Below are 72,089 nucleotides of genomic sequence, written 5' to 3'. Positions count from 1 at the left end.
GGTACATCAGTACAGCTTTCACCCATGCTGTAGAATCCAGTGAAGCATTCACGCTTTTCTGTAAAGCACCACATATGTAGATACTCAAATTCTGAATGCCCACCCACATTTTAGGACCTTCAAAACTTTGCACCTATCCATGAAGGCTCTCCTCCAAAACCGTCTACTTCTGTGTAGGTCCTAAGCTGAGTTAGATGTCAGTTTTAATCACCTAGCCTGCAGATATGTGCACCTGGTTGCACATGTATGCATGCATCTTCATGTGCAACGAGCTCAGGGTTTCTTATCCTAGTTGAACAACAGTGAGCTTATTTTAAAAGGCAGACACCAACATTTAGAATCTTCAATACTTTTTTAACAGAGCTTATTGTGAGTGAGACTGAGTTAGTGAGACTCACTCTCAGTAGAAGTCCAAAAATACCAATTCCAGAGGGTTAAATGAGTCAGAACCTGTTTGTTACTTGAGAGATGGGTTCCCGACTTATTTAATCTTCTGGATGTAAGCAGCCTCTTGTCTCCTTACATGCTTAGATTTGGAAGGTGGTAGGCCATGTTTTGCCTATTCTCCTCAATGTTTTCCTTTAGACTGGTTATTTAGTATGGCAGTGCAGCTCAATCCGTGTGTCATAATTTCACCACAGTATTCGAGCTCTTAAGTTAAAATGTGCAGGATAGAAAGTGGATTATTATTTGGGGTGGACAAGTGCCCACCTCAAAGAATAAGGTCACTATCTGCTAGATATCACACAAATTAAATAAAATAAACCTGTACAGAGTCACTGGTAATGTGAAGGAATAAGGCTTAAACCAAAGGCAATATGTAGAGTATTTAATCAGTGCATAAAAAGTAGAAAAAGTCACACAAAACACAATGCAATTCTAGAACCAATTGTAAAGTAAAGAGAAAAATAATATTAGTAGATAAGACTAAACAACAAAAATCCAATAAGAGGAATTTTTTTAAAGAAGTAAAATGAAAAAGGCAACAAGAAAAACAAAGTGCCCAATTTAAGTCAATAGTCATGGTAGATCAGGACTGACGTGCAATTTTAGGCTGACCACAATGGAGGCTGGGACATGAGTACAAAGTGGGTTGGTCCCGGTGAAAGTCTGGACATCACAAAGTTCAAAACTATTTCTTAATCATGCTTCAGGAAGGGGCTTTGCCACTTTTTGTAGAGAAATAGTCAAAAGTCCCAATGTGGAATTGGTCTTTGTCAATTTTTTTTGAAGAAAAATCCGCTCCATGCAGTACACAGCTGAAGCGATAGCTGCCATTGTGGAAGTGAAGGCCAGGTACCTATTTAGTTCCACTATAGCTTTTGAGATGCCTTGCTGAAAATTTTAACTTCAACCAAAGTTCTTCACACAGTGCCAGTGCCTGTACTGCTCAGATTTCAGACCACATTTATGGACTAAATAGGGTTTCATGTTTGTGCAGGAGTGGGCTACATCCTGGGCCATAGCTAGGAGGGTATCCCTGACCTCCTCAGTTACCAATCCCTCTGGAGTGATCTCTTTTTGGCAGCTTCTTCCCAGCACTAAAGGGGTGTCATGTATTTAGTCTTATTGGCCAAGTGACTTAGCTTTAGCCCCCTCTCCCTCTCTCCTTACATATGGCCTCTGACAGTAAGGTCAACCAGGGTTGTCAGATCAGCCTCCATGTTCACCTTAAAAAAGGTGCACATATTGTACCCAAAAAGATGAAATTTAGTAACATTAAAAATGTGTCAATTCAAAATCCAAATCCCAAATAAAAGTTATAAAAACCTACATATTTGCTCTGAAATCGGTACAGGAATGTTTAATACCACTTACTGCTGCAAAATAACAAGTGGGGATCTCATGGCTGAACACCAATGTAAGAAAGTTCATTTTTATTTTGGGTAGACAAATACTTAACTCAGAGGATAAGCCCACCAAGCGTTAGCTGGCATACAAATTGAATAAAATAACCAGAATGAGAATTGGTTGTTTTTATATGAAGGTGTGGAGATATCTGTGTGGGATGGAGCTGAAATGAAATCAAATACAATGGAACTGCCAGATACTTTCTCTGGTGGCCTGCGGAAGCTTTGGAGGAAATGTTTTCAAAAGCTTCTAAACTTTCCTCTGGTGCTCATATAACCACATTAAACTTCTAAAGCCTGCATGAACACATGGGAAGGCAACTAGAAACTCTTGAGGTCTTAGGCAGAGGCCAACAGAAACGTCCATTCCCAGTCCAGTTGCATCCGGTCTACTGGGATTCTTCACATAAATTTTCTCTTCAGCTGTTTTTATGTCCCTGGAGCAACCTAGGGGATCAGCCTTATAATCCTTGATGTTACTTCTGTCCTTATATTTCAAGCAGAAAGGGGTCCAGACTCAGCAGCTCCTTCTCATGGGTTGCAAATGCCAAGTGCAACACGTTCAGTTCACCATGTTTTCTTTCACACGTCTGGCAGTATTCTGAGAAAGGCTGTGTGAGCATCCAGCTTTGTAGGATATACCAGCCTGTGGGTGAGGGATACCGAAGACACTCCTTGCCCATGAAAGTCATCCCTGCCCGTTTATGTAGATGTGTCATTCAAAGGGGTCTCGTGTGCAGCTCCTGGAAGGAATTTCACACCTCCCTGCAAGCTGGGCAGTGGTAACTCCTAGCTGCAGACTAAGGCTAATTAGCATAAGGTAGATCAGACAAGCACATATTACTTTTCTGAAAGTTGTATCTACAAATAATTGATTTTAAAAAACAAAAAAAAATGCTATTGTACATATTCTGTAGCTGTTTCTCACCGGATAATGCAGCCGTTGTGATTTAGTCTGCTTTACAAGTCTTTACTATGAGAACAGCTAAAACCAATATAGCTACAGTAGTCTTTTGGTGATGTATTCACTATAGGCACAGGCTCCATATCTAGTCACTATGCACCCTACCTTATGGACAGCAAGATAATTTTAATGAGTAAATAATTTACCACGTAATGCGCCTTTTAGGCCCTTAGAGCAGGACACTGTACAATTCTTCAGCTCACAGATGACATATAATTTTACATGCCATAGGTTTATATTTTATACCACGTATATTAGACTTATAGTAACATTAAATGTGCAAAAGAAGGTTTCAAGCAAATTTGGCCTTTGTTTTAGAGGACACTGGAGAGCACTGCTTAACTGTTAGAGTTGACAAATACTTGCAGGAGAGTCACAAAAAACGGAAAACTAAGGATGGTCACCCATAAAGGGGTAACTTTGCAACAGATAGGATTTCTTCTGAAAAAGCAAGGGTTTTGGATGGAGGCTAAGTGAAGATCAAAAATGTTACTGGTTGCTTTAAAGCACTGCTGTAAACTGGACATCTTTAGTTTTCTTTTGTCACACACATACGGAGTGTTCCTATACACTAGACAAATGATTAGATCTCCTTCACCGGGTCATTAATATGTAATATGTCACAACTGGAAGGTGCCATTGGGTAATGCTAAGAAACATAAGTCCAGATTTTCAAGAATCTGGTGCATCAGTATTGATGCGCCAGATTTCTTGCGCACCCCCTACCGCCACCTAATGACACCATTGGTGCACTGTATTTAAAATACGGGGCACTATGGCACAAGTTAGGCTAATAGCATCAAAAGTTTGTGCCGCTATTGTGGTGCTTTGCTCCACTAGCATCAAAGGTTTTGGTGCTAGTGGAGCAAAGTGCAGACAGGAACATTAATTTCAATGGGTGCATCCTTTTAATGCTTGCTTTGAGCAGGCGTTAAAAAAGACACCAAAAATGGTGCAGTTAAATTTTGTAGATTTCATTGTGCTATTTTTGTGGGCCTCCTAATGTAGGAATATCACCCTTACATATATTATGCCCGGCTCAGGCACAATGTGGTGCAAGGGCTCACAAAGTGGTGCGTCACTTTGTAAATATGGTGCAGTGATTTCAGCCTCATTGACCACATTAGCATGAAAAAAATTACGCTAATGTGGAGCAAGGAGGCACTAGGGCCTTGTAAATCTGACTAAAACACTTGACATTGTGCTTCGTTAAGATTGGCATTGACCTCCATGGTGTTTCCCTTCACAGAGGTCTTGATGGAGATAGTCAAAGATATGTGGGCAAATAAAGTTCAAATATTTTTTCAGGAACTGCATTTTCATCCTCAGCATAGAATATGCCATTCTAGTTACCCAATGAGGGTTTTATCCCACCCAAAGAGTGAATTCCACATCTGCAATGTCTTCCTGTGCAGCTTTTACCACTGGTACCAGACCATGAATGCACTGATTCACCTTTTTCTTAATAGCCAATCTGCAAGAGAAGGTTATCATACTGAAAATGTCTGTTGTATGGTGGGATCTTTTCCCCACAAAGAATCGTAACTGTAGAAACTATTCATTCCTCTCACACTTTAATGATTCACATCCAGGCATTAGAAACTAACTTGGAGAAATATTGGCTTGGGTGGATTATGTTACATTTAATGTTTCTTTTAGGAATACTGTGTGTATCGCTTTTCCAAAGTAAGGGCCTCATTACGACCTTGGCAGTTTTTTGGAAAGATCACCGTGGTGGCAGATAGCAAAAGACCACCATGTTGGAGGCCATCCGACTGCTGTATTAAGAGTTACACTGTGAAGTCTGCCACAAAACAGCCAAATTTCCAAAACTGCCAGGACATTGGAGGACAGAAAAGTGGCGGTCCCACCACCAGCACAGTCAGCCCGACAAAAATCAACCCATTATATCATGATCAACAAATCATGACAGCAGTTCTTCCATTGTGGAAAACCATTGGTGGTGCAAACCGCGGCGGTTTGGTGGTCACATCACACTGAACACACCACCACATTGGATAATTTGAATACCCCAAACCTGACACTCATCCATACACCTGAAACACCTACTCACTGCATTATAAAACACACCCCTACACAACCCACAATCCTTTGCAAAACAAACACCACGCACAACACCCATGTTTCATGGATGATGAGTTGAGGGTCATGGTGGACGAAATTGTCAGCGTAGAGCCACACCTGTTCGGAGTACAGGCCCAGCAAACATCAATTGCCAGGAAAAAGGAGCTGTGAGAAAAAATGGTCGCCAGGGTCAATTCTGTTGGCAGCTATTCACGCACAAGGAAGGACATCAGGAAGAGGTGGAACACGTCAGGTGAAAGGTACTTTCCATGGCATCCAGGCACCATTTGGTGGTACTGAAGACTGGTGGTGGGCCCCCACCTCCTCCCCCTACTTTCACATCTTGGGAGGAGAATGTCTTGGACATACTGCATCCTGAGGGCCTGATAGGAGTGGAGTCGGGTAAGTCCCCACAACATTCATGTCACTCAGTTGTCGTGTACTGCATGCTCCCTCCACACCTTACCCACCCCAATTAACACAACACATCACCCACTACACCTCTGTCCAAATGCCCTAAGACCCCTCTCTGGCATGCCACATGTCTCACCTGACCCCACAGCCCTTGGAAATAGCACATGAAGTACTGACAACTCACAGCACTACAACTCCCACAATGCAACATCCCATCATTGTGAAAACCTGACCAGTGCACCAAATATGATATGGCATGCATATGAAACTAACTACCAATCTACTCCATCTTTAATGTTATTGAGGGACAGTTTATGGCAGTGAAAGCAATGCAATGACACACTCCCCCTGTCATCACAAGCAAAACAAAACCATAGCTGAGTGCCCATTCATAATGGCCTTAGAATAAAAAATCCTAAAATATGAATGCACTCACCTGGGCTGGAAAGCCAGATGGGAAAATGGATGCACATGCAGTACATCCAGATACAGGTCAATGTCTATTGCTTACTCACATTCTATGTCCCTACTATAACACTATTGTGCATTGTGCTGCTCTTATACCTGCCATCTATCATGCCAGACAGTTCACTAGGCAACAAAGGTGAAGACACATGTCAATAATCAGACAATATCAGATGGCATCAGCAGTACAATCACTACCAACATAGTTTAATAACTCAAAACATGGTGTATGGAATTCAAGTCACAGAATTTGATGTTGAACTAAGTTACTTTGTGCAGCAGCTGTAATTGTCATTGCTGGGGATGATGTTTAGGAACTGTTTGCATCTCACACAAGTGCATCGACTCAAAATTTGCTTGCTGTGGAGGGTTGTCCGACTTAGGAGAGAAAAAGCTCCAAAAAAATGACAAAGTCCAAACATAAAAAGTTGACTGGGACTTCCCGCACAGCGCAATTGAGTAGGGCTCCAGCGATGTAGGATCAAGATTCAGCTTTTGCCCAGACTAAGTTTTCCGTCCTGAAAAATCGTCTAAGTCCAAAGGTAGAATTCTTCACTGATGTCTCCTGCGATGCGTATCCGAAAAGGGTTCCAAGCAGGTCAGATCGGATTGGTGACTTCATCCTACTGAAGAAAATCTTCAAGAAAAAGTCTAAGGGACAAATTTAAGGGAAAATTACGGTGCACGCCACTGCACCAAATTTTGCAGTGTCGCACACCATCATTTACACAATGCAGGGATGCTATGTATTTACCAGAATACAGCTCACCCCTGTGTTTCCCCTGTGCCTGCACTGAATTTGCTGCCGTACGGCAACGCAGCAACACTTCCACCATTGTGCAACGATGGCTGCGTTGAGGGGGAGATTGTTTTTGTGCAGGAAGGAGCACCTTCCTGCACAAAAACAATCCTAAATTTTGGTTTGCTTTTTCTATGTGTGCTGCAGAATGCAGCACACATAGAAAGAGAAAAAAACGAGAAAGCATTTCTCCTCATTTCACCACTCTAATCCCACCCCTGGCTTGGCATTATATTTTGACACTGCCTGAGGTTTACAAAAACTCATAAATCTGGGGCAGTGTCAAAATGCAAAGGGTGTTGTTGTGACACACCCACAGCAACACCCTTTGCATGCCCCTTCCATACAAAGTGCTGTGTATTTATAAGGTGGCGTTATACATACATATTATGGTGTTAAGCCTCCTGCTTGCTGCAGACGCTTGCTGCAGCCAAACAGGGCTCCATTGCGGTCGGCCTGAAACTTTGACTTTCCACTGGTCGTGGTGCAACCAGATATCCGAGTGACGATTTAAGTTTCTAAGCGGTAAAAAACATTAATTCTTTAAAAATTCAAAACTCTGTCTCCCCTCATCTGGTTTTATTCCTTTTGGTGTCAACTTGAAGATAAACATATCATCTATTTTTATAAAATTGATGTTGAATTTCTATTGTGTTTTGTGTTTTACTTATTTACTTTTTTGTGATTTTTAAATGCTTTACACACTTGATTTCCTAAGTTAAGCCATGTTGCTTTTTGCCAAACTACCAAGGGTTGAGCAAGGATTAATTTATTGAGACCTGACTGGACCTAGTGGGGGTTAATGGCCTACTGCTAAGTGTAGGTACTTACCTGCCTTTACCAATAATCCACTTTCCAACATCTGGACACTAGTAATGACTCTTCAGTCTCTTCTACATCGGTGGCTGCTAGTGGAATTGAGGCCCTCCCAGAGGAAGGACATGCCTCAGACTCCTCATCCTCATCCTCTGTGGTAGATGAACCCTTCAGCAAACGTGGACCTCCATTTGACCACCTCCTGTACTCTACAGGTGAACTTGATGGGAAAACACATTTCAACTCCAGTGTCATGACAGTCTGTCTATGTTAGTTACACTCTACATACTCATGGCAATCAGTACCTGGATTCAGACATGCCCACTTCTCTGTCACTTGCCAAGGATGAGAAGTTAAACTTGAACTCAGCAAATATGTGATTGATAGAGATAAGGGATGAGACATAGCAGCAGACATTCCTCATTTCAGAAAGGTAATGTTCACAAGTGTGACATTGCATCTGTTATAACAAAACATGACACTGTAGTCCGCCCTGTCCAATACACAATACACATTTACAGTCTGCATGCACAACTCACTCATAGGCTTTAGAGCTACCTACAACCCCATAGATGATGGTAAAAAGGAGGTGACATGCTACCCAGCAACTGCAGGTTACAAAATGAAATTACAACCTTCAGTAGACATCACATACCTTCATTCAGTTGAACTACTGATTGATGAGAACTGCCCTGGAGTCTCCTGCTTCATCTTAATCTGGCTCTTTATCACTTGGCAAATCTGCATTTTCATCCACAGGTTCTGCTGACTCCACCTCATCTGGTAGGAATGGTATCTGATGTCTCAGGGCATGGTTGTAGAGCCTGCAGCAGGCAACAATTATTTAACCTCCCTTGTTGGGTGAGTAGAGTGGGGCTCCTCCTGAACAGTCCAAGCACCAAATATTGCCTTCAGGAACCCCAAAGTCTGCTCCATGACATGCATTGTCCTCCCATGGGCCTCATTGTAGCAGACTTCCCCTAGCATGGTTGGGTACCTCAATGGTATCAACTACCAAGGATGGTTTGGATAGCCTGAGCCACCTGTAAGCAAATTGCCATAAAACACAAATATATATGTGGGACATGCACTATTGTGATTGCAGTAGACATACTTTGCAAACACACATTTCAGATCTAACTTAACAAACAGCCAGCCACTCTCTGCGTTGAGTCGTGTCATCAACTGTGAGACATTGCTGTTCCACATGATGAAGAAATCATGGACTGATCCTCCATACTTTGCACTGACTTGTGAAATGTACTGGTCTGCCAGGCACACCACTTGAAAGTTGATGGAGTGGTAGTTTTTCCTATTCCTATATATCTGTTCATTGGCACAGAGGAACCAAGGCTTTGTGGGTGCATCTATGGCTCCAATCACATGTGGAATGTGTCCCATAGCATAACACTCTGCCTTCACAGGCAAAATCTGCACGTTGTGGAAACCTTATGTAGCTGTCCAGGTGCTTCAACAATGCACACAGTACATCCTTCAAAACCAGACTGGACATGGGATTAGACATCCCTGCAGTTAGGGCCACTGTATTTTGAAAGGACCCAGTGACCAGGAAGTTTAACACTGACATGACTTGAATGATAGGCGTTCTGCTATAGGGATTGCGAATGGAGGCATCAGTTCTGGCTCCAACTGATCACAAAGATCCATGATTGTATGCTGTTTCAGCCGATATGTCTGGATAGTATGTCTCTCCTCCATGGTGTGCAGGTGTACTAGTGCCTGTACACTCGTGGTTAGTCTTCCTATCCTCATGGCAGGGTAACTATGTGGAAACATATAAATATTGTTTGGGTCATGCGTAATGCACACATCATATAAATGTCCATATACAAGCCACACATATCTGCTGTCAAGGTCAGTTACATACTCTGACATATACAGTGCACCATATAGCTATGCATTAAATGACACTCTCCTTGGTGCTTATTCCCTCAATTACCTAATGTACCAAACATGCATATTTACCTGTGACTGTCTGTGTTTGTTAGTCCAACTAACTTTACGTGTCGTACACATAGGGGGTTATTCTAACTTTGGAGGAGTGTTAATCCGTCCCAAAAGTGACGGTAAAGTGACGGATATACCACCAGCCGTATTACGAGTTCCATAGGATATAATGGACTCGTAATACGGCTGGTGGTAAATCCATCACTTTTCCGTCACTTTTGGGACGGATTAACACCTCCTCCAAAGTTAGAATAACCCCCATAGTCTAGCACATCATCTACATTAACAACGCACATAGGATTCTGACAATAGGTGTATATTGCTATCACCACAAATTCCTGAGTTACACAGCTTTTACTACTCACATGTACAAATAGAAAACTAAACATTAAGGCATTACTTACTGATATGCTGCACAATATAGGGCTTAGTTTATGATGCAGATCCTAAAACATTTCCATACATGAAATGTGCTCAAAATGGCAGCCACCTGACCTACTATACTGGATAGTGGAAGGGATCTAAGTCGGCCAGCAGATGTCGTCATGGTGGTAGGAGGTCACAACTGTGGTGAAAATTGCCATTGGAACACATTGCTGCCTTTGGCTGACTTAGGTCAATGGTGATGTCCGCCGACGGTGACGATCCTGTACGTGACAGACTTGACTGCCATCTTCTGTAATATTTCTCAGTTGACTCCTGACACTGTTGCCAGCAAGACCTCCACTGCCTGAGATCTGTGTACTGCTTCTGGGAGCTATCATCCCATGTCCTGCAGGTGATAAGGCCCCAGCCTTCACCCCAGAAGAGCTGGACAAGCTCATGGAGGAGGTTCTACCCCTGTGTGAACAGCTATTTAATGCACCAGAGGAGCAGGTGAGTTCAAAGGTATACCAATGTGTGAAAGGTGTAGTGTATGATGGATTACCTGAAATGTGAAGTAGTGAAGGTGCTGATGCACACAAATGCTAAATTGTGCATGCGTGTGAACTGAAGGGATGGGAATATTTCCCTACTTGCTGTCAATGAAGTGTTCTGTCCACCTGTGTTGAGATATTGATTGTGGACATGACTTTTTCATTTTGTCTATGTCATCCATGCAGGTCAACTTCCATCAAATATAGAGAATCTGACATGACATCGCCAAGCAGGTGGAGACCCTGGGGATCGCAACCGGTGGAGCACCCACTGTAGGAAGCGATGGGAGGACCTGAGGTGCTGGGCCCAGAAGACCACAAAGGCCCCGCTGGGGAGGTCTTCCCAATGTAGGAGGGGTGCCCATCAGACCTTGACCCCCTTAATGCCTATCATTTTGGTGGTGGCCTACCTTGAGGTGGATGGGCGTTTGAGGGCAGCACAGCAGCCACAAGGGGGTAAGTACTGACAAAACAGATGCACATGCCTCTGCCAGTTAAGTTCATAACATCTAAGTATCTCAGCTGTGACAATGTGGTAAGTGCTACAGGTAAAGTGTCCCTAGGAAGACATAGTACTACAATTGCCAACATTGAAACACAGATGTGGGCATTGTATTGTCTATAGGGACACATTAATCAACTATGTCAAACAAATAGTATGAAGGAATGTTGTGATGTGCATGTGACTGTGTCATATGTGTAAATCTACACTGCTATAGATATATGTAACTTACTACACTCCCTATGAGGTTTGAAGAGGTGTCCCCATTATTATGTCAGAACCATACATTGGGAAATGTTAAGTTTGATCAGGGTGGACATCCTACATAGTGAAAATGATGGTGGTAATAATATATTGACAGTAAAAGAGATATCATTGACATGCGTCCAAAACATTTTTTCATGTATATAGTGTTGAGAATTAGCTAGCCTGTTGATCCCCTAGACTATGTATTTTGTGCATGCTACATAGGGCAGTACCATACCTATATGGGTGCAATATACATGTGCTGTGCCTCCATCACGTGTCAATTGGCGCTTTGTGCCTATTGTTATGTTTAAACCTTATCTTTGCCAGACTTACCTTTGCTAATTTGAGGTTGTTTTGACTGATTTAGTAATGGATCAGCTCATTTCTTCCTGACTTCATAGCGTATCATGGATTCTATTTGACATCCACTTGTTGGTTGTATGGGATATGTTCTCAGTCAATTTGCTGCACTCTAGGTCATTAGTAGTGGGTTATGTAAGTGTTACTTCTGTACTGAGGTATTAGGTTTCACATGTCTGCACAGTTGTTAGTGATGAAGGTGTTTTGCTAGTCATGAAGGTGTTTTAATGTAGCCATGTAGAGGCTTCTACTCAGCAAGTGTAGTGAAATAGTCTGTGGCATTCATGCAATAGTCCGTGGCCTTCATGCACATGATTGGTATGTTCCCTGTGGTTGTCTGTGGTTGTACCATGTGTGTTGGGTAGGCCCCTACTGCAGGACATACATTTGTCTATGTGTCAATGAGTTACATAAGTGGGTCCAGAAACTTTTTTCCAAATATGTTTTATACACTTTTGATAGTCCAATGACATGCTATATTATTTTGTGAGGCACACTATTTGGGCATGCCGCATATAATGTTTTCATTTGAGGTATTTGACATTGTGAATGATATGGGCATTCACATGTTAGTTATGTTATTACAAAGTAACATGCTGTGTTGTATTTTAAGTGAGATGAGTTAACATTCAAGTTACATGACTACTAGCGATGGACTGGGCAAGTGTGGATTGGGGGAGGCATGATATTGTGTTGTCAGTTAACAGTATTTTCTAAGGATGATTTGTTGATACACACTGATGATCTGCATAGGGAGAGACTTTAAATGTAGCCAGTTATCTTGTGCCTGATTTGTTTGTGCTACTGCTGAATTGATGGGAAGGTAAAGTAGTGTTTTGATGGTTGGCTTATGCTGTGGGTGACACTGTAGCCAAATAGGAATGTTGGAAGTATGTAGTTGTGACATGATGTAGGCTCTAAATGGTTCCTATCTGTGGCTTTACTAGCTATAGATATGTTGTTACTGTTGTGTATGGTATACTGTTGTATGTTAAGAATGTGATGACCCTCTCTCTCTTCCTCTGCATCTGCAGGTGAAGGAAACAGGGCACAGCCGAGTGGGTAAGCTGCTGACCACAGGACCTGGAGTGCTGATACCACTGACTTAGATGGACCTAATGGCCCGAAGGGAGAGGGGAGTGCCATAGGGGAAACAGGATCTAGTTCTTCATCATTGAAATTCGTCTCCAGTGGACAATCCCTGGTGGTGGCAGACCCATCAGGAACCACCCGAACACCATCTCAGTCTGCCACCCCCCTTAAAACCACCACCCTCCCTATAGCTTCTATACATTTGGCCATGCCTGATTACCCAAGACGGTGGGTGTCTCCTTTGCTACAGGCACCTCTGCCCCTGTGTTCCTGGAGGGCATCCATGGTGCACTGGCTGGCCTACAGAGATCCTTTCAGGCTCTGGCCTCCACACTGACAGCAGCCGGTCATCCTTTGTCTCCCATCCCCCTTCCACTTTCCTCTTCCCATTCCCAAAACCGCTTCCCCGATCCAGCTAACACACACTGACAGAAAAGCATGCATCCACCTCAACATTCAAGGGTAGCTCTGACAAACACAAGCACCACAAGGCATGCTACCAGCATGCACACAAGTAATATACACCTGCACCCACAGCAACAGTCACAATCTGCTATGACTCTTTCACCACTCCCAGCATCAATGACAGCACACCTCACACAGCTGTAGACACCACAACAACATTCACAGATCCAGCCACTACACCTATCTTACCACCAGCACAACAGCAGACCTTCAGACATCTAACCCAGTCACCGTACCAGCAGACACCACACCTGCAGACATACCTACGTGCAGCACATCCAACATACCTACAGTCATCACCCCAACAGATACTCAGGGCATCCCCAGTACCTCCACCCCCTCCTTCCAAGAAACCTAAATGCCCACACTCACCCACCCAACCACCAAGCATACCTGGCACAAACATGCAGCCCAGACAACCACACCAACACCTCAGACAACCACTCCTTCTCCCTTCACACCCAAATCTTTTTGCTATGACCATCCCTGTGTCTCAAAAAAAGCTTTCCTTTCAGAGTTTGCCCTTTTTGCTACTCCTCTTCTTCCCTGTAATACCCCTAAACATTCTGGGTTCCTCACAAATCTGGCCCTTCCACCTCCAAGACCTCCCTTGCCCCCCCTACAAGTTCCCAAGCCCCTTCCCCTGCTAAAAGTCTACCCCTCCACCTAATAACCAACCCTCCCTTAAAGCTAAGTCCAAGCCCAAACTCCACTTCCCAAGCTAGATCCCAAAGGCCCCCTTTCAAGACCTAAACCCAATCCCCATTCAAAACCCCCCAGATAACCCCTGAGGTGCCTGCCCCATAGATGCCCTTCCTGTGGAGGTTACATGGCAGTCAGGAGTCACGTTTGGGTTGCACATATGTGCACGGTGTGCATTGTGACATTGGACTAACAGACTGGCCTATGGCCTTTGCTTTAAATATTTCAAGCCACTAACGAGCTCTCAACACTGAGCGCCAGGCCAGCATGCGAGACATAGATGAGTCGAGTGACGAGAAATAGGCCACAGGCATTGTGGAAAAACATCCAGATCAGAACGGACACACATCACAGATTCTAGCATCATGGAATGTATTAATAGCAATGCTGTGGCTATACCGGTGGTAAAGGCCCTCTTCCTTGCCTCGCTGTATTAGGCCCTCACCTATGGCTAAAGATACCTCTCTGGAGGCGCATTTGCTGGGAAATCCTTTGGGGCCACATCATCGTCTGGGTTGAGACTTTATCCCCCTGACTGCCCTGCAATTTGAACTAACCCACCTGTACCACACTCTATTAATGCTTTCAGATACCACGGCTTCTGCTGGGGAATCCCTTGGGGCCACGCCATTGTCTGGGGTGGGACTTCATCGCCAAGACTACCCTGCACTTTGGACCAAGCCCCTGTTCCACGCACTATTAAAGCATTTTCAGATACTGCGTCGTGGGACGTGCTTTTGCTGGAGAATCCATTGGGGCCACTACATCATCTGGGGTGGGACTTCATCCCCCAGACTGCCCTGCACTTGCGATCTAGCCCCCTGTGCCACTTGCTATTAAAGCACTTTCGGATACTGCAACGTGGGACGTGCTTTTTCTGGGGAATCCCTTGGGGCCATGCCATTGTCTGGGGTGGGACTTCATCCCCCAGGATGCCCTGCACTTTGGTCCAAGCCCCCTGTGCCAAGCGCTATTATGATACGCTTTCGGATACCGTGGCGTGGGATGCATTTTTGCTGGGGAATCCCTTGGGGCCATGCCATTGTTTGGGGTGGGACTTCATCCCCCAGACTGCCCTGCACTTTGGACCAAGCCCCCTGTGCCACCCGCTATTAATGCACTTTTGCATACCACAGAGCAGGATGAGCCCTGGCGTGTGCCTGGGCAAAGACCTGGCCTAGACGGACCTGTGATCACCCAGTAGAGGCTGGGCGGCTCACCTACTCTCTACAGTTGAGAAGAAGGTCTATACTTAGAAATTGGTCTCAAAGATACACACTATGTTCATAGAAGGGGTGAGGTACCAAAGTTCCATTAGGGTCTATAGAAACACAGGACTCCTTGATGAATAAGGTTATTTATTGGTTCTTAGTACAGCGTAATTGTCTTTCTGTTGTTCGAGCAGACATGTTAGAGGTTGAAAGACATAGTCAGCCAGGATCAAACTTTGATTTTATTTCTATTCTTCTCATTGACAAGCTGCTAGTGAATAACCCTATTGATTTTGAATTGCGTACTTGCTATCTTAGGAATCCTAGTGGGGTTGGCATTAGACTCAAACTCTCTCCACCTGTCATTAGTACACCCTTAGTTTGCAGGGGCACAGCAAGTGGGAAGTGTAATTTAAGCCAAAAACAGACACCTGCCTTGGCAGTAAACAACTTCCTTACTCAAACAGCTGTTGGCTGTCTATCCATCAAATCTGATTTAACCACCTCTACAACAGCTTCAGAGGGCAGGTGTGGGGTGTTGGTAGGGTGTCTGTGTGTGGATGTATTACTCTTGTTCTGTCAGCTTCTCCTTTCAGGGTCCCAGGAACTGGATAGGCACCACTTGGCATGGTAGGAGTCTCAGCAGAGGCTCCAGGTGCTGGCAGAGAGAAGTCTTTGCTGTCCCTGAGACTTCAACAACAGGAGGCAAGCTCTATTTCAAGCCCTTGGAGAGTTCTTCACAAGAAGGAAGGCACACAAAGTCCAGTCTTTGTCCTCTTGCACAGGAAGAAGCAGCAACTGCAGGATAGCTCCACATGGCGCAGTCACAGGCAGGGCAGCTTTTCTTCCTTAGCTCTTCAGCTCCTCCCCAGGCAAAGGTTCCTCTTGGTTTCCAAAAGTGATCTAAATTCTGTGGTTTTGGGTGCCCTTCTTATACCCATTTTGCCCTTTGAAGTAGGCTTATTTCAAATAAAAGTCTCTCTTGTTTGTGAAATGCTCCCTTGCCCAGGCCAGGCCCCAGGCACAAACCAGGGGGATGGAGACTGCATTGTCTGAGGGCAGGCACATCCCTTTCAGATGTGAGTGACCACTCCGCCCTCCCTCCTAGCACAGATGGCTCATCTTAATATGCAGGCCACACCCCAGCTCCCTTTGAGTCACTGTCTAGAGAGAGGTGCAAACAACCCATCTGTCAAACTGGCCCAGACAGGGAATCCACCAACAGGCAGAGTCACAGAAATGGTATAGGCAAGAAAATGATCACTTTCTAAAAGTGTCACTTTCAAACACACAATCATAAAATCAAGTTCACTAAAAGATGTATTTTAAAATTGTGAGCTCAGAGACCCCAAACTCCAGATGTGTATCCGCTCCCAAAGGGAATCTACACTTTAGTTATATTTAAAGGCAGCCCCCATGTTAACCTATGAGAGGGATAAACCGAATTTAGCAGTATTTCACTGTTAGGACATATAAAACACATTGGTACATGTCCTACCTGAAACATACACTGCACCCTGTCCATGAGGCTACCTAGGGCCTACCTTAGGGGTGTCTTATATGTAAGAAAAGGGAAGCTATAGGCCTGGCAAGTGGGTACACTTGCCAAGTCAAATTGGCAGTGTGAAACTGCACCCACAGATACTGCAGAGGCAGGTCTGAGCCATGTTTACAGAGCTACTATTGTGGGTGGCACAAGCAGTGCTGCAGGCCCACTAGTAGTATTTGATTTACAGGCCCTGGGCACCTCTAGTGCACTGTACTAGGGACTAACCAGTAAATCAAATATGCCAATCATGGATGAACCAATTACATACACATTTTATATAGGAGCACTTGCTTGTTAGCACTGGTTAGCAGTGGTAAAGTGCCCAGAGTAGCAAAAACAGTAAAAACAGAGTCCAGCACATATCAACAACCTGGGAAACAGAGGCACAAAGTTAAGGAAGACCATGCAATGGATGAAAAGTCTAACATATATGCTAGGTCAGTGCCTCAGGGAGTAGAGTCCCAGACTTTGGCCCAGCTAAGTGAATTTATTGATACATTGCACCATTCCATCAGTTTAGTGGTGGCAGGGGATGTGAACTGTACATTTGAACCCTCTCTTACTTATTGTGATCTGACGGCAGATGAGGACGAGTATTGGGGAATCCCATAATTGGTGGGCAAACGACTGCGTATTTGATCTCAGGTTGCCCTTCAGCTGACATCACTGTGTTTTAAGCGAGAGATCAGGGTTTGTAATGGTCGTACACGTTCAGATCGAAGTAGCGCCTCCACCTTCAGGTGGGATCAGTCTACAAGTGTCATTGACTATTTTTTAGTGGATGTTAGGATATGGCCAATGCTGGAAGATATGAGGATTGAATTTTGCCATGTTAGTGATCATAATGCCTTGCTTCTCTCTTTACACAGTGTTGTATTTGGGAGGTCCTAGAACACCTATACCACCATGATCCCCGAGGCCATAGTGGCAAATAACCACAGACTTATCAGCTGGCCAAAACTGACATCTAATCTGTATCTGCTTAAGGACATTTATAAACTGGTTGTTGATGCTATGGCTGACTATGAAGAGTATGATGTCAGAAATATTCCAATCCTGAGCATCTATGATACGCTGGAGCTCGAACTACAGAATATTTTCTATAGGAAGACTACTACCAAGCAAACTGCAGTTACATACAAAACAAAGGAGTGGTATAATAAGGCTTGCTCTAAGGCTAAATCAGCATTAAAGTTAGTTATTGTGTCTCACTCACAAGGGACGATTAGAACAGCTAGAACTGCTTACTATCCTGTAGTAGATCAGGCAAAGAAAAGCTGGGAAGATTTAATCTGGCAGAATTTGCTTGATGCAACCAGACAAAATAATATTGTGACCTTTTTGAAGTTACTTTCTAATAGACACAATGAGGGTAGGAGCCGTAATTGTACTCATAGTCAGCCTGAGAGTTGGGTAGATCACTTTTCCAGTCTCTATGCTCTGCCTTGTGATACATTCATTTATGACTTTTCCCCCTCGTAGTTGGTCAAAATGTACTCACTGTTAGGTGGGCCAGGGGCAGGTGTTAGTAATCCTGATGATATCATTGCCTTTACCCTGGGAGAAATCACTGCCACAATTGACTCTTTAAAACCATCTAAAGCCCCTGGACCAGATAAGACACTGGAGGATCTATATAAGTCTGAGCCAGAAATTTGGTCAAGCTATATCAATATAATATCTAATGCAATAGCAGCTGGGGGACCAATGCCCATGACCTGGAAAGGGGCCAAAATAATACTTATTTTTAAGAAGGGCAAAGTGAGCTCTCCTGCTAACTATAGACCTATTAGTCATATTGATAACCTCCAAAACATTTTTGCTAAACAGTTATTGGATAGGCTGTTGGACTGGGTGATTTCTCCCCTAAAGGCGAGTTTCTGTTCCAAAGCAAGTACGGTCGATCAAGTCTTTTGGTTCGTGCTCCTTTATTGGAAATGTGTAACCCTTGCCAAACAAAACCTGTATGTTGTATTTGTGGACCTTCTGTCCGCATTTAAGTTTGTCCCTAGAGGGAAACTGTGGGAGATTCTACACAAAATAGGCACTCCAGGGAATATAGTTCAGCTCTTACAATGCCTGCATGAGGGCACATATGCTCAGGTGGGATGGGGCAACCAGGGAGAATAAACAGATCATATCCCTAGCCAGTCTGCGTCTTGGCACCAACTCTGATTACCCTATACATAAATGAGGTGGTTCAAGCTGTGTCTCTTTGCCAGAATGATGCTCCTTCTCTAAATGCTCAAAAAATCCCTATATTACTTTTTGCAGATGATTCCCTCCTCATCGCCAAGACTCAGATAGGGCTCCAGTCTATTGTTAATAAGTTCACAGTGTTTTGTGCAGTGGGTTGGAACTGAATCTCAACAAAACCAAATTCATGGTGTTTAGCTCAGGGCCAGCCATGAGATGCACTATCACTGTAGATGGGGTTTCTTTGGCCAAAGTTAGTTCAATAGTTTATTTGGGTGTGAGGATTTCCCAAAAATTTCATTGGGAAGACTAGATTAGTAAAAGCATGTCCCTGCCCCAACATAGATCGGGTGCCATTTTTCACCTACATAAAAGCACCAATACGAGAGCCAACTCTCCGGCTACAAAAATTTACTTGCCAAAAGCCCAATATGGTGCTGCCTATGGCACTCAGGTGTGGGGCTTTTGCAAATCTCAGAAACTGTCTGTGAGTGAAAATTGATTTGCCAGAACACTACTTGCGTGCCCAGGAAGTACCCCCCTTGGCTGGTGCCTCTGAGTCAGTTGAACACTTTTTGTTCTTTTGCACAGCTTATGCTTCCCGCACAACGCAAGTGGATTCGTCCAATTTTCCAGAATTTGGGCATTAGACAATATCATATAGCTTTTAGGATTTTAAAGAGTGGTACTTCAATTGTTTTAGCTCATGCAGTTAGCAAGTTCCTTGTGGCTGCATGGCACATATGTACCCGCTTTTTAAAAATTTAGTAATACATATCTTTTATGTATGCATGTTTGATTAATGGTGCTAATTATGTATGTTCTAGGGAATGGTCTTGGAGAATTGAGTATTTTTATTGTTTTAGAATTCTATGAAGATTTTAACTGTTTTATTCACATAATCTACTTTTGTAATTTTTATGGCTGTATGCTTTGATGGTTTATGACTGAAGAAAGCTTTGATTTTGATATTTCATGTCTAAAATAATTACTTGAACCAACCAGATGGTGGTTTCATGGTTACATCTATGTCATGCATTTATTTCTGTAGTATAGAGTTGTTCGTGGCAGACATTAGGTGTTTTCCTGTATGTGTGTGTGTGTTCTGCTTGGGCTACGTGTGTTGTTTGGGCAGTATGTGAGGTTGTGTCCAGTGATTTTGTCAGAAAGTTGTAGGGTATGTGTTGTGTACTGTGCATTTTTGTGTTCAAGGGGTTTTGTTTAGTTGGTACTGTGTGTTGTTTGTGTTGTGATGAGTTTGTTGGTGTGTTGTGTGGCCATGTGTACATTGACTGTGTGCATGTTATGTGCATGAAATGTTTGACACAGAGTTCTTTGTAGGGTGATTGGTAAGAAGTATGAGTGTGTATTTGTATGAGTTTTTGCCTGTTGGTGTTACGTTGTTGTGTGTCCCTGGGTAGTTTCCCTTGTGGGTCCCTGCCAAGTTATTGGAGATAGTGAGGTTGTGTGGTACTGTGCAAGTGTGGGCCTGTGCAGTGTTTCCATGCATGTGTATGTGTGTGTGGTGGCAGTGGCGTGTTTGTTGTGTATATGCCAGGGTGTGTGTGGCTATATGTGAGTGTGTGTGTTTGCAGGTGGGTACCGTTGTCCGTGGCAGTCAGGCTGCATTGTCTGTGCCAGTGGTGCTTTGGCTGTATTCTGTTGGGAATACCACCATGGTCATAATTTAGTGTTTTTCTCCTCCAGACTTTTGGCAGTATGACCGCCACCACCAACATGGCTGTCAAACTCGTAATGACCCCCAAAGTATTTGTCATTATAGCATAAACACACATTTAATATTGTGTTTTTTTAATCTTTATTTTAGAGCTCATGGCACTATTTTACTGAACTGCAGCAATTAAGCACACAATAGAAGAGCACCTTGCTCACTGTTTCACCATCTATGCAGAGGAGGTTCCTCCATGGGGATGTAGGAGCGTTGATGCACTGCTTGTGAGTCATAACATCTCAAACGCTACAGAGGTTTCTAAGACCATTACTTTCCCCCATATATTTTGGCATGCAATTTGTTTATTTGTCCTCCACGGAGACACCACAGGGCAGTCTCTCCCAGCAGGCAGTAGGTGTACCAGTATGGATAATTAAGGGGAGACCATGTGGGGCAGTGTACCTGAACTGCATCTGTCAGACTGACCAGAATTTTGCTTGCGGCCAGCCCACGTGCGCAGTTCAGGCTTCTCAAGTGATTGCTGTCAGAGAGCTGGGGAAGCCCGAACACAGCTCCATCAGTCTCGGATGGAGTGCTGTGTCCACCTGTCCCAGTCAATACTCGTACTGCTCTTATGCTGTTTACTAGTACAAACAGCATGAGAGCAGTGCTTGCATTGGATGGGATGTGGGAGCCTTCAAGTTTCCACAAGCTTTGCCTTTTAGTACAGTTATGCCATGCATTTTAAAGGATTGGACCTCAGTTATGTAAAGAAGATCGTCAAGGTAAGCTGGTAGTATTTGTAACCACGTAGCAGCTAGTGCAGTGTGTATGATGCCCCACCATTTTTAAAATTCACCTGCCGCCACTGCATCTACGTCTTCTGTTTTTGCTGTGGTGTAATCAATAAAACGTTTACTGTCATTTATTGATTTCGAGGTGAAATATAGGGAAGAGTACATAGTTTGTCAGTAGCTCCTTGTTTAATAAAAATTATGCACATTTAGGGGCATATTTACAAGCCCTTTGTGCTGCTGGTGCATCACTTGTTGTGACATACATAGTGCACGCTCATTCTACAAGGTCATGCAAAACCAGTTACATGACCTTGTAGATATAGTGTAAGGCAATGCAGAGCAAGTCGCTGTACAAAACAATCCTACTGACAACGCAGACACCCTTGCATCATAGTATAAGGATGCCTGCGTTGGCACTAGGCAGCAATTTGGGCACCAGCACAGGGGGAAAGGGCAGAAATGCACTATATCTTGTAAAAACAGTGCATTTCTGCCCTTTCCATGTGACAAGGTCATTTGCTGCACTGCCTTGCGCCTTAGGGCTAGCAAATATGCCTCTAAATCTACTGCAAAACAACTGGACGAAGACGTAAGACCAAATCATTGGAGGAATTTCTTCATCTGATCATGAAGGTGTTCTTTGCATGTGAGAAGGTACAGAAAAAGTGTATTCGCAAGTGTTTGCTGAAATTGTACTGGGTACAGCACATATGTTAATTTGTTAAATCTATGAGCTAGTGGATGAGCTACAGACATCAAAGTTCAGAAACTCTGCAGCGTTTAAAGGTATGGGCAACGTGGGTAACTGTCCAGGGTCCAGACTTTGCAAGCATCTTCCTGGGAAAATGAACTTTCTATCTGTTTAACCCATGTATTCCATGTCTCTGTCTAATCATATCTCTCTCTCTTTCTACGTATCTCCTTCTCTGGGTCTCTGACCCCATCTCTACCCAGTGTTATCCTGAAGATTTTTAGGGTCTTGGTCGAGACATATTTCAACTGTTCTTGCCTGACACTGTTAGTGTTTAATGTGCTATTTAGAATTTTTTGACATCATGCAGGATTGAATTAGCATGCAAGGGGAAAAAATCCAATGTGTCCTGTGCCAGGCCTCCCAAAATGTGTATTGCCTGGAGCCCACAAAATCCTTAAGATGGCCTTACAGAAACCCAGAGGAATGGCTGCCTCTGTGTTTCTGTGTTACCATTAATATTCTCAGCCACCCTTGTGACCTCTGCCCAATCCCAGTCCCACATGTGTCCACATTCGCACTGAAGACGCTCATGTTATAGTTACAGGAATTCTTACTCCTCAATCTTTCTGCTTCCAGCTTCTGCTCTGTTTCATGAAAAGAGATGTGTGCATGCCACGTCTCAACTCTCATTACAGATAGACAAATAATTTTTAAAATAATGGGCTGATTTAGGAGCCCCTAGTGTCTCCTTGCACCACATTAGTGTCAGTTTTTTTTTTAGGCTAATGTGGCCCAACGAGGCCAACATTGCATGCATTGCACAACTTTGTAATCATTTGTGCTACATCATGCCTGCGCCAGGCATTATATATGCAAAGGGGGCGTTCCCCGTTAGGGCGGTCAAAAAATTGGCCAAAGAAATCTAACAGATTTCTATGCGTCATTTTTTCTGCACTTTTAGCGCTTGCTCTGAGCAGGCGTTAAAAGGAGACACCCCATTGTTTTCATTGGGCCTCAAAGGGCTTAACAGGATTAGCATCAAAGTTTTTGACGCTAGTCCTGCAAAGCTCTGAACTAGCCTCAAAAATGTTGATGCTAGTTTCCCTAACTACTGCCATGTATCTTAGATACAGCGCACATATGATGACGTTATGGGGGGTGCAAGGAAAGTGGTGCTGCACTGGGTGCAGCACTACTTTCCTTGAATCAGTAAGTATTTAACATATTATCGAGTTCAGTATAGTTCAGTAATATGAGTGATTATCAAACTCTTGGAATGCACACCTGTTTCCAAATGTATCCCTGGAAGCAACTTCCCTAAGCCACACTGTTTGAATACACAAACTGTTTACCTCGATATGGTATGGATTTATTTTGCTTCTCTAAACTAGAACAAATAACGTGGGGGAAATAAATAAATACGTATAAATTACTGTTAATTGCTGAAAGATTCAGGTCTATGCATCTTGGGGTAAAATAATGTAGGATATCTATTTAGAATAACAAAGCATTTGTGTTTTGCTCAAATACTAAATGCCTGAGGAAGATATGCAATCCTACCAGCTTCCCTCTGCCTACTGGGTAAATGAGTTGCATGGCTTGTTATCAGAATCTATCATATTCCTAATGGTAACTGAAATATCACTTTCTACATTGCATTATCTCACTTATTTAAAATTTTTCAGCTATTCCCACATAAGGAAACATTACAGAGGCATAATGATGACTGGATCGCCAACAATTGAATATGATAGAAAGCAAGTGTTCGTTACCTCTGCCTGTTTGTCCAAATTGCCCGGGAGGCTGCTGTCCTGTTTCACAAGGATTTGTTTCTACTATCCCAGAGATAAAGAATATAAAAAAATATATATATAAAATAGTAAGAAACATAAAGGGGCATATTTATACTCCGTTTGCGCCGGAATTGCGTCTTTTTTTTTACGCAATTCCGACGCAAAACTAACTCCATATTTATACTTTGGCGTTAGACGCGTCTAGCGCCAAAGTTCATGGAGTTTGCGTCATTTTTTAGCGTGGACACCTACTTTGTGTTAATTATATGCAAGGTAGGCGTTCCCGTCTAAAAAATCGACTCCGAGGCATGTGCGTCGGATTTATACTCCCGGTCAAAATTCACGCCCGGGAGTCGGCAGGTCAAAAAAAATGACGTACGGCTGCTTTTGCGCCGTTTTTTAGCGCCTGCAAAAGGCAGGCGTTAAGGGACCTGTGGGCTCTGAAGGAGCCCAGAGGTGCCCTCCCATGCCCCCAGGGACACCCCCTGTCACCCTTGCCCACCCCAGGAGGACACCCAAGGCTGGAGGGACCCATCCCAGGGACATTAAGGTAAGTTCAGGTAAGTGTTTTTTTTAAAAAAAAATTGTGGCATAGGGGGGCCTGATTTGTGCCCCCCTAGATGCCACTATGCCCAATGACCATGCCCAGGGGACAGAAGTCCCCTGGGCATGGCCATTGGGCAAGGGGGCATGACTCCTGTCTTTGCTAAGACAGGAGTCATTTCTATGGGGGTTGGGAGTGAAAAAAAATGGCGCAAATCGGGTTGAGGTGAAAAAATTGCCTCAACCTGACTTGCCCCATTTCTTGACTCCCAAGCCCCATATCCCCCTACGCCGGCGCTGCCTGGTGTACGTCGTTTTTTTTAACACACACCAGACGGCGCCGGCGGCTAACGCCGGCTAACTTCATTCAATAAATACGGCGTTAGCCGGCGCTAATTTTTTTGACGCAAAACTGCGTTAGCGCAGTTTTGCGTCAAAAAGTATAAATATGGGCCAAAATGTTACAGTTAATGACACACAAGAAACCTGCTTGTGGAGGAAGAGTGGTTTCATGTTATTAAATTAAACTGCAGTTCCAAGAAAACAACCACACACATATAGACACAGATCAGCAAACCAGCTACCATATAACCTATGTATCTGCAAGTGTAGATGTAGGAAGCACATTAACACTAAAATGTACCCCAACCATGGAATACAACATCAGAAAAAACAAAGCCACAACAAATAATTTTTAGTGGTTTACTCTGGAAAGAAAATTCGCCCGGATTTAGAGTCTGGAGGATGTGTACTCCGTTACAAACATAATGCATATCCTGTTCAACTTACTGCAAGTACCCATATATGGCTCCTTCACAATAGAGAAGGAGCGTTGCCCCCCTGGTTAAGCCAGAAGGTGAAAAATAAAACAATATTTCTTTATTGTTGCATCTTTCAACTGCTGGCCCAGCCAGCATCATGTGAAGGGAGGGGCAGGCTGGGCCACGGGAGGGGGCAAGGGGTGGAGGAGAAAGTGCACCTAACTGTACATGTGTTTGGTCGACTGTCTCAGGCCAGCCAAACACACATGCACACGGTTTCTCCAGCCCGGCTGTTCAACACAGAAACTGCACAGATCCAGGGTTGGTTCTGAGCGGATGTCCAAGCTACTGAGACAAATCCTGATGCTGCTTTCATGCTAGCTTTAGCATGCAAGTAGCACCAGAATTTCTGGGGAGCCTGTGCTGGTGTCCCAGTGAATGCTGGGACAACAGAAGAGGGATGATGCGGCAGGTGGTGGCAGTGGTGACAATGGAAAGACGCAAGCTTTTTTTTCATCCCGCGCAGGCCCATCCCCTACCCACCCCTCCCCTTTAGATTTGAGGTGGCCGTCACTGTAAAGACCAAATAATATTATGCAGTCATAATAAGGCACTTAGGCCCAGTCTCTTTGTGTGTTTTATGTCCATGAAATCTCCTGTGCCTTAGTGGTGGGATTTCTTACACCTTGCTTTGCAGCTGTCTTCTCCGCTGGCCGCCTGAACTTCAGCACTTTTTAATGTACAGTATTAATCTTGCATGGCAAGAATTTCATATAGAAATCCTCTCAATTGTGCTTCCTAAACCTAGCATTGCCTTTATATGTTATATGTTTCTGGGTTCAGTCCCACAGTGTCTAGGGCATAAGCTGAGGGAATACTGACACCTTGCCGAAATAGTGTCATTGCCATGGGTTACCTGCCCTGATATAGCCCATGATGTTCATTATAAATCTGGCTTGTGGAAAACGACATATCAGGATTCTTTTAAGATGAATCTCCTAGCCTGAAAATTGACTTTTTGTGCAATCAGTGAATATGTATTATCTGGTGGAATGTATACACCCTGGGGCCATTCATAAAAAGCATTTGTGAGTATGTGATGTAGTATTCCTACTGTGCTACTTCACATCCTCTTGAATGCCTTTGTGAATTGGCCCATAGACATTTAAAATTAGACTGAAAAAGGAACATTTTGGACATATTAATTTAAAATTGGTCCAAATAGAAAGGAGTGGTAGTGTTGCACCTTTACTATAAAAGGAGTTAGATATTTTGGGCCTGATTCACAAAGGGATTTATTTGCATGTGGAGTAATATTATTGTAGTAATTATCCACATACTCAGTCAATCAATTTAATCTTTGTCTGTGCCATCCATAAACGTACAATGAATTTGATACATGATATAGAAAACAATAAAAAGAAGGCAAGAGCAAACATTAAAATAGACTTCCAGTGCATGTCTGTTCATGCAAACTAATACCGTGTAATATCAGCAGTTTTCTAGGCATGTTACCACACTGTCCTGCAAAGTGGATCTGATGAAATTGATCACTGCAAAACAAACGTGCAATGGATCACTGTTGTAAAATAATTAGACCAGTTCTATAATACCTAACATTGGCAAATGTTTAAACCAGGGCCAAAAACAATTTCAATAAAAGTTATACAAAGTATCAAAAAAGCATGAAATAACATGTACTCTGACTGTTGGAGTTATCACATGGAAATTTAGGAAGACTTGGGAACCAGCCTGCTTGACTGGGGAAGACAAACAGATAATGAAGAGTGCTAAGATGAAAATAATGACAATATTGTCTATATTGAGTACTGTTAATTAAAAGTAGATAAAATTCAGGGCCAGAGGTGCTCTTCAAAACAGGATACGAAGTTACCACCCGGTGCTTCTGGGTTTTTCCTGTATGTACCCCATCATGTTAGATAAAGATTTTTATCAAGTTAGCATTAACAGACTCTAGATTAGAAAAACTTTCTAGATCACCAAGATCACTAGGAATCCACTTCACGTATGCATATCGAAGGAACTGCCATCACATTATCTAATGGTAGGTAAACTTTAATTACCAGCCTTGAGAATCTAGCTTCAGACATTCTCCATATTCTAATCCAAAGGAGTAGTAGGCTTATTTTAATAGCATCTTCGATGTAGCACAACCCTACCTCTGAAAGGCAGGTATGTGGAGATGTAGATTGAGGAAGGGATAACATTTGTGTGCAAAGCTTTCTCTATCTTTTTGTAATGGTTCAGTGCTGGTGTAGCTACTTATTAAACTTTAGAGCACAACAGCTTCACAGATTCATTTATGCTGTCTATTGCTTGGCACCCAAGTTAGGCCATAAACCAGTTAATGAAATTGTCCCAATCTACAAGAGTAAAAGCACCTCAGTGGGACAATATGGTGTATGGTTTAAAAATTAGCCCCATTTGAATCAAATGGAATGCCTACATATGTAAAGTGTTTGACTTCGCCCACAGGAACTTAACCAATCGAGAAGAACATTTGATGAGATATTCTTTGTAACTCTTCTCATGATAAATTATGTTGTCAGATTTGTTTTTGAGTCATGACCACCCATAAAGATGGCAAATGAACCTAGGAGAGTTTGCAGCCCATTTGTTGTCCTTTAAATAAGGACAGCGCAGTGTGCATATAGGAGTACTGGGATTGGGCCTTTGGCCAAAAGTGGATTATCTTTCCTAGCAGATAATAAGTGCTTCTCCACCCCAATAATATATATTAAAAATGAAAAGGGCATGACGACACAACCATGTTGTAGTGCAGCTTTTAATAGGATTAAAAAGGAGAGTTCTCTGTTTGATCCATAATAGACTCTCGCCATTATCTCCGATGTAATCATGTTAGTAGGTTCATCAGTGCCTTTTCACCTCCTTGCCCACCCATGATGGCCCACAAGGTAGTGTGGTTTACTATGTTTAAGCAGTAGGGCTCCTCTGCTAAGTTGGAGGAGCATCATCCCACTGCTTTTTGCAGTGAAGAAAAAATAAAAATAAAGTGATAATAGTGCAACATTTTTATCGTTTTATTTTTCCTCAGGAGCCAGGGTAGGGCAAGGCAAGGCTGGCCTGGGATAGAGGATGAGTGGAGTGCACCATAAGTGCACATTACCTTTGGGCCGGCCACATGGTCATGCACACTTAGCATTTCTCCACCTGGCTGTATTGCAAAGCTGGGTGGCGAAAGTGCCCATGCTCCCACTCCTTGTCTGAACACTGAACCAGGCTGCTCAGACCAATCACAATGCTCCTGTCATGCTGGTGTCAGCAACATTTACATAGGGAAGTTTGAGAGCTTGTGTGCTTCTGGGAGTCAGGGAAGAGAAAAGGATGAAAGAGAGACGGAACTGTCTCTCCTGATAGAAAAGTTTTTTTTTTTTTTTAATACCCCCCACCACCCTTGTTGAGTAGTAGCTGCCACTGTCTCTAAGGTACAGAAGAGGTTAATAAATGCCTTATGCATGGCTTCTCTTCTGGCCTTAACGTATTTCCCTATTAGGAGATATAAATTAAGGTATTGTTCCACAATGCCCACACCTGCCTGAAAGCCAAAACAAAGCCATGCCTGTGTTGTTATCTCTTTTTTTCTTGCATTAATTATAATCTTATAAGTCATTCTTCCCAATATCATTTCATTTTTATTGTTTTGCTGTTTTTTCAACAAATTGTTGAGTTCCTGCACATGCAGAATTGAACAACTGATGTGGCCTTTCATTTTTTTGTTACTGCTTTTTGTTTTGATAACATGGACAAAATGCACATTCTACTATGTATTATAGGCTCCTATGCACTGTTCTACATCATAGCTTAAGCATGTCCCAATTCATCCTGATTTCCTCATATCATAAAAAGTGTTCTGGTTAATTTTGTTCAGTTTGATTGCTGCGCCCTTGTGTTAGTAATATTGTATACCTTGCCTCTCCTCAACATTATTATTCCCCTTCAAATCTATATTTAACTATATCTATAAGTGCAATATTTGGATTATTGTCGCATAGGCAATGCATTTCAGTCTTAAAGTTTGCCAAAAGCAATACGAGATTATGAGAAAATTGTTTGTGCTGTAATTTCCATTGCCCTTATGTGTAAGAGCTCAGTTACAATTAGTTAGTTCAATGTCACTTGCAAAGAAAAGATTCTTGGTTATTACAGTCCAGTTTAATTCCACTGCAGTAATGCACATGGTTAAAGTGAGCTCTCTCAGCATCCAGCCCCCCTGCATTTGAAATTCCAGATCTATTAGAAAAACTACATAGAGGGATTTTAAAACTGCAGAAGAAAAATATATGTTTTTTGTGTTTTCCCTCTATATTTTTCATACGTTTGTCAAGTTCATCAACTACTTGTGTCTGCCTGTGGTCAACATTTCTGTTATAAACATTAAAATATCATAAGAACTTGTTAACTTCAATGATAATAACTGGTAACATGGAGCACACCTATTTTATCAACGTCTAAATTTACCAGCTTCACCAAAGTTATTGTGGCAAGACCCCCTTTGGCTCTGTCGGCTTTGGATGGGATTGCATGATTGCACAAAGTATAAAATACATTTAAAAGGTTGTCCATTACCCACATGTCTTGACAGCAAATAATGTTATACACATTTGTAAATGACAATTAATCTAAATTGGACAATTCTGAGCATAAATTCTCAATATTCCAGGAGAGTAGTTGTAGTCCCTGTTCAGGTAATACTTCCATAATAGATAATATTGTGTTCCAATTTGTAGTAGAAATGTATGAGATTGTTTTCATTTCTGAATCAAATTGGGGCTCCAAGACCATTATAGAAGGCAAGGGAGCTTTCCCCAAAAGATAGTCTGTCTTTTCCAAAGAGCCAAGTACTTCATAAGAGTTCCTTGGTTTGATGCTGTAAGAAATTGGGTTTTTGATTTAAGGAGTTGAAGGCCCTTCTCAAGCAACAACTGCTATTCTTTTGAGGGTGAACCCCAAAATAATCTACATTAACCTGTATTTAACCATCTGGAAGTTCACACAAAAGCAGTCAGGATTAACTTAAAGGGTAATGTGTAAAACATTTATGCAGCAATCAAGCAGTAATGAAGTGAAAACACAACACAAGAGAATCACTTTAGTAAAGTTGAATAAATATTTTTTTTTTAAATGAAACCAGAATGACAAAAATACAATCAGTAGAACAGATGTGCAGTTTCAAACTTCTAGGTAAGTATAGTACCTAAAAGTACAAAGCACATCTTGCGGTCATATATCATGCCAAAACTGGGGGAAAGACACAAGTTCAGGCTGAATGTGATGGTGCCTAGGCCAGATACATGGACAAGGTTAGTCCCACTGAAAATCTTACCTTCTCAAAGTCTGGCAAGAAGAGTCCAGTTTGCAGTGGAGTGGGCCACGAGGAGCAGGTGGCGCATGCCAGATGGTCAATGCTGTAGCAAAAAGAGCATGCCTGGCATAATGGACAGTCATCTCTGCAGCCCAAAGATGCAGTTGGGTGTCACAGACAGTCGTGACTGGAGCCTTGCCTGTCACCATGGAATATCATTGCTATACTACGAAGTGCAGATCTTACATTGCAAGTCACCAATGACAGTCGATGTGATTTGGAGAGTCAGAGTTGTAAAGAGCCCAAAGCTTCAGGATTTCTCATTTTATTCAGAGGTGAGTACTCTGCTGCCATAAAAACATCCAAGACCTGGAAAGGCACCTCCTGAGGATCAAGGACTCACTCTAGCAAAGGCCAGCAAGGCTCAGGCAGATCCTGGTGCAAGTACTTGCAGGTCCAGTTGCATCTGATCAACTGGGCAGTTGCAGGGAGACCTCTGAAGCATGTTGTTTCCCTGTAGCTCAGAACAAGAGTTCAATCAACTGACCCTTGGAGTTGCTCAGGAAACTCAGGGATGAAGGGAGTAAGCCTAGTCTTTCTTCAAAGTGCAGCGTGGGCCTCCAGCAGCAGGGAAATCCTCTGTAGAACAAGGCAGGCCTTTTTCCATATATCACAAGTCCTGGAGTGTACCTAAGAGGTGGTCCAATTATTTACCTGGTGCCTGCCTTTGAAGTGAGGTGAAATCCTGGCTACCCACACATCTGGTACTGGAAAGTTGCTTCCTTCCCCCGTCAAGGCTCCAAGTAGTCAGGGTTTTGAAAAAGACTGGTGCCAGGTTCTTTTGTGTGTGTGCTGGAGGCAGCCTTTTGAACTGTAAGTGGGGAAGGGAACAGCTCCACCACAACCATACTGGTAGAATACCCCATCTTTATTCGATATACAAAAAGTATAGGCATAAAAGATAAAGTGCATGTAAAGTCAGATAAAAACAGTGTCAATAAAAACAACATAATATATTTTATCAAATAGCTTCAGAACATAAAATCCTTACAGACATACTAATACACCCAAAGTATAACAGTTGCCAAAGCCCAGCCAACCCGAGCTCGAAACATTCATACACAGAAACCAAACAGTTATGTCTAACAAATGAGGTCAAAACTTGTTTTTTTTTGCCAGGTTGAACTGGCAGCTTAAAATCTGTACTACAGGCGGTCATTTTGTTTTAGGGGAGGAGGTCGGGTTATTTTTTTGTTTTAGGGGCGGTTTTGATTTAGGGGCTGGGGAAGGGGAGTCGGGGTATTTTTAGTTTTAGGGGTGGGGGTCGAGGTATTTTTAGTTTTAGGGGGGCGTTGGGCGGTTTAGATTTAGGGGCGGGGGGGGAGGGGTAGTTTTAGTTTTAGGGGCGGTGTGGGGGTCGATTTATTTTGAGTTTTAGGGGTGGGGGTCGGACGGTTTAGGTTATGGGGAGGGGTATTTTTAGTTTTAGGGGCGAGGGTGGGGGATCGGGCGGTTTAGGTTTGGGGAGGGTTATTTTTAGTTTTAGGGGCAGGGTGGAGGGTCGGGTATTTTTAGTATTTGGGGGTGGCGGGTCGGGTGGTTTAGGTTTTTAGGGGTGGGGGATTGGGTTGGTTTAGGTTTTAGGGGTGGGGTTTGGTGTGGTTTTAGGTTTTTGGGGCAGGGTGAGGGGTTGCAGTAATTTTAGGGGTGGGGGTTGGGGTGGTTTTAGGTTTTAGGGGTGGGTTGGGGGGTCTAGTAATTTTAGGGAGGCGGAGAGGGGGTTTGGGGGAGTTTAGGGGCGGGGTGGGGGGCTCGGGGTAGTTTTATGGGTGGGGTGTTGGGGTGGTTTTAGGTTTTACGGGTGGGGATTGGAGTAGTTTAGGTTTTAGGGATGGGGTGGAGGTTGGGGTTGTTTTAGGTTTTAGGGGCAGGGTGGGGGGTCATGGTAATTTTAGGGACAAGGTGGCGGTTGAGGTAGCTTTAGGGGCAAGGTTGGGGGGTTGGCGTGGTTTATGGGGAGGGGTGGGGGGTTACGGTAATGTTTAGTAGTGGTGGACCAGGGGGGACTCTTGCTTGAACCATGCATGCCTATCACTAATGCCAGGAATGCCTTTACAATGAAAAATCGCTGTTAAGGCATTCGTGGTAAAGGCATTAGTGGTAACAATGCGGTCGTTGTTCCGACCTCGTTGTTCAGGCATGCGTTGTTCCAGCATGCGTTGTTCCGACATACATTCGATGATGCATGATGTTAAGGGCTACTTAAGCAGGAGTGCTGCAGGACCACTAGTCTAATTTAATTTACTGTCTCTGGGTACATTTTGTACTATTTACTAGGGACTTATAGGTAAATTAAATATGCCAACCAGGTGTAAGCCAATTGCACTATACTTTATGGAAACACCCAAGCACTTTGGCACTGGTTAGCTGTAGTAAAGTGCGGAGGGACCTTATGCCAGCAAAAAAGAAATCCAGAAAACAGGATGGATGAAGGCGTACAGTTTGGAAGTGATCCTGCAAAGAGGACCCAAATCCAACAGATGATTTATATAGCTTGGTATCCTTGCCTTCTTCTTAGGATTGTGAATGGTATGCAGCACTAGAGACGCACATGATGTCTGTAATAATAGCTTAGCAGATGAAATTGAATGTCCTCAGGTTTATTGACTAAATAATGAAAAAGGCACAGCAAAAGACTAATTATAATCTGCTTTTTAAAATTAACCACTACACAAACTCCCGGAGATTTGTTTTGAATCACCCATACATCCTTCTCACATTGAGAACTTCTCTTTGCAGATCTTAAAAATTCCTTGAGCCAGCAAATACTTTGTCAAATTGTTCCAATTCTCTCTTTTCGATGTTTCTAAGATCTAACATTTTCTGATATGGAGAGCAACTTTGATTGCAGACAGGTTATCTCTACTACCCTAGCTTTCTGTCTGGGGTGGGATAATTCATCTTTATTCAAACTTGTTGCACTTGTTGCTGCCTGTTCCTCATTCTCAACAATGTACAATTGCAAATTGTTAGAAATGGGGTCTCTAGTTCACAGAGGTACTCACCTTTCTCCAAATAGGGACCACAATCCTAATCAGGTTAAGTTACATACACTCCATGTGTCCACCCTCTGGTAGCTTGGCACTGAGCAGTCAGGCTTAACTTAGAAGGCAATATGTAAAGTATGTGTGCAATAAATCATGCAATCACAAAGTGAAAACACCACAAAAATACACCACACAGGTTTAGAACAATATATGAAATGTATCTAGTTAATTGAAGGTCGAAATGATAAAGATTCAATAAGCACAAGTTGAAATATCACTTTTGCAAGATTAAAAGGAGTCTTCAATCTTAAAAATCAACAGTTGTCTCTTGTGTGCACAAAGTACCTGGTTTGCATCACAATTATCATGCATGAAGACCACAGAGGAGGATATGTGTGGAAAAATAGGGTGTGCGTTGGATTTTCTGACGTGGCACAGTTGATGCTTTATTTCTTTCCATGCTGCAAGGGGCTTTGCGTCGATATCCAGCGCACAGTCTTGGTTCCTTACTGGGATGCGGGGATCTTTTGACGCCCAGGGACGATGCATAGAAATCCTGGGTGTGCATGACGAAGTCACAGGCATTGCGTCAATCCGGTAGGTGATGCATCAAATTTTCTGTTGCACAGCAGGCGCTGCGACGATTCTCAGTAAGTCGGGCTGCGTCGTTCCAGATCAACTGTGCGGCTATTTTCTCATCGTCGTTTCCGGCTGGGTCTGTGTCTATTTTCAGTGCACAAGGAATTTCCTTGAAGAAATTAAGTCTATTTGGCCCTGAGACTTCAGAAAAAAGGAGGCAAGCTCAATCCAAGCCCTTGGACAGCACTTTTCAGCAAAGTCAGAGGCCAGCAGGGCAGCAGTCCTTCACAGCAAAGCAGTCCAGGTGAGTCCTTTGGGCAGCCAGGCAATTCCTCTTGATTGGTTGCAGGTCCAGAAATGTCTGATTTGGTAGGGTCAGGGACCCAGTTTATACATCCAAAAATGTCTTTGAAGTGGAGTAGACTTTAAAAGGTGGTTTTGAAGTGTACAAGGTCCCTTTCAGTACAGGTCTGTCTGCCAGGGTCCCAGTAGGGGGTTTGGCAGTCCATGGTGTGATGCAGGACACTAACCTTTGAAATGTAAGTGTCAGTCTCTCCACCCATCCAGCCCAGGAACACCAACTCAGTATGCAGATGAATATAGATCTGTCCGAGTATCCTGTGTTTGTGGTTATCTGTGTGGAATGCACAAGAGAGCTGTCAACCAGCCCATCCCAGACGAGGACTGGAGACAGGCTGTAAGGCACAGATGAATTTTAAGTGCAGAGACATGCTCACTTTCTAAAAGTGGCATTTCTAAAATAGCAATATAAACCAATGAGCAGGATTTTCTATTACCATTCTGGCCATGCTAAACATGACCTGTTTACCCCTTTCTGATCAATATCTACCACTGAAACGGTATGTGAGGGCAGTCCTAATGCTAGCCTAAGAAAGGCGCAGGCCTCACAGTAGTGGGAAACTAATGTAAGAGGTTTCCACTATCAGGACATATAAGACACACCTGTATATGTCCTGCCTTTTAACTACATAGCACCCTGCCCTAGGGGTTACCTAGGGGTGGCTTATATGTAGAAAAAGGGGAGTTTGAGGCTTGGCAAGTACTTTTAAATGCCAGGTTGAAGTGGCAGCGAAACTGCACACTCAGGCCTTGCAATGGCAGGCCTGAGACATGGTTAAGTAGCTACTTATGTGGGAGGCACAACTAGTGCTGCAGGCCCGTTAGTAGCATTTAATGTACAGGCCCTGGGCACATGTAGTGCAATTTACTAGGGGATTGCAGGTAAATCAAACATGCCAATTGGGACTGAACCAATGCTACCATGTTTAAGGGAAAGAGAATATGCACTTTAGCACTGGTTAGCTCAGAGTCCTAAAACCAGCAAAAACGGTGTCAGAAAAGTGGAGGGAGGAAGGCAAAAAGATGGGGAATGACCACCTTAAGGCTGTCAGGTCCAAAACAAATTAGGAGGTTGTGATCGGAGATCATTAGCGTTTCTGGTCATAAGTTAATGTTGGAGGTTAATTTATCATCAATATCTTTTATTGTTTCTAAAATAGCACAGCAAAAACACTTTATTAAGACCTAAAGCTTCCAAGGCTATTTGTGCAATGTGTCAAGAAGTGACCCAAAACCTGTTTGCTTTAAGTTATTTAATGCATCCTCCTCCAGCCAAAAGACAAAATCTATACTTCAACTGCTCTTAAAAGAAAGTCAACAACTCAAGATTCTGTCAGATGATGACCTGCAGTTAAAGGGATAGTTTGTCAAATATGCTAGATTACAATACATCTTCCCCTTTCAATAATAAAAACATATTTACTTTATAAGTATAAGAGTAAAATATAACACTAAAACAATGGAACAGATGCTCAGGAACAACTGTAGATATATATATATATATATACATATATACCAAATAAAATAAGAGCACAAAACATTTGAGTCATAATAAAAACAAATTTGTCCAAAAGATAATGAGAAATTGAAACGATGGAACCATGGACAAACCTAAAGATGCATATACAGAACATCGGAAATAAAAAAAAATAAGTTAGTTCATGTAATCCCTGTAGTGGGGTGGCTGTTTTATAACACAGCCACCCTTCCTGGGACTATCAATCCCTTTCTGTACTCCAATATCCTCATCACATATCTCATCAGGTTCCATTTGTGGTGCCCTGGCGGGACGTGACATGCTCCACACACCATCCCACACTAAATAGGTCTTTTAACTAAAACCATCTCACCAATGCCCCACTTTGGCTGACGTGAGCAGTGTCTTCAAAGTGTCTTTTGTACTCACCTTGATAGGTTATACCATTGCTGGTCAAAACAGTTTCTCTTCCCTTCCTTTGGCACTACCATAATGGATTCCATTTGGGTATAGCCACCCTCCCCTTCAATGAGTGGAAGGCCGAGATCCCTGTTACAATATTGGGCACATTCCGATGTGCCCACAGTTTTTCCCGCAAAATGACCTTAAGCACCAATTTCTTATCCAAAGCAATCTGTACACTAGCTCTTAATAGTTAATTCATTTCTTTCTACCAGGCCATTGCCCTAAGGAGCATAGAGAGCTGTGCAGAAATGAACAATAGGCACATCATTAATAAACTATTTCAAATTTTCAATCTACTAGCATAAAAACAACAATTTCACTGGGGGATAGCAAATCAAAAGATACCACTAGGTCCAGACCTAGTTAACACCAAGGTTCATCAGGAACTTAAATGAGAGATAACGGACTGTTCTGACCAGTTGGTCTTGCCATTGCCAGCACACTGTAAACAACCTTTCACAACATTCTACACCTGTCTTTCAAGACCTGCCACCAATAGCATTCTATTACTCTCGCTTTGGTAATATTCCTGCCCAAATGTCCCTCCTGAGCTAATCTGACAATTTTCTCATATAATCCATCTGGGGGAATTAGCCTTTCACCACATACTATACTAAATTCCTCTTTAATTATCCAAAATGTCCTAGCATTGTCTAAAATTTTACTCAGACTAGGCTATCCACCAATAATATATTCGAACACCAGTTTCCGGCCCATATCCTTGTCAGCCTCCAGTCCCTACTTTGTCTTGTTCAAAGCCAGTTCCTGGACCCACTACACCTGAGTATCTGTGTCTGATGTAGTACTCTATTCTAGGGGCAATCTGGAAGGCAATACACCAGAACATTTCTTTTACCTGGCCGAAATTCAACTTGATAATTGAATTCCATGAGACTCTCAACCCATCTGCTCATGCAAGGAGTAGTTTTCTCAACAGTACATCATGCAAACGTCTAGACAAGAGGCTTATGATCACTCCGTACAACAAAGGGCAAACCCCATAAATAAAATGTAAAATGATTTATGGCCCATGCGTGTGCCTCATGTTGCACAACGCAGTAATGCTCCTTTAAGAAAGCGTTAAGCTAATGCCACCACCCTCTCTTCTATCACTTGGGAAAGAACAGCACCGTGACCTCTCATACTTGCATCAGGGGTGAGTAAGTTTCTCTGCTTCACATCAAAGTGCCCCTGGGTTGGCATCATCTCAATTTTACTTTTGACTTCCATGAAGGTTCTTTTACATTCCGGGGAACATTCAAAAAGATTGCACCACTCTAGTAAAATTGGGTGCAAACTCTGAATAATATTCTGCAACTGTAAGGAATGATCTCACTTGGTCTTTGTCTTCTGGTTTTTGTTGCTGCCTTGATAGATTTTTGCCAACTCCAACTTTGGTTTGTCCCCATCTCCCAAAATCATGTGCCCCAAATAAGAAACAGTTCCCACCCTGAATTTACATGTTCCTCTTTTTAAAGTGCATCCACTTCAATCTCATGAGAACCACCCTTAGTGCAGCATCATGTTTCAAATTGTCCTCTCCATATATAAATATATAATCCTGGAAAAATATCACAGATTTGATACCCTTCAGAAGCACCTTCATCACCCTCTGGAAGCAAGCAGCAGCTAAAGCCAACCCAAATGGCATGCTAACAAACCTGAAAGCTTCCATAGGTTTAAAGGCCTGGAATCTTCATCCAGTAACACCGGCCGTAGGCTGCTGACAGTTCCATAACACTAAATACCTTTGCCCCTGTCAGCATGGTCAAGGTTTCTTTGATGTTCGGCAGAGGTTGGCAATCAATCCAGATGCTCTGGTTCATTCCCCTAAGGACGAAACACATTGTAAACTTTGTTCCATTTTTTTTATGCCTAAACCATGGGTGCCAAAAACTCCACGGCTTTGCTTTCCTCAATCACATACACCTTCAGCATTATATCTAGCTCCTCATGTAGGTGTTTTACCATTAGATGAAAAACTTGACTGACTTTATATATGACTGACTTGGCACGAGATTTTAAAATAATTTTACATTTTAAAAGTTTAGAAGACCAAGTTTGTGAAACACTTTGGAAAACTCTGGTACCACATCTGTATCATCACTAATATTTGACACCAACAGAACTTGATCAAGAGAATTTGGGTTCAAGATAATTCCAAAGTCTCTCTGATGACACCAGCCTAAAAGGTTGTCACCTCTTTTTGCTAAATAAACTTTTCCTACAGTTTCATTTCCCTTGAACCTGATTGTCAACACTACATAACCAAACAAGTCAATTTTCTGTCCTCCATATCTTTCTGGTCTTATATCAGGTGGTAAGAGTTTAATGTTTTCCTTACCAAATGTCTCCTCCCAATTTTTGTCTCCAATTGAAGCGAAAAGTCAGCAAGGACTGGTACAATTTTTCCACCAATCTCAGTATTTCATTTAGGCATGACTAAATTTCCCTTATCTGCATCATCATCAACTTGTTGGACATCACTATTAGTGGCTGTGGTATGTAACACCATCTGCTGGTTCACAGAAGGTTCTCCCATGTTATTCACTTTGGAGCTCGTCCAAGCCCTAGAAAAATGGCCCTTCTTGCCACAGTTCCTACAAGTAGCTTTACAAGCGTATCAGTTTATGCTAGTAGATAAATGATTAAGACTTCCACATTTAAACCATTTAGGGCCAGATGTATGAAGGTCAGGTTTTGCGACTCACAAATTGCTAAATAGCGGCTCACAATTTGTGAGTTGCAAAACCTGATGCACAACAGTGTCTCAGACTCTGTTAGCAATTCCCAAATGGTTCACAAGGGACCTGCCACATTGATATTCATGAGGCATGTTGCAAATTGCTACCCATTTGGGAATGACTGCACTCACAGGGATGCTGACTGCTTTTAACTAAAGCAGTTTTCTGTCATGCATTCCATTTTCGTTAATGGAAAATGGGATGCAATATTAAAAAAATGAAAAGTTTGCTTTTTATTTTTTCAGAGCAGGCAGTGGTCTGTGGGACCACTGGCTGCTCTAAAATATTGTTGGTGCCCCTGTTCAGAAAGGGGAAGGATCCCTTGGGGATCCCTTCCTGTTTGCAAATCGGTTACCACCAATTTGAAATTGGTGGTAACTGCAAATGTTTCGCAACTGCGTTCATAGTCACAAAACAATCATAAATCCCCCTTCAAGTTGCAATTGGGATAGGATGCCCTTTGCACGCCTCTTCCTAATAGAGACTTGCAAACCCATTTTCCAATTTGGTAAATAGATTGCAGAATCGCATTATTGGATTTGTACATTCAAATTTTGTTTTTGTTTTTTGTCACAAATGGCCGGAAAAAGCTAAGTACATCTGTCCCTTGGGTTTGCTATCCTTGGTTTTAGTATCCTTATCATTATGGAATTTGACCTATCCTACTTTATGCGTGCTACATATTCTCAACAATGGTCATAGCATCTCTCAAATTAGGACTTTTTGCTACGTATGCACTCTTGGGTAAGTCTCATCACACATCTGAATAAAGGCTTTATGAGATCCACAAATTCACACAACTACACCAGAGTTTTCGAGGAAGCAATGAAGTTTCTTACCCTCTCATCCTCAGCCTGAGTTTGCATAAACAAAGTTAAAATACCTTTCCTTGAAAACATTTATACAGGCTCGAAAATGTCTTTGTAGCATCATTAAAGAAATTGCACAAATGTCTCTTGGGTCCTCTTCTCCATTACCTACTCTCAATGGATCAAGACTTTCATACATATAGCTGCCTTCAATTCATAAATTATGAAGAAGAATTTCTTGCTTCCAGGCAAGGGAAAAGTTTTCATCACCAGTGGCAACCAAATATGAGTTAAATAAACATGTCTATTTCTTCCAAGGTAGCAAAGGTTCACTGCACTCTGATAAAAACTGTGGTGGTTTAGTCATGCTGAGCGGCTACTAAGACATGTTGATTGTATCCTGTAAAATAACTAAAAACAATAATCTACCCAAACAAGCTAATAAAATAGATTGTTGCAATAATGGGGTTTCTGGTTGGCTAGGGTATACATCTTAGCTAGGCAGAACCCACCCACTCTAGACAGGGAGAGAAAGTTACACACCCAAGATAAACCCTGCTCACCCCCTTGGTAGCTTGGCACGAGCAGTCAGGGCTATCCCAGAGGCAATGTGTAAAGCGGTTGCATAACACACACACCACAAGTGACGCACTATCCCCACCACAAAGGAAACACAACAGCAAGTTATATAAAAAATAAACTCTATTGTACGCAACATAACAAGTCAGTAATACCCTGCTATGCAAACAGTTATCGGAGCAATCTTCAGTTACTGGTATCCTGCAAGTGTCCGCAGTTGTCATGTGAAACACATAAGTTACTGGTTATTCTGCAACATAAGCAGTAGTCAGGAAAACAGTACCATCAGAAAATGCACATACCATGAAATACACATCACCTACAAGGTCAAATGTCATCAGGAATGTACACGGTAGCAATCATATTGCGCAAAAATCACCATGACACCAGCAAGACACATATCATGGAAAACGCAGGTTACCAACAAGGTCAAAATAGTATTCTGAAATGTACAGTAAACTTTTCACAGCACCACTGTCATTGGAACACCAGTAATGCCCAGAACCATGAAGCATTCCATGCTTTCTCACAGACCAAGTCCCTGAGGCCAGGTTGGGGGATTCCCATTCGCCTTCAGCACATAGGAGGGTCCCAAAGCCAGCTTTGCAGAGACAGAGCCTCCCTCCCACCCAGCAAGCCGTCTAATCCGGGTTGAGGGGAGGGGGCAGCACACGCCCCCTCCTACCCACTAGGGAGGCCCCTCCCCACACAGAAACGTATGCCAAAAAGGGGCGCAAATCTCCCTAATGACCCCAGGAGGCCACAACTGGCTCTCGCAGGGGCACACAAGATCACCCAAACTTAAAGAACATTTGGAGTGTTCATGCTCCTCACACAGTGACTGGGGAAGAGGGACTTACCCTCCCTTCCCTGCATCCTGCTCTTGGGGTGCCCCCACCTCGTCTGGGGCACCGTGCACTGCCTCTCTGCTAGACGGAGCCTCTTTTGAGGCTTCCTCCCTGCCCGTTAAGAGGAAATGGGCTCTTGCTGCCTCTTTTGCCTCGGGGGACTACTCATCTCCCCCCGAGCATACCTCACCGGTATTGCGGGCCCTGGGGCAACCCTGTGAGCAGAAGGGACCTCCAATGAGGACTTCTTCTCTCCAGGGGCCGCTTCTTTTCACTGACTCTCACCTGCACCTGATCTGGTGCACAAGTGCATTTCAAGTCTCCGTGCCGGGCCGCCGCTGTGATTTCTGCTAAAGTTGGTGTCTGCCTGTGCCCCGGGGACATGCCTCACAGTGCTCCGGTCCCCTGGGGGCACAACACAAAGCACGATTGAACATGCTAGACCCGGCTGGATCGCAGCGGTGAGTTGTCAATAATAAAGCAGCGGAGTGACTCCAGATGCACTCCGAGTAAAGAAATAAAGCGCTAGGGCCGCGCTTGAATTATTCTCAAGGAAAGTGATTAGAATGCGCTGTCAGCAACCAGGGAAGAGCTCAGAACGCACTTTCCTTTTTCACAATTAAGTGCTCTTTTGGCACCAACTCATTGCAGAGCAAAGGTTGCACGGGAACAGGGGCACACCACCCAGCCTCTGGAGACAATGAAAGGGAGCACAGGGCAGCAGGGCCCAAGCAAATGGGCCAGCACAAAGATTTGCAAGCAGAGGCAGTTCCTCCTAGTGACCCATCAGGTCACAGGTCAGCCTAACAGCAGCAGTCCAAGGTGGTTCCTAGTGAGTCCCTCCAGCAGCCTTCTGTGTCCAAGTTAATAGTCAAAAAGTGTCTCCCCCAACATGGGGAATACCCCCTGTAATTATAATCAGTTTTGCACAAGCTTTTACAAAGAGGGGGAGAAGAGGTTCCAACCAGCTACAGCTGGTTCTAGAAGTGCCCCCTCTCTTCTCCAGCACATGCTCCAAACATCTGTTGGGGGTAGATGAGCCCTTTGTGTGAGACCAGGGCACAGCCTTTACAAATGTAGGTGTGCCCCGCCTCCCCTTCTCTCAGCCCAGGAAGACCATTCAATATGCAGATTCACCTCTGTGACACATCCACCCCCACTGTGTACAGGCTTTCTGAAAATTATGCACAAAGCACAGCTGTCACTTTGCCCCAGATGTGGATTGGAGTCAAGCTGCAAATCACCAGAGTCATAAGCACAGAGAAATCCTCATTTACTAGAAGTGACATTTCTATAATGGTAATAAAAATTCCACTTACACCAGGAAGCAGCATCTCTCACTACCAGTACAACCATACCCAACATGCTTACGCTCCCCTTCATAGATCAGACAATACCCCCTTTACATAAGGCAGGGCATTTTCAATGCTCTCCTATGAGCAAGGCAGCACTCATAGCAGGGAGAATCCAACCAGGCACATGTCCTGCCTCTTACATACATAGCACCCTTCCCACAGGGCTAGCTAGGGCGTACCTTAGGGGTGGCTTACATGTAGTAAAAGTGGAGTTCTAGGCCTGCAAGTAAATTTTGATGCCAGGACCCTCTGGCAGTAAATTGCGCATGCAGGCCCTGCACTAGCAGGCCTGAGACAGGTTTGAAAGGCTACTTCTGTGGGTGGCACAATCAATACTGCAGGCCTAGTAGTAGCATTTAATTTACAGGCCCTGGGTATAGAGATAACACTGTACAAGGGAATTACAGGTAAACTAAATGTGCCAATTAGGTGTAAGCCAATCATACCACCTTTAGAAGGGAGAACACCTGCACTTTAGCACTGATCAGCAGTGATAAAGTGCTCTGAGTCCTAGAACCAGGAACAAGATGTCAGAAAAAATAGGAGGGGGAAGGCAAAATGTGGGGTGATGACCCTGCAAAAAGGGCCAGGTCCAACATATTAAAACAACAAATTACCATAATAAACTAAAATAACAACATTGTGATTTCAATTATAGTCAGAATGTAAGCTGTGATGGTGGCTTTACTAGTAAAAAGCGTTCAAACTTCTCACTTTGTTGCCAGTCTAACTAAAAATAAATGTTTCTTCTCACCATTAGAAACTCAAGGCAGTCACACCCGCTAACAGCTAGTGCATCCAGGTCCAATGCCTCATAAGAACACTTCCTGCTTGCTAGACAATAGGAAATTGCAACAAGTTCTATAAAGTAGTGAGAAATGAGGTAAGGCTTTGGATTCCCTTTATCCAGGGCAGTAGCATGGAGCAAAGCAAGGTGGAGCAGGAGCCAGGTCCACCTGTACCCTAGGAGTTAAAGCAGAGCTGAGACATGGAGCGGGTGCTGGGTTGCAATGGTTAGCCAATGTTGAACCAGCAGCCCACTCTCTGTGGCTTATCTGGCCCAGCCCACGGGGTCGCGCAGCCAGCGTGCCCTCATCTGTTGCATTGGACTTCCCTCTGGGCTGCTTCATGAGCATCTTCAGTCTCCGCTCACCTATGTCGGACCTACCCATGTTTGCCCCCCCACCAAGTAGTAGGCAGTAGGTGCGGAACACAGGGTATGGTGGGGGAGTCGCTTTAGCTGGCCAGCTCACCCCACGCCACTTGCCTCCTTGCCTCCCGGCCTTCTACCCCCCAGGCCCTTAGACTTAGGCTCACAGCACTTCCAGCACCCTAGTACCCCAAATGCTTTTGCCCAGGGTGAGCAGCGCTTTAGTGCAGCTGCACAAGGTTGAGCCCTGCAGCTGCGAAGTGGCCCAGCTAGGTTTGGGTGCGGCTTGTGGGTCAGGCGTGCTCCCCCTTCCTGTAACGGGAAGACACATACATGTTGGTAAATCCTTCAGCCCCCAACACCAATTTGACACTAATTCCATCCCCAGTTGTACACCCAGCACAGTATCTTGCACCAACCGGTAGGTATGCAGGCTTCTGCAGGTTAGGAGGAATGATGTCTGCCAGGACCCGGTCAATATCCCATACATGAAAGCAGGGCTATTGAGGAGTCCGCTTCGAAATTGCATAACAAAAGTAATGGACATATTGACATGACAACTTCTATAATGAAAATGTTTCAAAGGAAACGGGTTACCTTCTCAGGTTTTCATTTTTGCAGGGGAAAAATGAGGAGTCATTTTCTTTTTTTGAGGACTTAGAAGGCTTACCAGAACCACTAGCCCCAGAGGTGTTGTTTGATGGCCAAGTCCGAGCCACGCCTGCAACAACCCTGGGGGCAGCCAGCTTAGAGAAAGAGTTTTAAGCATCCTCATGTCCTGCTGCACAGGACCAACAGGCTTTCAGATCCAGGAAGTAAATTTTGCTACTACACCCAGCTGATTTGGCTATGCACATGCTGCCTCAGCCCCAACCTACAAATAAGTTATTTTGGAAGGGGCAGAAGTTAACCCTCAAGGCCTAACAGGAACAACAGCCCTAGAGTGAGTGGGAAATGCTCATCAGCATCCCACCCACCCACCCACCCGGGAACAAACCATTGTTGTTAGTTCTTCTCCACAGCAACCAAAAATGCCTTCAAAACTGCCAACACCAAGTATGTCCAGCTACTTGGGCCAAGCACCATCTCTGTCAGGTTTCACTACATAGATGAAGTTAATGTTTCCACACATGGCCACGAATATCAAAGGCACACTTCGGTAATGGGGCAGGAAATGGCCAGCTCACCCACAAACAATACATCTATGGCAAAGATAGCTGACTGCCTATGATGTGTATGTCTGCCCCCAGGCCATTTACCAATGAACGGCTCCCAGAGTAAGAACTCAAGTGAATGCAGTGACTGCACAGACACCTGGTTCCTCTTGTTAAAAACTTTTCAAGCATTTCTAAATGCTCTTAACTAGTATTTGGTCAAGCTGGACCTGCAAGCAGATCTCCTCAACGTCCTTGCCACCCACATTTCATGTATTGACAATAAACTGTCTAAATGAAATAATCTAATGATTGAAGCTCAGGCTGCCACATATTTTCAACAAACCTCTTCCTCTTGCACTATTATAGATAAACTTGGTACCCCTCCTGATACCTTAAATGCATTCTTTTCAGACTTAAAGCTCTGGGCAAGTCACTTCCCCAGGGCAGGCCCTCAAGCTGATGAAGTCACACAGATAGAGGGGAAAACAGAGATAAGGCAGGGCCCAAATTGGACTTTTTATGCAGAGGACTCCTTTAAGCAATGCCACCAAATTGATGTACTGGTTGATGTAGAAGGAAAAACTGATCCTAGGCAGGTCTTTGTCTCCAGTCTTGATGCCCTAGCCACGGCTCAGCGAGCAGCCAATGACTACAATTGTATCACTACTAAAAGCCAGACAGATACAGGCTTCACTACAATCTCCTTCCAAACTAGCTCAGCACCCTCACACTCATACACACCTCACACAGAATGACAAACAGATTAAGGAAAACAAAGAAGAAGCTCACAGTGCAGAAAATTGATCAAACAAGACTGACAAGTGCCACACACCAAAAAGTTGTATTCCTTCTTTGAACAAAAAACTGCAGTAAAAACGTCATCTATGTCATCAAAAAGTATTGTACCTTCTCATGTACCCGATCATGATCAGATTGAACAAACACCTAATAATGTTTTTGGGGGGAATAAATGCTTACAGATTCTACCCACAGCTCCCCCAAATCCTACCTGTGTCCCCCAAATTGAAACCCATGATGGGTCCTCTGATTTTGAAGATACTGGCCTGGACCCACTGCATCACCACCTGGAGGCCTCTCTGTTTGTCATACAACCCCTGCACACTCCACAACATTTAGTCACAAGATTTAACAATCAAGAGCATAGCCAAACTGTTTCGGGCCTCATTAATGCAGTGTTAACTCAAAAGATGAACTCTGGTTCCTTTTCGGCTCAGGGAACTGACCTTAGTCATGGTCTCAGTTATGGATCTTGTTCAAGGAATCTCATCTTGGCCACACCACAATGTTTGCTTCAAAACTTCCCATTAAGCAAAATGCCACAAGCACCAGCCAAATCCAACCATACCAGTTGCCATTATGGTGAAGCAAAGCTTGTTTTTATCCTAGCTTTCAACTCAAAGGGCTGTCTTGATAACCTAAATCAGGGACATCTTCTAAAGCTGTTTAGGACTCTCTCCTCCCTAGCACAGATCACTTCTGAGGATGTTGCCTCCGTCAAGTTTTTTTTACAGACAACAGACTTCTATTGAAATAATTGATGATGGTCATTTTTTCCTCATCAGATATAGAAGTCCTTGGACTACTACAAGTGGGTCATCACAATTTTGCCATACATTCTCCCTCGCTACCCAGCCCCTCTAGCGCTTACCTCTCCCTAGGATGACCACATGTCCGTAAATTTCATGGACCATCTATCATTTGGCTCTAACATCCGTTGTCAATGATTATCTATTTTACTAACACCTTTGTCTGTAATTTTGGGGATTGTTTGAGCTGCATTGCTCCTCTGCAAGAAGCCGCAGAGTTCTGCAGAACTCACGGTTGGGACCGACTCGCACTCCTCATCTGTGCTCAAAAGCAGCCCCTTCCCGGCCTCACACAGAGTGAAATGGGTCCATTGTCATTCTGTATGACAGCTGATTGTCACATACAGAATGACAATGGGCCAGTTCTGGGCAGTTACAGCATGCAGTGGGCCTCCTCCTTCTCTGGCCTAAGGCAAGGCATCTTGCTTTTATACAGGAGCTTGTTCCATCACACTAGGGGGCAAGCTTTTGGGTGAGTGGGTGGATGGGAGGGGGGTTGAAGTTTGAAATAGCTTACATAGACTTAAAGTTCCTAATGTGCCAGCATTTGTTAGTCAATCATGTCAGTTCAACTGTGGTGATTAATGCATCTGTTAGAGACATCTGAGTTTTGCCTAGTTCTAGGGTTGACTTTCAAAAAGGTATGCCAAGTGATAATGTGCCTTCTGCAAAGCCCAAGGTGTGACATGCAGATCAAATAAGTATTTTATTTAGATACCTCGATTTACAGATTTGTTTCACAGAATTCTTTTCGTTACTTGACAATGTTTCCCCAATCTTTCATTATTTTAAGATCGCTAAAAGTGGATTATTTTGCATGAAAATAAACACTTAATAAAAATAACAACCCCAACCACCATGGTATGTTTTACATCCTGAGTTTCTATATTTTTCCGGACCAGGCACTCTTACATGTAATACAAACTAGTATGGATGACATCTGACTCATACAAATTGTAGCTCTCATTGTAATAAATAACATTCCCTATACATTAACTCACACATTTACACAAGTCATTGTCTCTGTATAATAATGTGTGATGTAATGCACTCTGACACCCTACCCCACCTACTTGGGATGAGTAGCACTACAAAAGAAATTAAATACTCAAGAGTGAGGTTCAATGTGATGATAAAGGGCACCATTGAAGGGTGGTAGTAAGGGAGCCTTTGGAGAGGTCGGTCTTTTGGGGTGCACCAACAAAGACTGTCATGCTGACTCCCTCCAGCAATGCATAGGAGTGTAGCTAGAGGTAGATGCACAGATGAAAGCTCAAATTAGTCTCAAGCCTTAAACCTGGCTCTGATGCAGCTTGAGGTTCCATTGAAACCTCATGCACATGCTGAGCTTTCATTTGGCTTCTGCCTGTCACCCTTGTTCTAACTTCATGCACAAAAGGTAGAAACAAAGAATTAACATTCGATGTAAAAGGGAGAAGCAAATGGATACCCATTAAGTGGCTGATTTGTACAAAGTGCAACAGCAGTACCTGGATTAATCATAGCTCCTCCCTCAGCCAAATTGTGTGAATTTAGGCAATTATTTTATTAGACGGATCCTCCTTTTTCTTCACTTTTGCACGTAAAGGCACCTTCAAAGTTCATGAGTGTTAGACCTGACAGCCTTAGGGTGGTCACCTCTAACTTTTTGCTTGCCTCCCTCTACTTTTTAGATACTGTTTTTGCTGGTTTTAAGACTATGCGCACTTTACCACTGCTAACCAGTGCTAAAGTGGACATGCTCGCTCCCTTTAAACTTGGTTGGATCATACCTAATTGGACTATTTAATTTACTTCTCAGTCCCTAGTAGAGTGCACTATATGTGCCCAGGGCCTGTAGATTAGATGCTAGTAGTGGACCTGCAGCACTGATTGTGTCACCCACTTGAGTAGCTCCTTAACCTTGTCTCAGGCTTTGCTATTGCAAGGCCTGTGGGTGCAGTTTCACTGCCAATTTGACTTGGCATTTAAAAGTACTTACCAAGCCTAAAACTCCCCTTTTTCTACATATAAGACACCTCTGAGGTATGCCCTAGGTAACCCATAGGGCAGGGTACTGTGTAGGAAAAAGGCAGGACGTGTACAAGTTTAGTTTACAAGTCCTGGTAGTGTAAAACTCCTAAATTTGTTTTACACTGCTGTGAGGCCTGCTCCCTTCATAGGCTAACATTGGGGCTGCCCCCATACATTGTTTGAGTGGCAGCTGCTGATCTGAAAGGAGCAGGAAGGTCATATTTAGTATGGCCAGAATGGTGATACACAATCCTGCTGACTGGTGAAGTTGGATTTAATATTATTACTATTCTAGAAATGCCACTTTTAGAAAGTGAGCATTTCTCTGCACTTAAATCTTTCTGTGCCTTACAATCCATGTCTGGCTGGGTTTTGTTGACAGCTCCTTGTGCATTCACTCAGACACACCTCCAAACACAGGATACTCAGCTCACTTGCATACATCTGCATTTTGAATGGGTCTTCCTGGGATGGGAGGGTGAAGGGCCTGACACTTGCATGTCAAAGGACAGTAGCCTGCCCTCACACAAAAAACTGCCACACCCCCTACTGTGACCCTGGCAGACAGGATCGAACTGAAAGGGGACATTGTGCTCTTCTAAGCCACTTTCTGAAGTCCCCCCCACTTCAAAGGCACATTTGGGTATTTAAACAGGACCTCTGCCCCTACCAACTCAGACACTTCCTGGATAAGAAACTTGAACCAGAACCTGCATCCTGCCAAGAAGAACGGCCTGGCTGCCCAAAGGACTGACCTGTCTGCTTTCTGTGAATGACTGCTGCCTTACTGCTCTCTGGCTGTGGTGAAGACGTGCTCTCCAAGGGCTTGGATAGAGCTTGCTTCCTGTTCCCTGAAGTCTCAGGACCAAAAAGACTTCATGTCTACAAAAGGACTCCTTGTGTGGCGAAATTCGACACACAGCCTGCCAGAAAAAACACACAGCCTGCTCCGAGGTGAAAAATCCACTGCACGCCGAACCATAACGACGCAGCCTGACTTTGCATCGAGAAGATCGACGCAGCGCAAGCATAGCGACCAGATATTTGATACAGGGCCCACTGGATCAACGCACAGCCGAGCCGGAATGACGTAGCCTGACTTCCAGAGAGGAATCGATGCAGCACCTGATTTGCGGTAGAAAATTCGATACAACGCCCTCCCAATCGACGCAGCTTCTGTTACTTCGTCCTGCTAGCGCAGGAAATCCACACATTGTCCCCAGGGCGTCCAAAAACCCTGCAACCTGAAGAGAATCCACAACCAAGCGCTGGAAATTGATGCACAGCCATCCCTGCGTGAAAACTAAACAACGCATTGCCGTGTGCGGCCTGAGAAATCGACGCACACCCCTTTTGTTTCCACACATCTCCTCTTCTGCGATTCTTTGCAGAGATTTTGCACATGAACCAGGTACTTTTTGCTTGAAAGAGACTTTGTTTGCTTTTAAAAGACTGAAGACACTTTATATCATTTTTACAGTGATATCTTAACATATACTTATTGCATTTTAATCATTTTGACCTGCATCGTATCAGATAAATATTATATATTTTTCCAAAACACTGTGGTGTATTTTTGCGCTGCTATAAGGTGTTATTGTATGATTTATTGCACACATACTTTGCACATTGTCTTCTAAGTTAAGCCTGACTGCTCCATGCCAAGCTCCCAGAGGATGGGCACATGATAATTTGGATTGTGTGTGACTTACCCTGACTAGAGTGAGGGTGCTTGTTTGAACAGGGGTAACCTGACTGTAAACCAAAGACACGATTTCTAACAATTAGTTTATAAAACCAGCGGTACAAAAATCTATTGTGTTTGGCTTATTACAGTATAATGCTGTTCGTTCTGTTACAATCTGGGTCACATACCTGTCTTGCCTCTCAGTTCCCTCATGGCACTGTTTCCAGGAATGATCCTAAATCAAGAGCTACTTATGCTCAATGAAAATCATCCTGAACTACTGACAGTTCTACTAATGACCACATCAGACAAGGTTACATTAGTGGCCATCCCATGCAACATCACCAGCAGTTATCACCTCAGTGTGTTGGGCAAGGATGCTTATTGTGATTTCAATAAGTCTATAGATTTGGAATGCTTCTACCTGGAGATAAAAGCCACAGCTGCAACACCCCTGGCTGGCACCAAGATAATAATATGAGTGTTATGCCTCACAAGATTCATCACTCAAATGATATAACTATATTTCATAAATGTAACCATATAATAATTCAACTAAGCAAAAGCATTTAAATTAGTAGTCTGCAGTGCACACAGCAGAGCTACTTGCATGTAGCTAGAGAGCTTCTAGTAGTTTATGAGCTACTTGAAGAAGCTCTCTCTATGTTTAAGTTTAAAAACTTTAATTTGTAATAAGTACTTCTCAATGCAGTGCTACAATGTGCTGTATTAATTTCAAAGCTTCTGCGTGTTAAGGAAATACATTTTTTTTAAATTAAGAAGAGACTTTCTCATATTATACATGATTTTATATGGCAGATATTTTTAAGGCTCAGATCATGTACAGTCTGTACGAGCCATGCCAGACTCTTGGCTCGGCTCTGGCTCAACTTGCCCTGCTAATTTGTTGACTCATCCACTTCTAGGCATAGCTAACATTACTGTGTCCTGTACATTGCTCCAGGCCCTGAGACAAAGGCAATTCAAGAGCTGAAAGTGGGATAAACTATTTGGAAGGCATAACCTATAAACAGAGGGATTTCATTTTAGTGTAGCCTCTCCTTCTGTAACATTTTTATTTCAATTTTTCAAATCAATGGAGAATGAAGAGCAGAATTAGAAATGCCTAAGAGAACATGACCGTTGTGCACTAATCTCAAAGTCTTCTAGTGCCGCACTATACCCTGCCAGTGTCAGACAAATGCTCCATGGTGGAACCTTGGATGAAGTTCCCTCTCATTATTTAAAAAGCTAGCCTTTTTTTTTTAATAAACAGTGATTTTCTGTCTGTATGGATATCTTATTTTATTAGCGAAACCCTAGCCAAAATGCAGCAAAGCCCTCAATAAGGTCCAAAACAAAGTTTATATCTGGACATCTGTGCAAAATCATTGCGGGCATATTTATGAACATCTCATGCAACACAGCACAGTAAGTAAAGATGTTCTGCTGCATTGCGTGAAAGGTAATGACCAGAACAGTATCACATTTTTAAATGTAAGGGCATTGAAATTGGGATTGAAACCCTGGCATGCAAGTCACAAAATGAACCGTCATGTCATCTCTGTCGACTCCCTATTCAACCTCATTCTCTGTCAGTTTCCTTTTCTCTATCCTTTCCCTCTTCTCTCCTAGCTTCCCATTTATTTATGCCTCTCTCCTGTTCTTTCTGTTGCACACACTCTAGTAGTGCTACTGCTTGTGAACTATAAGTCTATGTTCAGCAACACATTGATGCTTCTGTCCCAATCATTCCTGGTACTGGGGTAGAATTGTGAAAACTGCCCTGTATGCCGGATGTCAAATTCTGCTTGAAGTGTAGATCATTGCTAGTTTTTTCATGCGTTCAGCTCTGTGTAAATGTTTGCTCAATACTCCAATGAACATAAACCTATTCCAACTTGTTCTTCTGCCATCTATTTTATAATCATGTGACACTCTTAGATGTGTCTGTAAAAAATTCTCTTTGTCCTGAATTGTTGTCCTGAATGTTGACCCTTTGGCCTGAATTGTTACTATCAATGTCCAGAATTTTCCTTCTTTCTACCTCTTCCCCCAAGGCAAGCACTGCTACCTCAACTACTTCCTTTGATACTAAGAGGAGCTTGCAGTAATTCACCAGCTTGTGTCAAAGGCCTAGCCAGCTAATCCACTCAAAAATACAACAAGAGCTCATAATGAGATTGGCATTCAGGTATTTTTAAATAAAAGGAGTAGATGCTGATAGGGAAAGGGCCTCTTCACACAGGCTTCAAGATATGTTCCTGGATCATTGCTGGTTTCGAAAACAAACTAGGGAGTGAAGACATCTTTTCCTTCCAGAATATGTTTGATATAATTGCCCTACAGGAGACATGGGTAGTTTCTCCTCCCAGTCTGAAAGGATATTCAGCTTATTACAAACTGACAGTAAAAAACTAAACACCTGGCTGCCCTGTCAGCAAGGTGACTACCTACATAGCTTTGTCTTTTGCTGAGCATGTTGAGATAATACCAGATCCAGGCATTCTGACTATAATAATTTCAAGTGCAACATACAAATTGTCTTTGTTTGTACTATACGTTCACATCCAACCTTCCCCAACTTCAAAAGATATTATCACAGTTAAGCCAGCTATTATGGCTATCATGACTTAAATTCTCTGTGTACTGGACATTGAATTCATTATTACAAGGGATTTTAACTTGAACCTGATCTGTACAGAAGTAAATGACAAGTTTCTCTCTCAACTGAGCAAATATTGGAATATCCAGCCTTAGATAATAACCCAAAGGAATTGCAAGGATAAACACAGGAAAAACTTAGTGCTTGACATAGAGCACTTAGGAGGGGGAGTATTAAATTGTAGAACACAAGGCGATTGCCCAGTAAACCTTACTTAAATTGGCCCATGATCAGGATCCACCATTGACGATACCTTCTAATTGGTCTCTTTATTAACTACTGTTCGCTCTTTTCAAAATGTGAGTGTTATGAGAGCGACCATCTTCCACAAACATTGGTACTGGGCCTCAGTAAGGAGGTTGTTGAGAGCAGCCCTTTTATGTATGACTCCCAGTTCACTGTGAACTATAAAAATCTAAAATGGTCAGAATTATTAATTGCCGCAATTACTAATTTTGTCAAGCCAGCCTCCGAGGAGTGCAAGAGTTTAAGCTTACCTCTCCTAGAAACCTGGACAAAATTTGTCACCCACCTTTTGACTGATAGCTACCGAACAAGAATTCAGTAGCCTGTCACATGGCCAAATGGCCAAGAAGAAGTTCAACTAGGCTTTGTGGTGGTTCATAGGAGAAGATTTTAAACAAAAATTAACATAGATACTTTCAAGGAAACAAAAAAGGAATACCAAAAGGTTGTAGGGACTGACAGCAGGAAAAACACGGATGCCTTTTGGGTCAAGGTGCTCTACATCAGTGAGCAGTACAACTCAAGATCCTTATGGCAAACTGTAAATAACTTAAATAGGCAGCAGCAGGCCCCATTGATCATTCCAATCAGGGAAGTGTACTGGGTTACATTTCTGAAGAAGAATTGCTAGCCCGGAACAGAACTGGCACCAAAAATACACACAGAAGTATATTCTGCCTCACCATTGCCCAATAGCCTAGCACCTTGCTGTAATGAGCTTTACCCTGTAGTAAACTTGCCAGCAATTTTGCCTCTTCTGCAGATCAAGCTGACTACTTGGGGCCTCGTCATAGTCTTGAATATTGCTCATATGGCCATTTGTCACTAGGTTTGGACCGTTTCTTTTCCCTCACACCCGAAGGGATGCAATTGTCACAACACAAAATTATGCATCTCATCAACAAAGCCAGGAGGGATGTCACAGAATACCTCACGCTATTTATAAGCAAGACCTGCCGTATTGGGCAAGAAACCTGGCCTGCTTTATTTCTATGCAGTTTTCACTGGCTCATGTCCGGCTGATGGTGAGGGAGGTTATCACCCCTCTTCGCAGGGAGGGGACAAAGCACGCCCAGAATATTACCACCTCATCACACTCCTTGACAACAAAGCAACATTTTGCTCATCCCTTATCCTTCATGATCTACCTGTTTGGGGTGATTCTAATCACTTAATTCCAATATCTCAATCTGGCTTTCAGAGGGGTTCTGGAACCATTACAATACCTTAGCCCTTTCAACCCTCTTGGATCAAATGGCAAAGCTGTACCACACTACCTGTCTTTTCTTTGTGAATTGTGAATTGGTGCTTGACTGTGTAAACTGTGTGAAGCTCTGGAAGAAGCTCAGGGCTTGGACTATCCCCTCACACTTACTTAGGATCATTGAGGCTTTGCACAGACAAACGTGGGTGCAGATTAAATTCAGCGATAGCTTCCTGCTGTCAGAAGAATACATGCCCATCGAGGTTTAAAACAGGGGTGTGTACTAGCCCCATGTCTTTTGAATCTTTTTATGTCCGATCTCTTCCCTGCTCTTGATGAAGTCCACAGCCACATCCCCCACCTTGGCACTCTCACCCTCAACCATCTTCTATATGCGAACAATGTAGTCTTATGCATCTTGATCAAAGTTGGCCTTCAGAGACTAATAAATATGCTTCATCAACACGCAATACAAAGTGGCCTGGTCATCAGTCGGAACAAAACCTAGGTGCTGATGATTGGCAATGCAACTAAGAAGAATGCCTGGCACCTCCGCACTCACATCTTAGAGGTAGTAAAAAAATGATATGACAGGGGAACGGCCAACAAACAACTTTGTTGCATTACAAACAAGAGCAACGTCCTTATTACTGCTTTTAGCACTATGCGTAAGAAGTTGAAAGGCCCAGCACTGCACCCACTGCTAAAGGTCATGTTGCCAAAAACTCTGCCAACTTTGGCAGTGAGACTGTCTTGGGCTGTGGCTTGGCCTTATTGGACAAACTCCAGACAAAGATCTACTGTTATGTATTTATTCTACCATGGAATACCTCCCCTAGTCAAATTCAGCTGGAGATCAGCCTTAAAGGCAATCTGTTAGGCGGCAGGGAGCAATAGTCAAGACCTGCTGTAAACTATGACAAACTGAAACCAACACTCTAAACAACATCTTGTGGCTAGTGATCAGCAAGGAGGTTAGTAGCAGCAGCTTGAAAGAACTATTGGACCAGTCATTAAAGAATTTGCAACTTGAAACCTCTGGGCATTGACACCTTCATACAATGTACATTTTGCCAAACCAGAACAGTGAACCAAATCCAAACACATCTCCCCCTTGACCCAAATACTTTGAAATGTCATGCTCCCAACCAAAGCACCTGCACTCTGAAGGTCCAAACAAAGGTCCAAAGACTATACAATGCAACTGGAAGGGCACCAGCATCTTCCAAATAAGTTCAACCATCCAGTCAAGATTGCTCCAATACGTCCTTTATTTTTTTCCACGGGAAGATAAACAGCCAATGCGTTTCGTTCACCACCTGTGAACTTCCTCAGGGCTGTAGAGAGGCACATAACATACATATATATCCCAATTTACACATAACATATGATTCAAACAAACAAAATAGGGCAAATAAATACAGGAGGACAGAAAACACAAAAGAAAAAATACCTATAGTTAACTAATCCTCTAAAGATTAAAAAAGAAAAGATTCAGTGCACATAATTCCTTTCTGTGAGAATTGACTAGCGCTAAAATCACTTCATGTGACACATATGATATTAAGGATAAACTTAAACCATGTATCTTGTCAAGAAAATTGACTACTGCTAAAAACACATATTTCTTTGAAACATATAACATTAAGGATAAACATTAACAATGGATCTCATCAATATCACTTATTCAATGCCATCACCTCACTCATAAACTGGGTACTGGGTATAGCCAATTAACTATTTCAATTCATATTTTGAGAATCAATTACAGTAAATACACATCAAAATGATAATGCAAATACTTAGTTACTAACCCATAATATGAATGCATGAATATATATCAACATTCATGCATATTTCTTGGAGAACCTCAGGTGGAAAAAGAAAAAAAAGAAAGCTAGCATGTATCATACACCCCAATGAACTCAATCAAGGGGGTCCATGTGATACCACTTTCCCTTTATTAATCCTGGTCCCCAGATGGGGCTAGTGGTGGGTTGGGTACATATATATCATCTATCAATTTAGCTTCAAAGAACCAATTTAGATTGCAGTCCTCAAATTTGTCAGGTTTAGCAAATTCATTGATTACATTCCGTTGCATTGTCCCTTCATGTCATTTAAGATGGCTCCTAAAATTGTTATAAAACATTACATAGAATATTACCACATGTTTTATTCCCCCTTGTAACCATAGAACTTAATAATCATGATATTGAGGGCCATTTAAAAAATCTACCATTAATTGCAATTAAGAATTGAGCAAGCTAATAATCCCTAATTGGCAATTTTGCGCAATGACACCCTATTGCGGTGCTCCGGTCCCAGACTACATTAGCAAATCATTTTATTTTACCTCATATCATTATACTAACACAAAGACAAAGCCTTCGAAAAATGAGTGAACTTTATAACAGCTAAAATCTCATTCTTAAAGGATAACAAGGAGTTTGCTAAAAGAGGTCACGCCTGGATGTTCATCAACAGCTACTCTAAATTAATGTGAGCATTGTATTTGGCCTGCACATATCTGTTACATTTGAAAGTTAAACTGCTGCAGTGTTACCTGGACTGCCCTCGATTTCTAGTGGAAAAACCAGCATGGATATATTTCGGGGACAGAGTACATTGTTTATGTGGGGCAAACAGCTAGAACCTTTTGCACTTAACCTGCATTTGCCCCTAGCTGGCCGTGGAGAGGAGGCTCCTTCTTAAGCCTATTGAAAAGCAAAGGAATTCACCCATGCAGGCAAGCCGCCATATCCTGTCTAGAGCATGATGAACCTATATTAAACTGCTGCTACATTACATTTATAAATCAACTTTGAATGGAAACTGTCTAAACAAGCAAACAAGTGTATGTCAGCCCCATGGAACTGCTTATTCATTAGGGGCTGGTTATATCTCCCCATTCTTTCAAACTTTGGTCTCCTTAGCAGCCTCATATTTCTCTTTGATTTGATTTGATTCATTATTTAAAGTGCATACTAGTTAATAAAAACCTTTACACCATCCGTTGTAAGATGAAATTCACAATACACATTTCACAAGATACCGTAAAATCTCATACTTTTTTTTCATTACAATACCTAATTATGAATGAAATACTTAAAAACATTTAAGCTTTATTCAGTAAAAACCATTTCAGGATATAAATTTAAGGCTTTACCTATGCCCCTGAAACCTAACCTCTAATATTGGTTCCTAAGAAATACACTTGACCAATACCTTTATTTTTAGACCGACTATCGTAAGGGGCAGCTACCAAGCCTCAACCACTGTATTGCCTTTAGCCAGTGTCAATTTGTACATAATCAATTAACTAAAAGCTAAAAGACCTCATACCATACCCTCACATGAATTCATCTTACATTGGACATCCATTTTTATGGAGACCTGGCTTAAAACATGTGTTTATCTTGCATTTAAGATCATTTAAAACTTGCAATTACTGCTTGCCTACATGTATGTATATTCCTCAGGTTGAATGCCTCCTTAAGATATCTTCTGCGATCTTGTTTTAAACTATGACATATGCAAATCCAATGTATGAGGTTCCCAACTCCACATCCACATATGATACATGGGGAATTTGAACCAGATTATTCCCGGGGGAAGTAGCAGAACCTCCTGGGAGAAGACCAAATCGATATTTAATGAGCAGGTCTTTTTCTTTGACCACACTGACTCCAGGTATTGCTGATATTTCATAAATTTATACTAATTTATTAAAACCCAGGAGTTTGATCTGTCAGCCAGAAGACCCTTGTCCATAGCCAAGGACTTTTTCTTCATAATACGATTAATAATTTTTTTAAAGGTATTGAGAGCTAAGTTCTCATTCTACAGAGAGTTGGCCCCCAGGTCATCTAAGGTTTGGTATAAATATATCCGGGATGGAGATTTAGATTTTTATCTCAACTCCTGCCAGAGTGCTTGACTTAACCCACTTTACTTTGCTTGTTGAACCTGTTTCCAGAATTTAATATAGGCGCCCTGTCTCTCAATTAGTTGATTCAAATACCCAAATTGGGCCTGAGATGCAATCACTGGGAGATGAGAAAGAGCTCTAAACTTTTACCAATTATCCCATTCAGGGTAACTGCATCTTTACTCCTCAAAGCTTCACTGCCATACGTGATACCAGAAACTAGTTTACCGGATATCACCTGAAGCAAAGGGCGATAGCTAGGACCATCTAGGAATCTTTGCAGGGTATGAAAGGCAAGTAGCAACTCATTCCCTTTCCACATTAAGTCAGTTTTTTCTCTGGAGTGAAAGACCCCTTCTCATCAAATATTACCCTCAGGTTTCTATAGTGTTTTATTTGTTCAAATTCATGGCCTTGAAGAAACCACTTATACGTATTTAGTATTTTTTTACTTGTTTCCATGATTTCGTTTTCTTCTAATTTATAACCATTCCACGTTGTTCAGCAAATTCTTCTAGTCTCACTATCAATCGATGTAATCCTACTTCGCTATAACTTAGAAGGATTATATCATCTGCATATAACAAATTTGAAATAGAGAGGTCCCCAATCTTTCGAGGGTGCGCATTTACTCCATTTAACATAGTAGACAAATCAGATGCAAAAAGATTAAAAAGATAGGGCACAAACACACAACCCTGCTTGAGATCACCTTCAGTCTTAATTTATCTTGATAGGAACGAGCCGTCCCCTACTTTCCCCTGATCCAAGTATCAGTGTATAACATCTGAATGCCTCTTATTAATTTCGCCAGAATATCCCATTGGGTTAGTTTTGCCCATAACTGGCTACACTGCACCAAGTCAAATGCAGACTTAAAGTCCACAAAACATATGTACAGAGGTCTTTTATTTTGACTTCAATTATCTATAATGGTGTTAAGAGATAAAATATTTACCGCTGTTTCCGGTCCCTTGATGAAACCTGTCTGATTGACTGGTATGATGTTGTTTTTGTTTGCCCAGCTCTTGAGATCCTCCAAAGGGAACTGGCATAGTATTTGCATTCTGAGTTAGTTAGGGTGATTAAGCGGTAGTTCTCTGGATTGGCACGAATTTCACCTATAAAAATTGGGTGAATTATGGCACCCTTCCAAGAATGTGGAATAGCTTCAAGTTCCAGTGCGTTATTAAAGACCGCAACCAACTTCTCTGCCCAAAGACCTGGGTTTGTTTCAAATAATTCATTGGGGAACCCATTTGGGCCCGGAACCCCAGCCTGTCTACTCTTATTAATAAGTTTAGTGATCTGGGCAACCATAAACGTTAAATTGCTTCCATCTTTGAGTTTTGGGTGTGTTAAAGTGTTGGCGGTACCCTGATCGTAGGCTCCTTTTAACTCCCCCTTGGCTGGGCACCACTTCCTTACTATATTTTGCTTGGTTATAATATTGAATTAGAAAGTCGAACCAAGATGATTTGGAGATATCTGAGCTAGGGGTTTGTTTAAATCATTGACCATTTTCCAGAATACCTGGGAGTTCTATTTTTACTTAGAAATAAGGTCTTTGCCTAAAAATCCTACCTTTTACTTGCTTTTTCGTCCCACATCTGTTTCCCATATGAGTTATTTATATCTTTTAAATCTTTTTGGATACAAGGATTGGTTGGATTTTTCTTTGCAAGTCTTAGTAGCCTATTCCTCTTTTTTCTCAATAAGGCAATGACAGCTGTTATTTTAATTTTATCTCTGTTTCCTACTTTTTCCAGTGCATTTTACTGGTGGAACTTGTGATGGTTTTCAGAGAGAAAACCAATTGCGAATTTTTCCAAGAAAGCTGACCATTCCAAGATTGGATCACCAGTTGGAACGTCAACTGTTTCACAAATAATTTGGGTAAACAGCATCTCTGAATGAATACTAATAACTTCTATTGAATCACCATGCCATCGATGCTTCTTATAGTTAGTCGTGGTAATATTTTTGGGATGAATAGCAGCAAGTTTATGCATTGGATAGCTATAATTAATTTCCATACTTTACAGACCGTGGTCACTAAAATCTGTCCTAACTATATAGTAGGTGGCAACTAGGGTTAGGAGTGACATGGTGACCACTACATAGTCAATTAGGGATTGATTCCCAATGGCGTAGCAGGTAGATGCTGGGGTAATATCCTGTTGGAACCTTCCATTGAGGATTCAAATGCATAATGCCTCCAATTTCTTAACAATTGATACCCCCTTAGCGTCAATTGGGCCTGTACCCTTACTCCCTAGAAATTGTTGAGGGACAGACCACATAAGGGTTGCAATAATTTCATGTTGAATTCCCCCACAATTAGGAGCTCCGGAACATTGGACTCATGCAAACCTGTTAGAATTTCTTCTTCTAGTTTTGAGGTCATTACTTTCTTGGAATGGAGGTCAGGATGAATATAAACATTAATTATCAGGAGATGTCTCCTTATCTTTTTATGCAGTTAAACAATTTTATTATTAACAGGTAAGCAGTTTCCTCTTTTAGTTGTATACACAATGCTTTTAGGCCTGCTGCAATGAAGGTCGCCAAACCACCCTTCGGACGGCCGAACTTTTTCACCTTATATGCTGGGGAAAACAACCTGTATAGCCGAAAAATGGAAAATGGCTTGGTCACCCAGGTTTCCTGTAATAGCATGATCTGAAAATCTTTTAATAGAGTTAGGTCTTTTAATTGATTATTAGCACAAAGCCCATTTATATTCCAGGAGCATATTTTTAGAGACTTTTGACTGTCTATAGCCTTAGTCAATCTTAGTAATGTAGGGAAAGACTGTCAGGGTCTCCTACTTTATGAATAGTGTCTGAAAGCCATCCTAGACTTAGTTGCCCCGACTCCTGTCCGTTATTCAGAGAATAACTTATCAGGTGGTAAATAGATGGTGTAGAGATCCCTATTGCGGTTCTAAGAATTGAATAGGGTTCTTGAATGCCACTATTTTGTGTAAGTTGTGATGTCCTATTATCAATTTCTAAAGGTTCTGGATAACCAAACTGATGTGGGATTCTAAGCTGAATCCCTCATTTTAGAAAAACACTTTTCTCTTTAAAAACCTTATTAAAAATCTGGCGTGCAGCCCAGGTCACCACAGTGGATTCTCAGGTAGGACTACTTGCTACCTCAGCCCTAGTCATGAATTCCATAGTGTCAATGTCTACAGATTGGATGTTCTTCAGCGAAGGTATTGCTCTCAAGAGTTTTAGGATATGACCACAATTTAGTATATCGCATGGGTCCCTGGTCTGGTACTATGGAGAAAAAAATATCTTATTTCCACCCCATGGGCAGTCCCGCTAGCAACCGTTTGTTATGGTATTCTGGCTGACTTCGCATGATTGACCATGCTGGGATTTATTTAAATTAAGTGGGCTCCTCTCCTGAGTCATCCAGGTCTAAGAAATTTGATCTGGCCTTGAATCTGTGCTAACAGTCTTTGGGTGGTGCTCTAGAAAGTCCTGGGTACCCACCCTTTTTGTGTGACCCATGCCCTGTGGAGGATGTTGGACTGTTAACTTGACCGTGACTACTTGTTGCAATGGCCTCTACTGTGGGAGCTACATTTTCAAGGGCATTTTCAGTTGGCATTGCTCTAGAATTCCTCCTTAATCCCTTTTCTAACAAGAGTTCCGTTTCGGTCCCATATGTACGATCTTTACAGCCAGTATCTGGGTCCAATTGTGACTTTATTTTTCTGTGACCCGGGCTAACGCTATTTGTTGTGACCACTATCTCCCCAGAGCTTGGATCAGGTTCCCGAGGGCCTAAAGGTACAGTCCGCTCTTTTTGAATATTGAATAAAGGAAATAATTTGGGAGTCGGTTGACTGCTTTTCTCTTTTATTTCGTTCTTTACACTACTTCCTTTCTTGTTGTCGATGTTCAAGGGGTTTATTGTGTTAGTCATATTTTCACAGGTTGCCCTGTGGACCCTCTTCCAACTTTTCCTGGCTTTCCTTTTCTTTTTCCTTTGTTTTTTGGTAAGTGGCAATTTCAATCGTTTTTCTACTTGGCTAATAGGTGAGAGAGAAATGGGTACGGAGGAGGGTAGCGGCATCTGGTTGGATATTGCTTCGGAAGTGTGAACTATATCTTCTGATGGGAAAACCTCAATTTTCACAACATTGATTAACCTCTTTTTTATTTCTCACTGTGTATTACCCACTGTTTCCCCTTCACCGTATACCCTGCCCGTCTGTTCGGCCCCATTCCTCTGGGCATTGTCCATTAATTTACATTTAGAATACATCATTAACTTATGATCAATTCTCTTCCCTTTGGTAAGCTTATCTTTAAAATCTTCCATTAGTTATTACCTCCGGTAGAGTTACAAGCTTACTAATGATTGGTTCACAAGTGGAATTATGCTCAATTGATTCTGCATAGGATTGAGCTTGTTTAATCAGAGCAGTTAGGTCTGCCAGTTTTTGATCAATCCCAGAAACTGACTGAGCCATCATGTTTAATAAGTCCACCTGCACGTCCATTTTTGTAGACTGATAAGATAAGTCATCCAAAGTCAATTTTGACATTTTGAAGAAAATGTCCCATACTTTGTTCGATGGACTGTAAGGAGTTTTGCATAGATTTTGTGTGGTCGCTACACTCCCATTAACTTGGAACGTCTTCACTTGGAATGACTGGTAATTGGGCTTGAGACGAAACAGTACCTCCTAAAGCTCTTTGACCTTGATGTGATAAGTTCATAAGATTGTTCAGTACATGCTCTGCGCTGCTTGAGATGTACCCCCAGGCTTGGATGAACCACCTTCTTCAGAGGCAATGGAATAACATTTACCAGGGCATAGATGGGGAACAGTTTGACACCTGTTACCTGTATATCCTCTGACTGTTATTGGGCAAGAACTCACACTTTCAGGGCTTGAGGGGTAATCAACGGATGAGAGATACTACATTGTTCGTCACCCCACCAAGCTTCTTGGTTTGCTATCATGTTTGGGTTTTCGGAAGCCTTCTTGATATTGACATTCACTTCTAGTGGAAGCAGGGTACAAAGCTTAATCGGGCCATTGGTCTTTAGGGGAGATGGTGATGGAGAAGGCGATCTTAAAGTGAGTAACTCCAGATCTGTAATAGTGCACCAAAGCCCATATTTATATTTATTCACGCAAAACAGCACTAACGCAGTTTTGCATGAAAAAGTTTCCTGCCGACTTGCGTCATTCCAAGATGCCGGCCTTTTATGGAATGGGGCAATGCAACACAAAGGGTGGGCTACCATCAAGGAAATGTACGTTAGCTGTGTGGGGGTGGGAGTATGAGAGAAGGGGGTTTTTCACCAAAAAATGAGGTTAGGTTGGTTAGAGTAAAAAAAGATGACTCTAACCAGCTTAGCACCATTTCTTGACACTAAATCTACCATACCACACGACTCCTGTCGTATAAAATACAGGAGTCATGTCCACCACCCCAATGACCAGCACAGGGGACAAGAGTCCTCTGGGCATGGCCATTGCACCCAGTGTCATGTATGGGAGCCCATTTCCGGGCCCCCAATGGCACTTTTAAAAAATATCAAAATACTTACCTCTACTTACCTAATCTTACTTGGAATGGGGTCCCCACCCCCTGGTGTCCCTCTGGTGTGGGTGGGGATGTCCCTGGTGCCTGGGGAGGGCATCTGTGGACTTATTCCATGGTGTTCCACCATGGAATTGGGCCCACAGGTCCCCTAATGCCTGCCCTGACCCAAGCGTTAAATAATGGCGCTTAGTACCATTATTTAGGCTCGCCTCCCTCCCATGCACCATTTTTGCATTGGAGGATAAATAAGGCACCTAGGCCTTAGAGTCATTTTTTCCCGGTAATGCCTACTTGCATCTCATTGACGCAATATACTTTCCCCCTAGTAAAAAATGACTTTAACTCCAAAACTATAACACTAGAAGGGTATAGCACTAAAGTATAAATTTGGAGTATAAATATGCCCTAAAGTGTTTTCTATTGATGATTTAATTGGGATACCCAGGGGGATTTCTGGCCCCTCCTCCTTGACTTCTAGTCCATTCTGGCTCCCTGGATAATAATTCAAGCTGATCCCACTTACTTCGCAATTATTTAGGGAAGATTGTATTTGAGGAGTCCCTTTGGCCATGGGAATGGATGGAACAATAAACTCCCCTGGGACATTCAGCGACTCACGTAGTTCCACTGACCCCATTATTCCCCTTTCTCCCCTTTTTCAAATGTTAAACTACTTTTGCTTTTTATTGGGGAAATGGGCTGGGGAAGAGATGTTTGGTCCTTGGAGGTTGAGAATCTCGCCTCCACTGGATTCAGCAAGAAGTCGAATTTATAAGGCATCTTTGCTGTCTTACTAAAGATACGAGCAGTAGGGGAAATTAGGGTTTGACGTTCTTCCTCATTATTTTTTGACTGCTTTAACTTCCCTGGTTGCAAACTTGGAGATTTTTGTTTCCTCTTGTTTCTTTTCGGTAATGGGTGGGATGACCTCTCTTTCCCTAAGTGCATTCTCCCCGATGTGAGAGTTTAATCCTTGGGTACACGGTTTGCTGCCTTGGACGGTTTATAGGCTTGTTGTCTCTAGGGAAAGAAAATGCTCTGCTTTACCTCGCAACAAACAGTCGAGGTCCTCATGTTTCTCTTTGGTAAAACTCAGCCGCAGCATTAAATATTTAGGCTGCTCACGGCCCAAGGGAAAGTCACCAACAAAAGCATGTACATTTACATTCCAGGTTGCTTGTGGGAAATCAGTTTACCTATCAAACTCTTTGCTATGCTGGCCCTGGCCTTATGGATATTATGTCAAAGTCACCCGTGGTTTGTTATCTATATTTGAGTGACATTTTAACTTATTTGTCACTGTCTATTATTTTTCGCATGCTTAGTCCTAATTTTGCTGCCACTTGCACTTACAGTTAGGTCTCAGGTGAATCCATACACTTGGTGATTCCAGGAAGAATATATGCATGAACATAGCACCTATCAGCCTGCACCTTATTTCATCATTACCCTCACAGACACTCCTGGGTAAATGACTTAAGTGGGTGTCCATGCCAGCTGGGGAACTTCTTTTAGGAATTAGCATCCATCCTTCCTGGCTAAATGCACTTTAAAATAGGTATTTCGGGTAGCACATGCACTTTAAAATAGTTTTGAGGGGGTTCCACTAAGGAACTCAAATGCATGGCAATCTCCTAGTTGGCACAATTCCATTTAAATAGCTTTACATCCGCACTTTCAGTCAACCTCAGATGAAATGCTCGGTAGGGGAGCACAGTGCTAGCTGTGGAATTGTCTTAATCACCAAGCACCAGTAAGTCACAAGCCCCAGCATGATGTAAACGCACCCACCGATCCACTCTAGCTCTTAGGGCACTGAGCTGCATACCAGCACTTTAATCCAGGTACCGGGTAAACCTTAAGGTTAGATCACCTAATCCATGAATAGAGCAGCGTTATTTGTGTTCATGCTGGTTGTCTAATTTGAAGGTCCTTTTTAATGACTTTCTAACTGTTTCCTTTTGTAAGATTTTAATTAATTGAATACAAATAAAAATTTAATTGAATTGATAAAATATCTCCTTCAATAATCAAGCTGGCATAAATAAAGTACTGTTTCTGCCCTTCATGTTAACATGTACTCTGGCATGTTCAGCACATATATCATGGGAAAAACTCATTGCTTAAAAAAGGGTGCTCACAGGGATGATTTCATCACATTCCGTCAAGTTTGTGATGATTTCAGTGTGTTCTAGGCTTCAGCTGTGGCTCATACATCAGCACATGCACTATCTTCACGCTGTGACTCACGCTCCCTTGACACTCGTCAATGCATTCTGGGAATACAGCGCATTCCAAACTCATGCTGCGACTCAGGCCAGAAAACGGGCATAAGCTTTCACTGATGCTTGCACTCCAGCTGATAATGGCTACTTCCCATTGATGGCACTCCAGAGCCTGAGAGTACTAATTTAAATGCAGCAAAATCCCAAAATGAATTCATATAATGCTTCTACGATATGTTCTGTTTTTGCATCGCTCATGAATGATTTCTCATAGACATGCATTAAATATAAAGAAAATGTTCACACAATGTCCCACAAAGGGCCTCATAAAGAGTTTGGCAGCCTCAGGCCTGCCATATTAGCAGTGGCAGTCATGCCGCCAACAGGCTAGTGGAGAAGACCACCAAATTATGACTTTGGAGGTATTCCCTATAGAATACAGCCAAAGCACCACCAGCACCGCCACTGCGGTCAAACCGCCACCAACAACAGAAGGCATCTGCAGGCCGGCAGAGACCATGTTTCTGCCGGACAGATTAAGAGGTTGCACACTGCCAAGATTTCTGCTGCGGTTGCACCACCACGGAAACACAGGAGTAAACGAACAAATAAAAAGGAGACACTCACCTTCAGGAAGCCATACTCGTCCGGAGCTGCCATGAAACCAGAACTACATCCATCCAGCTGCTCCTGCTCGCCCAAAGACTTCAGAATCTTTGCCACCAATGACGACAGCAACCATAAATACACACACTTACCTGATACTGTTGTACATTGTTCATTTTTGTACACTTAGACAGCATACCCTTGAGATGGGCATATGAGGGCGACACTCACACGTAACTGTACACTGACATGCACACTGACATACAGCCACACACACAACTGCACATAGACAATACACACACCACAGCAATCACACACACACATCACTAAAACATACTTACGGACAGAAACACAGCACAGGCCCAGTCTCACAATACCACACAACACCACAACACGTCACAACAACACAACAATTGCACCATTGTCAATACATGGCAAGCACTTACAATAGACACTACCCAGGGACACATCACACATAAAACACAATGTACAACTAACAGGGAACAAACACACACACAATCACACAACCATACACCCTATCAATCAACACACACAGCACATCGTACCTAATGTATCATGCACAAAACATGCATACTCACACTGTCAAAGCACACAAAGCCATACAACATTGCAAGTAACACGTGTCAACACAACCACCACTCAATACCATAACAACAACATGTTTGCGACATACACATGCCTATCACACAACACGCACTCTATCCCTGGGAGGACAAAAGCACTGCACACACCATCACATACTGCCCAAACAATACAGCAAGCACAAGCAGCACACATACACCAATACTGACATACAACCAATGTCAGCCAGAAACAAATCTAACCTACGAAAAGAAATGCAGAACAAAGATGTAACCAGGAAACCAACAACTGGTTGGTTTGATTATATTTTGTAAAAATGAAGTTAAAAGTAAAAGGCCATAGGTCAGTTCATACAGTAAGATTTGTGCAGCAAAGGCAAATATTGGTGCCCTGAACTTGATTCCTTACTGCCATGTAACCTACACAGGTAGGGTCATCAAGGGGGCAAGCAGGCACCTCCGGGATGATCTGGGGGGATGGTGGCAAATGGGGGGTTTGGGATTAGACTTGGGATGGGTGGATCTGGGATTTCACTTGGGAGGGGGGTCTAGGTTTAGGCTTGGAGGAAGGTTGACTCTTCTTTAAAGGGGTTGCCGTTGTGGCTAGGGCAGGGGCATGGGTACTTAAAGGGGGTAGGGGAGGCATTGGAGGTTGAAGGGTTGGACATGGGGAGGGAAATATCATGTTTAGGGGTTCCACTGGAGGAGAGGAGTAGGGAAAAGAGCAAACTCCAAAAGGAAAGATTTTTTAGACACACAGGATGGTCATAGCAAAGGGGTTATGGTGGATGTGCTGCATGTAGTAATCATGACAAAGGTTTCTCAATAGAGTTGAACAATCTGGTACAAGAGTTGTCATACATGACACTTGCATATTGTTGATGAATGACAGTAGCGCATGATCTGTGTTTAAGTGTTATTTATTCAAGAATACTCAGCAAAAAGATTGATGAGATTCAAACATAACACAAAGTGTACAGTGAAGGGTTTATTCAGGGTGGATGAAATCATCAGGTTAGCTGCTACAGCATTTGAAAACACATATCCAGTGTCCTTGTACAATAGAGAAATGGAGTTAGGTTCCAGAACAGTCATCAGGGTATGTCTGTGGCACACACGGAGAAGCAATCAGGAGATGTTCACTTCCTGGCAGTGGGTATGGTCTTGGCATCTGCTCCTCTGGAATGTCTGGGTAAATGTCCACATTTGCAAGGGGGTTCTTGTCTTACAGAGGGTGGGGTGTCTGAGGCATTCCCTTCTCATGGCAGGGCCTCCATTCCACTAGCAGCCACAGATGTAGAAGAGCCTAATTTTTCATTTCTAGTGGATGGAACCTGATGTTGGGTACAAAACCTATTCAGTGTTGTAATAATGTCCCTCAGCTCCTCAGCAATGGAAACCAGGATAGCATTTTGGGCCTGCCACTGCTGCATAGCTTCCTGGTGGTTGTCTCTCTGCAGCTGTCTGATCTCCTCCAACATGGTCAGAACCTGGCCGATTACACCTTGGGAATGTTGATAGGCTCCCAAGAATTAGGAGATAGTGTCCTGGTCAGTTGTGTCCCATGGAACCGCCATCCTCTGGCCCACACCATCCCTCCCACGCACCCTACCCCCACATACCTGGCCTTCTGGCACAGAGTTCCTAGTCCCGTTGGTGGTAGGACCATCACTGTCAGGGGTGACAACAGGAGGATCGGGTACCTCTACTGGGGGTACACAATGGAAGACACTGTCCCTGGGACACAAGTTTGTGGGCGAATGATTGCCTGTGATGTGGATGCAACAGGGCTTGGTGGAGTTAATGTGGGCAGGGTGAGGCTGACAGTTGTTGACTAACCCGGTGTCTCTGATGGATTAGCTTTGACCTTTGTGTGCAAACATTGAGTGGTGTTATCCTCACTGGGACCTTCATCCAGACAGTCAGTGGCAGTCTCTGGTGTCCTCTCCATGGTGAGAATAGCAAGGTTACTTATAGCAGAAGTGAAGCACATAGTTTTTTTAAGTGATGCAACAAGTGGGGTTTAATCTTTACAACTAGACATGCTATGTGAGATGCATACACTGCCTTTACATGATCCCCTGATATGACAATGACAGACACTTCCAAATCTGGGTTGGAGCAATGTGGGACACAGAGATTCATAATTGCATACACCATTCCCCACGCTCCTGAAGTATGTTGGTGTCTAGATGACTGGTGATACCCTCGTGTCTTGTCTGAGTGAAGACATGACATTGTACAATTATCTCCTAGGTGTATGGCATCACTTGATTTCACTAACAGCTGGACAATGTACAATGGTGACAGAGCTGGAAAACAGTATGACAGTTTCACTTTGACCTGGGCCTCTGTATGGATGTACTGCAAGTACATCCTGTTTGCCATATAGTCCCCCCCACAGGTGAGTATATGACATTGTTAGGAAGGTTTTCTCAAAGGCCAGTTTGGTAGGGGACACAGATGTAGCAAGTTTCCCTTGTAATGGTACTGGTAGATGGCCATAACATTTCTGTCATTTCCATGGCATGTTCAACAGTGGTGCATTCAGGAGGCGATACATTGATTGTTAGTTTCACATGCAAGACATTTGAAAATGTGGTACACTGTTCTTGTTTTCTTACAGGTGTAAGAGTGCCTGCTAGGAGTTGCAGTACTGTCAGTTCCTGAACGTAACATGCCTTACACAGGTTAGTTTAGTTGGCATGTGGAATGCTGGAGAGGGGTATTTAGACATTTGAAAAGAGGGGTGGTAGGTGTTTTGGTCATTGAGGTGGGGAAAGGTGATCAGTGAGCATGCAAGACAAACCTTTTTGGTGACATTATTGGTGTAGTGAATTACCAGATCCCACTCCCACAGGTATTCCTCTCAGGATGCAGGATGTCAAAGACCTTCTCCTCCCATGATGTGAAAGTAAGGAGAGAGGTTATGGGTCCTCTGCCCATCTTGAGGACCTCCAGCTTGTGCCTGGCAGCCATGGAACGTACCTTCCTCCTGAGGTCATTCCACCTCTTCCTGATGTCCTCCCTTGTGCGTGGGTAGCTGCTTTACCAAATTCACCCTGTCGACTATCCTTTGCCACAACTTAATTTTCCTAGCTATTGATGTTTTCTGGACCTGTGCTCCGAAAAGGTATCACTCTACTCTGACAATTTTGTCTACCATGACCCTTAAATCATCATCAGTGAAATATGAATGTTTTTGTGGGGACATGGTAGCGGTGGAAGAGACTATGAGGTTGTGAAAAATGGGGAAAAAGATTTAAAGTTATGAGGTATGGGTTCTCTGATATGAGTGGGTGATGGTTGTTGTGTAATGTGTGGGATAGTAAATTGTGTGTTGTGTATGTTGTGCAGGTGTGGGATGAGACCTGAGTGACATGTGTAGGTGTGCCTATTGTTTATTTTGCTGTATCTTAAAATTTTTGCTTGTCTCTGGCCATGTGTGTGTGTGTTCTGATTGCAAAGGATTGTGGGTTGTGTAGGGGTGTCTTATATAGTGCTGTGTGTAGGTGTGTTGGATGTGTGGCTGTGTGTCAGGTGTGGGGTATTCAAACTATCCAATGTGGTGTGGTGTTCTGACTGATGTGAGTTCAGACCGCCAAGGTTCGCACTGCCATTGGTTTTCTGCCATGTAAGTACCACTCTTGAGATTTGTGGATCGTAATATGCTCGGGGTTTTTTGTCAGGGTGGCGGTGCTGGTGGTGTCCTCCAGTGTCCTGGTTGTTTTGGCAATTTAACAGTTTTTTGGGTGGACTTTGCTGTGTGTCTCTTAATATGGAGGTTAGATGACCGCCAACATGGCGGCTGCCACCACAGCGGTCTTACAGTCAGACAGCCAACTTGTAAGGAGGCCCGAAGTATAAAATTGCACACAGAGTTCTGGAATCTGAGGTGGATGTTACATTCTGTCGCCACTTGTCAAGAAGTGCTCCAACACCTGCTTGATTTCTGTCTTTTAATGCATTCACCTTGAGCCGAACAATGTCACACCATACAAGGCAAAATCTCTACTTCACCTGCTTTCAACAGAATCTCAACTATTCATGGTTCTGTCAGATGGTGATCTGGCGTTAAAGGGATAGTAGGTTAAATAAGCTAAAGTGCAACAAAATGTTCCATCACTGCGTTCTGAAGCTTATTGAGGTAAGCATGCCTAATTTTATTCTCTTCTCTACCAGACCAATTTCATTATTTATTGCCCCAACAACAGTGGTCAGATAATTAGTGATTGGGGCAGAGGTTATGTCAAAATTATCTTTCCTTTTATTTACTGTAGAACATTTTCTCTTCCCATGGTCAGGCAGATTGTTGGTTGGCCCTGCAAGATCCGTTGGGATTATGCCAGTGGTTATTTGAGGTACCAAGAGCGGTAGCCCAGCACCCCCATCCCTCTATAGTGCTGGCAGGCATGGTCCAGGTACACTGTCCTGGTCTTTGCCCAGGTGTGTGACCGGGGATGTCCGCACCAAGGGGTATGTACCTGTATGGCACAGCTGAAACAATCTCGATCTTCATAATGCCAGAGGGATTGCACTGAAGTCCTTGCTCTCCTTGTTGTTCTTAAGTGTCCCACATCACCAGCCTCTTGGCATGGTTTCAAGCGAGCATAGAGCTCATGAAGCAAGACCCTTACTACTAGCAGTATTGTGGGCACTGAAGTTATTTCCCTCCTTGTAAAGCTTAAGCATCTAAAATTCATCTTTGCATGTTTTCACAACTTTTTCTAATCTGCTCATTCTGTAGAGGGAGTAATTTACCCTTTTACTTATCTTATTTCCTCCTCTCACTTGACCCGTCAAGTTATTAAAGAGCAGGGCAGGATCATAAACTAAAATGACATAGTGGATAATGATTATTCTTGTGTTGTTTACGTTCATGGTTTGACGTTATACTGGTCTAGGTGTCAAACAAAAGTCAGTATAGGAATAAATAGAAGGAA

The sequence above is a fragment of the Pleurodeles waltl genome, chromosome 1_2 (assembly GCF_031143425.1).
Source record: "Pleurodeles waltl isolate 20211129_DDA chromosome 1_2, aPleWal1.hap1.20221129, whole genome shotgun sequence".
Taxonomy (NCBI): Eukaryota; Metazoa; Chordata; class Amphibia; order Caudata; family Salamandridae; genus Pleurodeles; species Pleurodeles waltl.
The sequence above is the reverse complement of the archived record's forward strand: the minus strand, read 5'-3'. Positions refer to the sequence as shown.